At 42.2% G+C, this 63,744-nt stretch overlaps 2 protein-coding genes across 8 annotated transcripts; both read left to right on the top strand.

The window, feature by feature from the left end:
• Positions 1–10,669: 10,669 nt before the first annotated feature.
• Positions 10,670–31,604, top strand: POPDC3 (popeye domain containing 3). Of its 5 annotated transcripts, none has more exons than XM_036379963.1 (5): positions 10,678–10,754; positions 15,849–15,929; positions 20,774–21,513; positions 23,222–23,330; positions 24,241–31,604. In XM_036379963.1, the coding sequence occupies exons 3-5, from the start codon at positions 21,023–21,025 to the stop codon at positions 24,580–24,582; spliced, it is 942 nt and encodes a 313-aa protein (XP_036235856.1). In that variant the 5' UTR covers positions 10,678–10,754; positions 15,849–15,929; positions 20,774–21,022; the 3' UTR covers positions 24,583–31,604. The 5 variants fall into 5 exon arrangements, with proteins under 5 accessions (XP_036235857.1, XP_036235856.1, XP_036235854.1 ...); XM_036379961.2 differs by lacking the exon at positions 10,678–10,754 and adding an exon at positions 11,244–11,412; XM_036379964.1 differs by lacking the exon at positions 15,849–15,929 and having other exon boundaries at positions 10,670–10,754.
• A 4,896-nt stretch (positions 31,605–36,500) lies between these two features.
• On the top strand, positions 36,501–63,052 carry BVES (blood vessel epicardial substance). 3 transcript variants are annotated; one of them, XM_036379958.2, is made up of 9 exons: positions 36,501–36,621; positions 41,353–41,586; positions 43,767–43,891; positions 49,647–49,834; positions 50,737–50,845; positions 52,753–52,920; positions 55,032–55,173; positions 60,147–60,250; positions 62,738–62,850. In XM_036379958.2, exons 2-8 carry the CDS (start codon positions 41,364–41,366, stop codon positions 60,212–60,214), a joined length of 1,023 nt encoding a protein of 340 aa, XP_036235851.1. In that variant the 5' UTR covers positions 36,501–36,621; positions 41,353–41,363; the 3' UTR covers positions 60,215–60,250; positions 62,738–62,850. The 3 variants fall into 3 exon arrangements, with proteins under 3 accessions (XP_036235851.1, XP_036235850.1, XP_036235852.1); XM_036379957.2 differs by lacking the exon at positions 60,147–60,250 and having other exon boundaries at positions 62,738–63,052; XM_036379959.2 differs by lacking the exons at positions 60,147–60,250; positions 62,738–62,850 and adding an exon at positions 58,457–59,028.
• The last annotated feature ends 692 nt before the right edge of the window (positions 63,053–63,744 follow it).

Genomic DNA, 63,744 nt, shown 5'->3' with positions numbered 1-63,744 from the left:
CAGCAAGATTCCAGAGGAGGCTTGGCAACCACAACTAAAGTTCTTCTGCTTGTTTTCCACTTGTATAGGAAGGGATATCGAAACTCATGAACGAGGCATTAAATTATTACTTCTGTGTAAAAGATCAGGATGAAATCTGAAGTAGAAGGCGATCCTGTTATTTCTGGATGCTCCTCCATTGGAGCCTCCTGTGACACAGAGGAGCACAAAGCTTGCAGGGGTTAGCAGGAGAGCTCCCCAGGCAGGGAGCTGCAGGCTGTGGAGCCGAGCTGAGCAATTCCTTCCTGCTGATCACCGGGATGCAGCACTTGGCCCGCCCATGAGGAGGGTAGAGACTGAGACGAGATTATCTGCAAATGTTCTCTTACTGAGCTTCGTTTCAATGCCGATGCTTGGGTTATAACGTAAGCTAGCTGAGATCTCAAAATCTTCATTTAAATGACAAAATATCCAGTTTATCATGATCGTAAAATAACTTGCAGCTCTCTAAATCCAGCCTAATGTTTGTGCTTTGCATGTTTTCCACATTAGTTTGCTCTTCCCTTCCTTTCTCTTCCCTTCCTAGCAATTTGCAGCAGGATGAGATTCTCACACTGTTCAAGCTGAATCTTGTGTTATTCATTGTATTACAGTTAGTGCCACAGTATTGTTCCATGATAAACATGAGCTGATCAGCACACTGGGAAATATTTTGGAGCTCTGCAGCCATATCAGTCTCTTGAGGCTGTTTTTTAGTCTGTTGTTGCTTTACTCCACAGCCCATTTGGTAAAATGCAGTACAGTAAATTGTGTTTCCGCTTCTTATTTTTTCCTGTGTAATGCTTTGTAACCAGTGCAAATAATAACCAAAAGAAGTAAAATCTTAACCCCCTAGGTTCCATATTGCTTCTTGAAAACTGCTGGACATGATTTGTAGTGCATCTTATGTGCCTGCAGGACTAAGCAAGCACAGACAGCTCTGAGCTGGCTTTGCACTAAGCCAGGTACGTCTGTTTTACAGCTGTCACACAGAAATAGTGTAGCACAGTAAATTAGCATGCTCAGAGGGCTGTGATTTGAAAATTAACTTGGATAAATCTCTGATACGTATCTGTCCACACGTTTACTTCACAAAGTAAAGCTCTGAAGCAGGAAAAAGAAAGAATAGCACAGTAATTTTTCTTTATTCCCCTTTGATTTCCATATGCAGCCAACCACTACAGTATTTGAGCATGTCATCCATGCCCAGATACTCTTACAGATGTTGTTTTCTGTAGCAGAAAAGCATAGTACAGGTTTTAGTAGCATTTATTAATTTTATGTGTGCAGTGATACACAGTTTGCTGGCATTATGGCAGACAATCCACATTAGTAAACAGAATTACCTTCCCAAATTTCCAACCTTCAGGAACACAATTCAGTACTTTGATAAATACTTCTGAACAGCTTCATTTTTTGAGAGCAATCCCAATGAAGCTACATTTTAGCCTATATGTCTGCAATTAGATCTATCTGTGTTACTCTTTTGGCTGAATGTATTTAGCCAAAGCATACACTGCAAATTGTAAAGATAACACCAGAAAAGACTAAAGAAAAAAATTTCTCAGTTGCTATAAATAATGTCTGGCAAATATGTCTGACAACAAATCATGAAAAGAGTAATTGAGATCCTCTTTTAAAGTAATTAAGCAACAAGGAGAGTTAACTCAACTGGAAGACAATATCCTTATTAAGGGAGAACAAGATAAATATGTTGAAGTGGATGACACTTTCCAGAAAAAATAAGCCATGAAGTCCCTAACTGAATTTCAATTGTTATCCATTTTCTTATCTAAGCCTGTGTATGTGTGCCTGGTATGAGTACATATATTCTGAGCTCCATTCTCCCTTAATGCATCCATTTTCTCCCCTACTGGGCTGTCTCAGTAATATATTTGTGCAGCTAATACACAGCCAGCAGAGGTGCTTCATGGACATGCTGCTCAGTGAGAACAGCAGCACCTTCCTGTTTGAGGAAAAGAAGTCCCCAAGCCTTGGCATACCAGTACTCACTAATTTTCATATCCTGTTGAACTCGTACCTTCCTGCTGATTTCCATGGCACAGAAATCTGCTTCTGTAGTCACAACAGAGATCATTAACCCAGTAATTGCCTCTGGCTGCTTCCTGTGGCCAGTCTGGTCCTGCACTTGGGCAGAGTCTGGGCGAGCATCTGGAGCTGAGGAGGGGGCAGTGATCTGTGGGAATGGTCCAGGAGCCAGATGCTCTCTGGTGCCACGGAAGCCCCGGGTGAGTTTTTCTGAGGAAACAGCAGCTGTCCTGATGCCACACCACCCAGACAATGGGCTGGCTCCCCAGTGCTTCTGTCTTTCTTCATCTGTACCTGAATGAATGAGGAAGGCACAAGCAAATTCATGTGTCAGGAAGCTGGTCACAGATGCTACTTCAGGCTAATGAGCCCAGCCAGCCAGGCACTTCCTGGCAGTATCAGGGAAAGACAGATTTTGCCAGAAATAGCTGAGTAGCTCTTGCAAAGGCTTCTCTGCCCAGCAAACTGGGGAGATGGTACCAGGTCAGGGTGTGGCACCAGGAGAAGGCTGCTCCCTGCATTCAGCACCTGTCCCCTCCATCTCGTGGCTCCATGCGCAGTAGGGAGGCACTGGCCCAGACAGGACAACCCCAGCAGACTGCAAGGACAGAGCCTTTACTTGGCTCTTCCCTCCCTCCCTCCCTGCCACAAATGCTGCAGGATTTGCTCCCCACCATGCACAGTCCTGGGGGGCACCACTGTCCTGCCACCCCCATGGTGAGAGCCTGCCTTGCCCAGGACCTCACTGCTGAAAGGGACACGTCAGTGCAAACAGGACATGGTTCTGCCACCTGTGCTTTTCAGCAGTAGCACCTACCCCAAATCCTTCCTCGTCCAGAGCTACCCCTAAACTCCCCTGAGTACATCAAGAGTCTCCTTTTCCATAATGGATTTGGAGAGGGGTCATCCAAAGGGCTGCTAACTAAATTCGGTGAGATTCATGTGCAAAAACAAAGGTAGGATTGAACCAAGAAAGAGGAATGTTAATAGGTGAAGGAAATTGGTTTCTTCTTTGCTGTGGTTTTTTCTTTTAAATGTCATTTTCCCTACATGTAATTGTTGCACTTTGAAGAAAAAGAGCACTATCAAATGCAGTCAGCTGTGGTTCAGGCACTCTGCCTTTCCTTTATCATCCAAAGTATTTACAAAATCCTCACATTTTAAAAACCTTTGCTTTCTTCTTCTGTAAGTTACCAATTTTGTTTTGCTGCAGCCTATGTACAAGGTAACACTGAGCAACTCACTTGAATCAAATGTTTTTATTACATAGAGTTCATAAAAGATGGATTCTTTATGTCTGGGTATTCCTCAAATTGACCTAATTGTATTTTGGTTTTTCTTTTAACTTTCATCAGTTTTAGCTAAACCTTATACTTTGAAAGTATGGCACCCCACAGCTACATGTGGTATATTCCTGTCAATACCACCCTTTCTCATTTCCTGCCATTGTAAATTGGTCACTTTGCACTGTGCAAGACAGACCTCACTAAATGAATTCTCCAGTGCTCCTTTCTTTCCATGTAATTGCAGATGTTGAGTTACTAGATAAAAGTAAGCTGCTTCCTGACATCTAAGTATTTGGTCATAAGAAAGAGCATTATTAACTGTCTTCACTGACATGAAGCCCATCAGTGTCAAGGACAGCTGGCAGTCAAGGTTTTCCATGTGACTTGTGCTAGGAAGCCAAAGAGGAATACCTAAGTTCAGGAGTGGCTTATTTAAATTCAGTACAAAAGCATTTTTCTCTGCCCATGACCACTTTCATTAAATGAATCCTAATCTTTCAACAATGATGTGAATGCCATTATGCAAATAAGCAACTGCTTTTCAGCCTTGCAGAACGATGTCACTCACCTACACAAAGGTTTCTGAGGCTCTTTCATAGTGGCAGTTGCTGAACTTCACAAATACCAATTTGTAAGTATTGCATTCCGTGATAATGATTTTTTTCTGTGAGACTGGCCACTTCTAAAGCTGTATCTTGAAGCTGAGAGCTAATGAAATGTTTAATAATCTGGAATAATTCACCTCTGTGCATCAGAATGTTGTAAAAAGGCTCTCATCTGATGACGCTCACAGCTGGCACAGTACGCTCTGTATTTATCACAGTGCTCCAGATAATATTAGTATTTAATGACTGTGCACTGATAAGCTGAAACTGGATGAATAGACTGTCTTTCATCTCATTCTGCTTAAGGTGACATGAACTTTCATTTATGTCACAGCCACTTGCAGCTGTTCAGATGCACTCTAAAGATGCTGAAAGGAATACTCTATCAATCCACAACCAAATGAATGACCATAAGAATGAGTCTGTTGTCTTACTGACGTTGGATTGATTTAACAAAAGCATTTGTATTCCAGGAAGGAGGCAAGAATGTAATTAATCATTGACACAACTGAGTAGGCACATTGTGGAAGTGATTCATTAGGAAGCAATTTCAAGGATATTTATTTTGATGATATACATTTTATAATTCATTAGAAACATAATGAAGTGAATGCTCACTTCCTATTTTTATACCTTTGGATTAAATATAACTGCATCCTTGCTATCTGTGGCTCTCTGCAAAGCTTTGTGTCTGAAGCAGAATGTAAGAACAGTGACCATGATGGAGATAGTTAATCATGTGGGGAACCTGTTTACAGGGTTGGAGTCCTCTTTGTATTGATGACCACGATTCATACAACCATTGGAATATTTAGGTTGGAAAAGACCTTTAAGATTATTGAGTTCAACCATTCAGATCAGAAATATGGAATTTGTGGTGGAATTCAGCCCCACATCTCAGTATTACTGACAACCCTTGACAGGTAAGTCTACAACTAAACTAGTGCAAACACATGAAAGAACAGATATTTGCAATGATTTTTCCATACTCCAGCTGCACTTCAATGGGCAGGATTATCCATGTGCCGTGTCACTCTTCTGTATTTACATGGAGCTTGGAATGCTACACGATTTTTCTCTCTTTGAATACTTCAAGATAAAGAGTTTGGTTTGAAGAGGAGGCTTTTGGATGAATATTTGAGTGGCATTTCTTAAACTTCATAAGCTTTTTATGACAAGCCTGTCCAGCCAGGGCTCACCTTGGTTCAGTTCATGGCTGGGGTCAGTGACTGATGCTACACAGATTTTCCACCTGCAGTTAATCTGACACATTTCTGTAGATGCACCTCCAGAACACAGAGCTACAGTGGATGAAACAAGAGGTAAATGGCATTTGTGTGTCTGTCAACTGCATTTGGTGTGACTCTAAGCCAGTCCAAACATGGTTTTAACAAGAACAGAGGCTCCCCCAGGCAAACAGATCTCTTGCATTAGCACATCTGGTCATCTGGATCTTTCGAAGTAAAGATAATAATTTATTTAAAAGATCTTTATCTATTGTTAATGACAGTGCTTGTGCAAGTGGCTTGACTGGTAAGGACTGAGGCAGAAGGCTTCTGGGAACAGATGAAGGGTGAGCCAGAAGAAGGTGAAAAAGCAAAATGAGCAGTGAGAGTGTAGAGTTAAAAATAAAAGGTGTAAATCTAACAACTATTGAAAACTTTATGTAACTACTGAAATATTTGACATGCAAGCTTAGGCTGGGAATTAAAGGTTTCCTTCCTTTTTCCAGCAACATCTAGTAGGAGGCTGATGACAGCTCAGAACTTCAGCAAGACAGTATCAGAAACAGAAATAATCTCCACTCCTGAAGTCTTTAAACATTTGTGATAGAAAGTACCTGCTTTATTTGCCTGACTATAATATAACTTTTTCACTTTCACAGTTGATATCTTCCACAGTTACATAATGCTTTGAACAGCTTTTAGGTTTACACTGTGTATTTTTAACTTTACATTCTCACTCCTGAGCAGACCCCTTACTCGGGGGATGAACCAAACTGCAGCTCTGCAGCGATGCCAACAAACATCAGCCCAGTGAAGCAGCTCCTCTCACAGAACCATGATTCAGCCACATCCCCAAGAGATTCATGGTTAAAGCACCCATCCAAGCAGCTGGAGGTCTAGAACAATTCAAATCTAAATCCCTTTTTTGTCATATAAGCACTTAGTGTGCCCTATTTGCCAGCTTCTGCACAGCCTAACCCTAACCTGGACATCCCAGGGTCTGTGGGATGCATCTGGTTGAGGCAGGGATGCCACGGGGCAGTGGCTTTGGCACACAGTCCAGCTTTAGTGCTAGATTCCTGATTTGATTCTGTAACTTGGCATTAAACTATATTAGCCACAAAGTGGAGACAATCTTGAAAAAATGCAGGTCTTTCCCACACTGAGTGCTCTGAACACTGGGCTTTTAACACATCCCTGGTTTTTGCACCCTTTTGTCCCAGAGAATTCTTAGAGCCTTCTCCTGTTCCTGCATTTGACATCAGATGAAATTTTTGCAGGGCTCTAATTTTTGAGGGCAAGATCAGGAGGCTCTGAGCCTGGTTCTGCCATGGTCCAGCCCAGCAAGGGCTGTGGAAAGTGCCCTGAGAAGAGGGACTCTGGCCACACACAGAAACCAGAGAAGGCCATCTACAAAGCTAAACACAAAAAAAGTACTCACTAAGTGAATTTAAACACCTCCAGCAGCAGCCACTGACTGGGATTTGTGTATTTTTGTTACAGCCAAATCCTACACTGGGTACTTACAGATAATAGTGTTTGAAATGAGCTCAGGATGGGACGAGCCAGTTTCCAGAAGGAGAAATCTCTGTGGTCAGGCTGCTTCAAGGCATGAGGCCACTTGGACAGTGAGCTATGTCTCCCAGACTCTTCCTTATGGAAAACTGGGTGAAGGAGCAGCTCAGGCTCTCCACCTTAACTCCACACTTAAGGCGATGGTACAGAGATACTCAATTCCAAGTCTATTATCTGAGAGCCTTTACATGTGGAAAGATAAAAACTTAAATGTGCTATTTAACATTTTATTTTACTGATGTGTTAAAAAAAAAGGCACCTTTTCCCTACATTTAAACTGTAAATTAAAACTTTTTTATCTTTACCTGGCAGGGAATGCTATTAGTTGAATGACATTTTTAAAAAGGTTTCCAGTTTGAATTTTGCTTAGTTCTGCAGGCTGGGTATGATTGGAATTACAGTATTACGTTGTGTTATGACACAACTTGATGATGTTTTGCTTGTAAGAGTTAGCAACAAAAATCAGTTCACTATAAAAATGCAAACCTGATTCTATTTACTTCATTACTCACAAATAAAGGGAGAAGTTTAATGAGAACTTAGCTATACATAAGTCTGCTAAAACCTTTTCAAAGTACACAGAAAATTTAATTCTCTTTCCAAAATGACTAAGAGCTCCTACAGAAGAGCCCTCTTATGACTACCTGGGAAGAACATTACATCCATAGTGGAAAAGAACATCCCTTCTTAAAGAGGTAATTCATCATGCTACCTGCTACCATGTCCCCATGCTCCATAACTTATTTTTATTGACCAAGGACAATGCAGGGAAAGAAAAATGCAGTAGAGATGTATTAAACATTTAAAAAGTCTAAGAAAATAGAAAAAATCTTCCCATTAAACAGTTATTGATAACTTCTCCTCTTGGAGGACAGCATGATGTAGGGAACACCATTACTTTACTTCAGAGATAATGCAGAAGGCAGCCATCTGATGCTGTAAGTCAGACCCTCCTTAAGCACTTGCTGAGGAAATAGATGGGCCTGTTTTCTAGTGAAATCACAGACTGAAATTTCTTTTCCCTCTCTCTGGGGGAAGTTGCCAGCACACCCAAGGGAAGGTCTGGCACCAGCTCTAAGCGGGCACTTTTGGATGCCTGCTCGGGCAATCCTGCCTTGGCTGCAGCAACAGTACAAGAGGCATCTGGAGACAGGGCAGCAGAGAAGCCAACAAACAGCAAGGCTTTCTGCATGTTTTATAGAGCTGCCAGGCTTCTCATAGGGTGAATCATGTCCAGGTACAGGTGTGTCTAAGGTCCAAAAATCCCATAGCAGGTGTGAGAAGAGGGATTTACCAACTGTCAGAAGCTCACCATGCCCAGTCTCGTGCCTAAGCAGTGGGACTGGCCCAAAGATGCCTGTGCAAGTGTTCAGGTTCCTGCCCAGCACCACTGGAAGTAATCTTGTCCTTTCTGCTATGCCTTCCCAGCTGGCCCCTGAGGCCCCTTGGCCAGCTGCCTTCCCACCCTCTGTGCAGAGCATTTGCCACAGCTGAGCCTCTCTCTTGATCCAGGACCACAAAGTCTCCTACAGCTTCTTGAGTCCAATATTGGATTTCTGAGCCTTTCCACAGGCTCCCTTGTAGGTCTGCCTCTAAGTATGACCTTTATATCTTGCCATACTGCTACAAAGAATAATACTGGTTATAATTTGGCATTACAGTTACCAGATTATCTGACCTTTTAGAAATAGACTTTTTATATAAGTACAGCCAGCAGTTTAAAATATATCAGTGTAGTCTGGTGACTCAAGTGGTTGGTTCAAAGCACACTGGGCAGAGCCAGTCCCTTTGTACCACATGGTGGCTTTGCCATCTTATTATTGCCTTCCTTGGGTCTCTCATCCAGGTTTGATTTCCAAGGCTAGATTGAGAAGGTCATTTGTAGTCTCAGTCTTACAGCACTAGATAATATTGACATGGAGTTGACTGATTTAAAATCAAAAATATGACAGTGGTTCTTGTTCCTTGGTGATCTGTGTATCTGTGGAAGATTACGATGGCCATTGCTTCCAACTAAGTACAACTCAAAAAGTACCTTACAGATCTGGCATCAGTATTTCCTTACTTCTTTTATGGTCATTAGAGGGAACATAATTTAATTGATGTAACAGTGGTTTATTGGAATAATGTAATCTCAGTAGATACATAGCTCGAATAAAACACTTTAGGATTCTTCTTTTATTGTGTATTTTCTCATCTCTTTGTTAGCATTCCAGTGAAGAGTAAATATAATGATCAAATTTATGCCTAATGCAACTGGGTATAAATCTAAATAAGTGCTTTCAACTCCACCCAAGTATAAAGAACAAAAAGGGGGAAAAAACGAATCAGTATTGCCTCAGTTTTGCCAGTATAGAAGTCTCTCAACTTATACTGCTAAAATTAAACTAGTTGTGAAATAGCATAAACTAGTTGTGAAAAAGCATGCCTGGAAGGTAGGTATTGGAGCTACACTGCAAACCCCTTTAAATGTTTCATTAACTACAAGAACCTTAATACATACTCTAATAGATATATAAAAATAGCTTTTTCCCTCAAAAATAATAAATAGAAAAATAAGTTCTTCTATCAGATAGATAATGAAGATTTGAATATGTAACTCGGGATAGCTTAAAGTGCTCTGGCTCGTTGCTTTCTCAAGTTTTAAGAGACTCAATTATTGCAAAATGTATGTATCTTCTTCCCTGGCAAACATGGAGCTAAAAAATCTTTGAAAATAAAAAAATAAAAACCTTTGGGAAAGCAAGTTCTCAGAAGTGTTGATCCCTTTACCTAGAGCAGGACAGGTTGCTCTGTCCTTTAACTTCTGGAGAAGGTGCCCCCAGTGCCCTGCCCTAGTTCACCCTGCTGCAGGACGAGCGTGCCAGCCTGCCCTGGGACCTCAGAGCTGGCCACACACCCGGGCTTCTCCACTCCTGCTACGCAGAACATGTTATTGCTTATGCTCCAGTTCCTGACAAATAGCTCCTGTAGTAACAGGAATTGCGCATTTAATAGGCTGTGGGTTTTTCTGTCTTAACAACTTGTAAATCTGCCTCCTCCTCCTCCCCCGTCAATAAACTCTCTCTCCCCGAGACACAAAGTAGTGACCAGAACAAGCGCGTAGCTAGCTCACTGAAAGGTTCATGCGGTGACACCTCTGTGGTCCTGGGGAGGCATTTGCTTCCTCCGAAACGAAGTAAATGAAAACCGGGCATGAACGGTGCGCCAGCCTGGTGATGAAGGCGACCCTGAAGGCGTCCTTCTCCCTTCTGAAGAAACACCTTGCTGGGGTGAGTAGGTGAAAGAGAAGAGAATTCTAATTTCCTTTATTCCAAACCCCAGTTGCAGACAGTTTAATCCCAGACAGGTTTTCCTGCCCGTCCATCCCGGCACCTGGGCTGCGCCCGCAGCGGGTTTTAGGGTGCCCAGGTTCAGGGTTCTGCCGTCCCCGAGGGCTCCCCGCCTCCGGCTGCCCCGGTCTCTCCCGCACCCGCCCCGACGGCTTCGGTGCCATCGGCGGCGCGGGAGCCCCGGGGAGCGGGGCCGGGCCGGGGCAGCCGCGGCGGCGGCAGCTGCCGCCCGTCCCGCACACCCTCTCCTGAGGCGGCGGCCGCGCTCCCCGGCCCGGCCCCGCTCCCTGGGGCTCTCCCGAGGCTCTCCCGGGGCTCTCCCGAGGCTCTCCCGGAGCTCTCCCGAGGCTCTCCCGAGGCTCTCCCGGAGCTCTCCCGAGGCTCTCCCAGTGCTCTCCCGGGGATCTCCCAGTGCTCTCCCGGGGATCTCCCGGGGCTGCCCCGCGCCCTCAGCCCCGGGCCCGGCGGAGGCGCCTGCGCGCTGCGGCCGCTCGGTGCCGGCCCCGCTGGCGCCGCCCGCAGCTCCCGCGGCTCCTCTGCCTATTTTAGTCACAGCCACGGCTCCGTGCCCGCCGCGGGACTCGGGGCCGCCGGCGGCGACCAGCGGCAGCCCGAGCCCGTCCCGTCCGGGCTGTCCGGAAACTTTTCCGGGGCGCGGGGCAGGTAAGGGGCGCGGGCAGGGCGGGGGCCGAGCCGGACCGAGCCGGGGCGGGCAGAAGCCTCGGCGCTGCCTCCGCCCGCCCCCCGCCGGCGCTGTCCAGCCCGGCAGCGCTCGGAGCGCCGCCCGCGCTGCCCGGGGCCGAGCGGGGCCGGGGACGCGCCTCCGGCACCGCCGCGCTCCGGGACGGCCGCGCCGGGGCAGGGACGGCGGCGGAGCGGCGGTGCCGGCAGGGCTGCCCGCCCCGGGGATTCGGCGGCGTCCTGAGCAGGGTTACCGGGGGTCACTGTCCCGGGAGGGAAGCCCTCCCTCCCTGCGTGCCCGGCGGGGGTAACCGGAGCTCCCGAGCCAGCCCTGGCTGGAAGTTGGAGAGCTGTGTCCCCTGCGGAGCGGAGCGCGGCACGCTGCCCAGCGCTGCTCCTCGCCAGGGCTCGGTCTGCAGCGGGACCCTCCGCTGTGTGTCTGAGGTCAGGGTTTGTCCCGTAGGACAGCGGGGTTTCTGATTCTGCCCGGGTGCTGCCGCTCATTGACAGAAGAGCTGGCTCGGGGAGTATCTCTACTTGCCACAAAACCACCTCGGGATCCGGGGATTTCTTCCTGCGGCTGGGGGTTTGCCTCGTAGGCTGGCGTTATTTGATTCTTCTCTCTCTCCACCAAATAATGGTAAGAGCAGATGAACCCTGAAATCGCATTTGCAGTTGCTCTTTCTGAAGATAGAACGAGTGACACAAAGAACTTCCTTTCCCCAAACTACAATTTGTTTTTGCCAAACATATTCTTCCAAACTCTAATATTTTATCACATTTTCTTCATCTGTTCTATAAATCTTTGTGTACCTTTAGACGGTCAATCACTTTATGGGCAAATATTTTATATAGCAGATCTCTTGTAATACTGAATCACAGACTACCTGATAGTGTTACAGAAATGTCATTGATGAAACCCAAGTTCCAGAACTAGGGCTTCTTGCTAACTTTGTTGTTTGATGGGAATATGATTGTACACATACAAGTTTAAAAGTCTTCATTGACCACAGCAAAACAAGGGATTGTTTCCACTTCTGCAAAAATGGCCCTGTACAGGCTTTCCACAAAGTTCTGTGTGGTGCCAAATAATAAAGTAGCTTAAAATGTCAAGGTTTAAAGAACTGCCTTGCCTGCAAAATAGTAAGTACACTGCAAGTCCTCTAGTGAAACAGAAGAAAATGGTAACTGTGGCCAGTTGTGGTTCCTGACACAAACTTGGCCTTCACAGATATCTTAAAGCTCTTATGACACAAGTTGAGAACAGATAGTTTATTAAGGATTCAAGAAAAGCATTAACTGAAGCTACCTTTGATCTTTTTATTAAGTGCGTGGGTTCTTCAGAGAGGAGATTTTATTTTGTCCTTTGAGTGTGTTCCCCTACTTTGCAAAGAAGAGCTCTGGTCAGAGTCTCCAGATGATGACAGACACCCTGTGTTTATGTGTTTGGGCTCGTGGCTCATGGCACATCTCTGTAAGCCAGTTGTACATGCAGGTATGGTGTGGTGAACCAAGCCTCTTCTTTGGGAAATGAAGTTCATGTCAGGGGGTTGGTTTCATGGGAATACATTCCCAGTGAAAGGCACTAGTGCACCACACAAACTCATTTGAGTGGAATTCCACAGAGTTCAGCTGCAGTTCATTAACCCACTTTTAAAGCACTTGTGAAATGTGCTTTGTGGCTGCTCTCTCCACTATTAATTTAAAAGTTGAACTGGAGAGAAGCTTGAACTTGTACTTTCTTTCGTGCTTTATTCTAAAACACAAGAAAACAGACAACCTCAATTGTTTTTTGGTAATGCCATTCAATATTCAAGAGCCTTGCTCAAATTTATTCAAGTGCTGTTGATCTTAAAAAAAATGTCTGACTACCATTCTGTATTCATGTTTCTAGGAGCAAAAGAACTTTAAAAAGTGAGAGAGTGGATTATACTCTTAATTTGGTGGGAATACCACATCTACTTATGGTTCATTAATTCTGATTCAAACTGAAAGAAATACGTATTTTTTTCATTTCAGCTACTGTCTAGATGATAAAATAGACAGCATCTTCAACATTAGCTTTTGAACCACAGAGGGTTGCATTGTGTATTTTACAGTGATAAATGAGGAATTGTTGAAGTACTGGAAGTTGTGTATAGTTAGCTGGTCTTTAAATAATTAAAGATTAAATAATACCAGCTTCACTGTATGCAGTGCTCCTAATGAGCCTCAAGCTGTTCTTTCTCTATTATTGTGGGGTTTCGTCTTCTCTCAAGGCCTCCCCCTGCCCAGCTTTTTTCCACTTCCTAGAATGATTAGTAGGATTTGAAGCAAATTGTAGGCAGAATCAGGCTTTCCCGGCTGCACCCAAACAAGCTCAGTGACTGGAAAGTCCCATTAAACATCTCCTGTTGAAGAGCTGTGCTTTGGAGACAGCAGCTCTGCATCTGCTGCAGCAGGGAGATGGGAGACAGGCCCAGCTTGGTAAGGAGGACAAGCAGTCACTGGCCTGGTGCCATTTGGTGGGGTCTTTGTGTGGAGTGTTGACCTCAGTGTAGAGCTGGCATTGGGGTGTCTCCAGGGCTGGGCAGCAGCTGGCTGAAGGGGCTGCTTGGTTGAACAACCTTAAGCATGGTAGCCTAAATTCTGCCTGACCAGAGCAGGGCTTTGGCCCTGGGTGTCGGAACCCAGGAAATTCCTCTGGCTGCCCTGGAGGGCTTGAGCCCCAGCCCGGGGGGCTCAGAGACCTTGGCACAGAGCCCAAGACCCCTGTGCCTTTGATTTAGCCCTTGGAAAAAACAATTACCAACCTTTATATGAAGAATTACAAGTCAAGAAAATTTAAGTAGAATAATAGTTAGTTTGTCATGGGGTGAAAAATCAATTTTTGAGGTTTTTAGAATGGGGGCTTGGGGTCCCAAGATGGAAGAATTTGGGTGTGCCTTGTCCTTTTTACTTCTTCTTCCATCTTCTGGGTGATGTTGGCATTTTTAGATTGGTTTAGAGTAGAAACTCACTGTCTAACAGAGGGGATAGGTATTGGAAGGTTATTGTAAATAGTGTAGACATAGCTTTTAGTATAAAAAGATAACACTGCTCCAAGGACAGGCAGCGTGCCTCAACCCGGCCTGCCAGACAGACCTGCAGTGGGTCAGAGAAATAATGTTATAGATAAGAAATAATAAACAACCTTGAGAATGAGAACAGAAGAATCCTGACTCCTTCTTCGACTGCCAGGCTGGGAAAAAGAGGCTTGTAGGTATCTCAGAGTCACTGTGAGCAGCAGAGATTCTGAGACCTGGGAAGTCCTGCTTGGCTGCTGGTTGTGTCTCAGAGCTGCCCTGAAGGCGGTGAAGCACCACTGCTGGCTGCACATGCCCCAGCTGCCTGTTTTGCTGCTCTGAGCATTCCCAGAAGGAAGGATTACTGTCTGGGGGGCTATCACATCACAGGAATGATCTCAGCATGGTGGGTCCAGTTTGGGAATTGCAGCCCAGGCAGCCTGGAAGGACTGGGCAGAGTGTGGTCTGACTGCTAAGGCCTGAGGCACTTCACCTTCCATGTGACAGCCTCTGTCAGAGCCCTGATCCAGTGGGTGAGGCAGTGATGGGACATAAATGGGACACGGGATGCCTGCCTCAGCCAGGGAGTGCTAATCCATCTTCTCTCCTCCCTTGAGCCTGCTCCAGTGACTCATTTTGACTGTGGGTAGGTCACTTGCTGCCCTTCTTGTTGCAGCTGTGATGTTGTGCAGGAGGGACACAGAACTGCCCTGCAGTCCCTCTTCACTCTGCCATGAGTGTTGGGAAGGATGAAAGTTTGACAAGAAAGTCTCACAGATATGTATGCTTGGCAGAAAGTTTTTTGAATGTAGAATCTGAAGAAGGAATAGAAATGAAAGCAAGTTTTGATATAGAAGAAAAGAATTGCTGAGCCAGTCTTACTGGATAACCAAGGAGGCAAAGGGCATGTTAGTTAGAAGGGGTTTTTGTGACTTAGAGCAAAGGATAAACCCACCTCAAACAGAATAATTTTTTACCAAGCAGAGAGCACAGGCAAACAAGCCTCCTGATGTTGCAAGTAGAAAAAAGGTCTCAAAATTTTCCACTGCAAGAAAACTGAAAAACAACTTCTAGCTAAACTCTAATGTGCTAACTTTTAGTGATTGGAGAATAGTAACATGAATATGGCAATCTAGTAGTTATGATAGGCTATAGATAAAAGTTAAGGTCTAGATTGGTTCTTCTGTATTCAGATGCTCAGCAAAGAAAAGTATATAATGCATTTGTAGCCTAAACTAAGGGTCTCCAGGCCTGCCTGCAGCTGGAGCTGACAGCTGTAGGCACAGGCTCTGTCACCCATGACCTGGACTGCTGTAACCTCTTGGATGGAATAAACTGCATCTTGAAGAGCCTCCTTGAGTCCCACATCTCTCTTTCAGGCTCTTACTCATGAGGATGCTCACCCAGGGAGTGGGGTCCTGAGGCTTGGTTGCTGAGGTTGCAGACAGGCTCCAGGGTAAAGCATTCACATCCATTTATTTGAAAACCATTGACAGGAAGAGATGCTGGCTCCACACAGATAAAGATTTCACCTGCAATGTCTACAGGAGGAATAATTTCAGAGCTATACCTGTCTTCAGTGTTCTCTGTTGTCTAAAGTAGCTCTTAGTTGGTATCTGAGATAGGCTTCTGGATTTCTCTGGGAAGACCAGCTCCAAAACTTTCTAGGTATATACAACTTTTTTATATCAAGTAATTCAAGATTAATTCAAAAGTCAAGGAGACACTGTTGAAATAATCTAATGTGATTTCCTGTAGCATAAAAAATATAATCGTAGTAAATAATTTTTTTTTTAATAATAGTATACCCAGACTTATTTTAGGGACCAGACAGCATTTTAACTTCTTTAATTCCTAGCAAAGGAAATCTTTAGGGCCATCCTACTAATTAATTACCTTTGCTATGTATGCTTGTGTGTCTTTGAAAGCTGAGTATATCTAGTGACTTTTGTAGTGACTGATTATCTTGATACCATTGTTTTTTAGATTGGTCAGTCCTTTTCTTCCTCACCTTCCTTCCACCTTCCTGCAGGCTGCATTTTGTTGGTGAAACCTTGTGTTTTCCAGTATTGTATGACAGCTTTCTCTAGGATACAGTCTCAAGAAGTTTAAGGTAATGTAGCTTGTGTTGTTAGTTGCTGCCCTTATTGCTGCATGCACGTTCTCAGCCTGAAGTGTGTCCAGGGACAGCTGATCACTGAAAATAGCTGGTGTACCTGCCCATGCTTGCCTGGAGGCACGCAGCCATAGCTCTCTGTAGGTGAAGAGCTCCTCTGTGCCCCCAGTCAGGTGCTGCAAAGCAATGAGAGTTTGGCTCCCTTGGTCCCTGGGGTGTCTAGCCCCACTGCAGAAGGAAAGTAGCTTGGGAAAAGTATGCAGCATAAACAGGGATTGGGAGTGACAGGTGTCAGTAGGAGCCACAGAGGGGATTCCAGGGATATAGGGGCAGTGGAAGGAAGGGGTATCTCAACTGCCATATGCCTTTACACTGCATGTGAAACTACTTGATGAAATTAAGGAGCAGTTTCTTTTTATAATCTAAATGATGTTAGACCAGATGTAATTTGTGAGCCTAGAGAGGGTGCCTGGAGCTCATCCCTGTGGAAGTGGGGGTGTCTAGGCCAGGAGGACCCTCCCTGGCTGGAGGGACTGCCTTGCCCCTGGTGGACTTGCTGGAGTGTCGAGCCAGGCTATGACTCCTAGCTCATATAAACATACACACTCTAGTGTGCTAAATCCATCATTATCTCATTTTGTGCTAAGAAGTGCATATGCTGTAAAGGAAAATCTTTCCTTTTGCTTCCAAACCTGTAGCAAACAATTCACCCAGGCTGATTACATGATTAGAATGTACAGCTCTATGGCCTGTCCACATGTACAGTGTGAAAGTGCTGAGGGCTTTCTTTCACTTGGCATAAGGCAACTGAAGAATGGACTATTCAAACTCTGAATAGCTTTACTTTTGACTTAATTAAAAAAGACCAGTGAGAGAACTGCTGGTGGCCTCAGGGCTTTTAGGGTTTCTTTTTTGCAGGAATTATTGTGATCCAGACACAGTAACTAACACTCAGAGCTTCTCAGAGTTGAATTTGAATCATCAGTGACAAAAATGGGGTAAAGTACATCGTTCTCAAGCAAATTAAAAAGGTACATAATAGGTAATTCTTTGTGTGAACACTGCAGTGTAGGGGGAAACACCCATTTGAGGAGGGGGAAGGTTGTAATGTGCATTTGTACAATGCAAATTCTTTCTGTTTTGACTGGTTCAGTGTACTGTTGATATGAAATTTTAAGTTGCCAGCAGGTATTTATTTGGTAGCATATGAGTGAAATACTTCATTTTCTGCTTTGAAACTCCAGCAAACTCTGTGATTTCAACACTTTCTGATGGCAACAAAGTCCTCTCAGCACTGCTGCTTGTTTTAAAGAAGTCCGTGCCAGCGTATATTGCTCACATCTCTAGCCTGCGCTGATTTTTCGCATCACTTCATCTGCTCCTGCTGGAGAAGGTGGGATGTGGTGGGGCAGGACACTCTGAAGCATGTCAGTAATTCAGGCTGTGTTGGCAGGGCACATCTCCTTCCCAAGCTGGGAGGACTCATGGTGCATGAAGCTCGGGTTCTGGCAGCCTGCAGATGTCAATGTGTGTCACTGTGATTGTGGCAGCCCCACGGCAGGGAGTGTGCTGTGCATGCTGCTCCTTCTCCATGGGCAGGGCATGGAGCAGAGAGTGCTCAGTGTTTGCTTGGGATGACACAGTTCTTCAGCTTTAGCAGCCAAGGCACATGTTTTAAATGCACTTTCCTGCTTGCTGGATCATCACCATCAGATGAATTTGTAGCAAGAGCTGTTCAGCACAGCCAGGGCAATCGAAGCAGGACATCCAACAAAGCAGAAGGCCAAAGCACCTCGGTGACAGGACGGTGTCCCCTCCAGGTGTTTACAAATGGTGCTGTTATCTGCTGTGGAGGATGACTCAGTTGGTATCACAGCTGCTTGGGTTTTTGGTTTGGGGGATTTTTCTCCCCCACAACCTCACTTGCAGTAGATGAATGGCTTAATTAGCCTGTCTGTTCTGAAACCTTTAAGAGTTTAAATTTTGGACTTGCAGGAACTATAAAGAAAAATGTGAAAGGCCTCATCTAGCACTAAATACCCTTCAAAACTGGAAATTTTACTAAACTTATATCTGTTATTGTCCCTGCTCTATTTACAACTGCCAATGATTTTGAGCTCCCAAACATTAGAATAATTTCTTATTTGAGAAGAGCTGCATCATCTCTTTCTGCCTGCAAGCATGCCTACTCTTCACCATAGCTCTGAGAAATGAGTCCCATTTAGGAGTGGGTTTTGTCAGTATTTCCAGAGGGTTTGGTTTTTCCTGCACACCTTGTGTAGCTCAGGAAAGGGTTGTGTTGGTAAGGCTGTGCTCTGGACTAGCACTGGCCTCCCTCCTTTGCCCTTCCTCTTGCCTGGAAGGAGAGAGGCCCTCTCCAGTCTGGGAGATGCTGCAGCACAGTAAAAGTTCTCATTGTGTAGAACTAATTGAATAAGTGGGAATTTTCCACACAGTGGTTTTGGAAGATAGGTCCAATTCTGAAAAGGAGCAAATGCAGAACAGTTTTCTCAGGACTTTGTTTTTATGTGTGATGAGCCTATATCCATGTCCTAGTGGTACACTGTTCTTTCCAAGTTATTTTGGCCCATCTTGTCACGAATAAATGCTTCACAGAAATGCTGTGAGCTGTAGTGTGGGCAGACTGAGAAAGCAATAAGTGAATTAAAAATTGTGCGAATTTTTTAATTTTAAAAATTAAGTGAATTAAGAATTGTGCATACATTCTGTGAAATTACTACTGTGTTGTGTCAAATTATTGTAATACGTGACATTACATGATGAAAAGATGTTGGTAATGTAAAGCAAATTACTGCTCCACCGTGGTTTTGTTTGTGGCATACATGCAGTTTCCAGTGTATCTCCTCAGTCATGGTTCCCTTCAAAACACTGATTTTTACTGTTTTCTTTTAGAAATTAGGGTCTTCAGTAAAACTGCTTAGAGCAAAATGTTGGCAGGAGAGTAGAAGTATTAGCAATAATCCAAAATTACTATTATCAGTGATTCTGTTTTAAACAAACAATCAGTCAAACAAAAAACTTCTGCCACTGCTTTCTGACTGTTTAATGGAAATGCTGAGTGTATTCAGAACACAAGGTCTGGGAAGTGCATGCTCCAGTTTTTTTTCTTTTGACTCAAAAATCTTACCCCTTGATCACAGAAGCACCACTTAAAATTCCTCATGACCTTACCATACCCAGGTAACTTCTTTATAAGTGATGCAGCTTCCATCTCCCAGTCTCCAAGGGATAAATCCTACATCTGAGGGGAATCCTGAGGAGGGTATTTGGGTAAAGAAATAAATGCAAAGGTTTTAGTTGTAAACTACCTTATTCTTGTAATGCTGGTTCTTAGGCTGCAGGAGGATTTTGAGCATTGTAATTTGGAGAGATTCTGTGCTCTTTAGCTGTGGTACTTTTATGGGCCAGTGACTTTCCTATCACCACTCCCAGAGAGGGAGAGTCTCCTCCTAACTTGTTCTTCTGAGCTCTGCTGCTCAGTTGTGTGGGATTTTATGTCTTTGTTTGGCACCAGTGTTATTCAATTGTAGAATTAATGTTGGGGTTTGAATAAAATTCAAAGAAGTAATGCTGTGGTGGCCAGGAAACACGATACAAATTTTCTTTATTAATTTCTTAGACCTGTCACTGTAAAAGAAGCACCACTGAAAGCACTGATGAATGATGTTGGATGCCTCACTGCAACAGCAGTGCTTTTAGAGTATTGACTTCTGTGGCTCTTGTGAGGGAAAAAAAACAAACTACTTTGATATTCTAGAGAATCTGATAGTTTTGATAACAAGATAGTTCTTAGTTTCCTTGCCATTCTACCAGGAAAAGAACCAGACAGTAAGGCTTTGGAAGGTTTCAATACAGATTACACAACTAATATATTCTGGTTTTGCACTTTCTACCATGTATAATCTCACATTGAGGTATGTATTTTTATTTTAAAAGACAGATATGGAAAGCTGGTTTTGATTTTTTGTTTTTAGATTTATCTTGGAGTTTCTTTCATGCTTCTTGGTTGTTTTTTCCTTTGAAAACTCTTAGGAATACATCACCATATGAAAATGAATACCATGTTTCACATTTTAGAGTGTTGAATGATAAAATTATGTGGCCCATGGCGTGAAATTCTATGATGTAGAACTTTGAATGTTGTAAAATTGCTTTGTAAATGTCGCTTGAGTCATATTTTGCAGGACTACTTACTTTCTGTTCTAATAGCATAATCTGTATCAGGATGCCTGCCTTTAAGCCTTGTCATCTTCCCTATATATGACAGGGTTTTTTGCCTGTTATCCTTGGAGTAGAAAAGACCCTGTGACACTTGGGTTTCCCTTGTTGTGGTGTTTGGGGATGGAGTTTGCTGTCTCCAGGAACAGAGAGCAGAGAGTTGAGAGAATGCTCAACCCATTAATGAGAATGATTTGACCGAAATCCAGAGGGAGATGGAGGAGGTGAACAAGGAAGAAGAGTTCACTGTCTCTTCTTGTTAAAGAGCTGGTCAGGGCATTTAAAAGGCTCTCAGGGAGCAGGGTCTGGACCAACAAATCCTTGTCAGCAGTGAGGCTGTACAAAGGCTTGTCACAGGATGCTGTGAATGCAACACACAGCTTTACTTGGATTCAGTGGCAGTTCAGTGGTTGCTACTCAGATCACAGATACAGAAAACATGATCTTCAGCTGAGTGAATATTAAAGTTTGATCCTGGAATCACAGAGCTTCAAGGGTAATTGGATTTTAATGCAGTCTGTGGTTTAGGCAATAAAACTTTGATAAAATTTAATTGATGAAAATAATTTTATAAGTAATTCATCTCTTCTTCACTTGTCCAGATCAGAGGAAGCTACAGATGACATGACCAAAGTCAAAACAATGCATGAGCTGATGAGAGACAATGCTGAGAACATTAGCTGCTTCGTTGCTGGAAATCCTAAGTGCAGCTTTACTACCAAGAGACCCTGATGTTATGTGATCACCAAGCACAGTTTGCAAGAATGGAAAACCAAAGGAAAACCAAAACTAGTTGTATCTCATAAATAAAAGATTTCAAGATTCAGCTGAATCAAAAAATTATTCCAGCCATGGGAGAAAATGCAAGTTTTTGGGAAAGTCTGATATATGCACATCCTACGTGTACCAGCTGGAAGCAAGAGGCAGAGGGATCTATCTACCACTTAGCCAGTATTTTCTTTGTCGTGGGCTTCATGGGTGGAAGTGGATTCTTTGGGCTCCTCTACGTCTTCAGCTTGCTTGGACTGGGCTTTCTCTGCTCTTCTGTTTGGGCTTGGCTGGATGTGTGTGCTGCTGATATATTCTCCTGGAATTTTGTACTGTTTGCTATTTGCTTCGTCCAGTTCGTTTACGTTACCTACCAAGTCCGGAGTGTTGCCTTTGACAGGGAATTCCAGGAACTCTACAGTGCTCTCTTCCAGCCTCTGGGAATTTCCTTGACTGTGTACAGGAAGATTGTCTTGTGCTGTGATGCAGAAGTGGTTACCCTGGAGAAGGAGCATTGTTACGCCATGCAGGGCAAAACACCTATTGACAAACTGTCCTTGCTTGTGTCAGGCAGGTTGGTATTGCTTTGTTCAGGCTCTCTGCAAATATCTTTATTTTCCTCTCCTTATTGAAAATGAAAGAAAAAAAGGAAAAAGCCTGGTTTGTGTATTGTTTGTTTATTTTTCAGTACAATAGATTAAATATTAATACAAGTAATATAAATATTAATAGGTTAAATACACTTGTCTAGGATAGTACTAGCATAAAAACACTGAGCACAGAACCTGAAATAGCATAAAGAAAAGAATTTTTTCAGGCTGCTGTATCATATCATTTAACAGGTTAGGCAGATTAAGGGAATAAATGTGGATTTTCAGTGTTCAGGTTATGGCTTGCTCTCTGTCTACTGCCTAGCTGATGAGCACAGCATCTGTCCTATTTTTCTTTACTAGTATCATCTGAAATGGGACAAAAAGTAGTTACAAACTGAGATAAACTGTTTAATAGAGATCTTGACTTTGATATAGATTGTGTTTGATTGCTTTCAAAGGGGTGGGAGAAGGGTATCAATAAGGAAGAGAAAAAGACTTAAAAGTGCCCTTTCATTACAAGAGGATGTAGCTGAGCCTTATCAAGACTTGTAGACCTGGGTCTACAGTTACTGTATACTGTGGCCTGTGTTAGACCCTGAAGCAGTAAATCCACCTGATTGTACTCCCTGCTTCCTGGAGAGCCTTCTGGCAGCCTTGCTGATGCTGTCCTGGAGGGAAACATCAGCTTTTGTGCTGTATGCAAAGCAGGGGGCAGTCCCAGACCACCCCGAGAGTAGGCTGGACACCCAGAGGTGATGGACACGGACTGTCCTTGATGGGACACTTGGTGGGTGGGTGCTTTTTGCTGCATGGACACATGGAACCTGTGGGCAGCTTGACACCCAGCTGATTTAGGACTACCTGCAGTGAACAATATGGATTGTGGGCAGTTTTCCTTAGTGACACCCTGGTTCACAGAGTTCTTGGGAGCTCTCTAGGAAGTACCTCATGGAAGTTGCTTTGGTCTTACCAAAGGAGAGGTATCCATCCTTCTACATGCCCAGCCAGAGTTCCTGCTGCCCTTCACCATGTGGTGCAGGGCTGCTTGTGTGCCTTCCTATTTATTTGTTATTTAAAAAGTAGCAAGTAAAGAAGTTTTTCTTTGGCACTTTCAGAAGGCCACAGCATTCACACAGAGATCCCATAATGCCAGGCTGTTCTTCTGGCTCCAGACATAGTCCTGTGGCCATGTAATTCCTGTTAAGCACAGAGAGAGGCCTACCTAACACATGCCATGGAGCACTCCTGCTTCCCACTCCCAGTTTTTGCCACTTTGTTCTCCCTAAAATGAGTATTTGCCAAAACTAGAAGTAAACCCCATGGTTTTCAGGAGAAGCAGATAAATGCTGTTATGGGCATTGGTCTTTCACTTCTGCAGTGCATGGTGGCCTTTTAAAGGCAAAGCTTGTGCATCACTGCACACACCTACCACAGAGAGAATAATGGTTTGAAAAAGGCCTGGAAAGATTTCCCTTTCAGTTGCATGATTGTCTTGTATTGTCTTTCAACTGGCCTGAACAAGTTGGGTTCAAAAATATAATTAGGATAATTATAATTGGCCATTGATTGCTTTTTCATGCTTTCAAAGCTATATTTAAATTCCTCAGACAGTAGAAACAGCACATTCTTGTGGTAGTCATTGCTGGTGCACAGGTAGTGCTAACAAATTAACACATCTTATCTTGGTAGGATCAGAGTGACAGTTGATGGGGAGTTTCTGCATTATATTTTTCCTCTTCAATTTCTGGACTCTCCTGAATGGGATTCACTGAGGCCCACAGAAGAGGGAATTTTCCAGGTAAAAGTTAAGGGGTTTCGTTCTTTTTTTCATTTTTTTTTAGTGCTACTGGAAAGTGTTCAAGCACTGTTTGATTTAGAAATTAATTTGTTCAGTTGTGGGTTTCCTTTGGGATACTATGCAAACAAGGGGCATCCCATTAGTTTGGGAAGTCCTCTTTATCCACTGGACTGGTTTTGCTGTTTGTGCCTTGTTACAACAAACAGGGGTTTTCTTAAAGCTAATATGGGAGGTTAATCTGGGAGGTAGGCTCTGTTTGCATTCTCTGCTGTGCTGATATTCAGCCCTGAGAAGCCAGGTTTCCTCAGGGTGGGAAGAAGCTGGTGCTGAAGAGGTTTCCCAGTGGGAGATGAGCCAGGGGAGGACGTGCCTGGCACACAGCTTGGCACGGGTCACAGCACAGGACACGGTGTCAGCTGCGGTGCCCCTGCGCTGCTGTCACTCGCCTGACACGCTGGCTCCCGTCCCTGTTGGATCTGATGTCTGCTGTCACGAGAACAAATGGCATTTGTTGAGAGCTTTCTTTAGACCTGCCTTTTCAGCTGAGGCTGCCAAGAGTGGAGCAGGGAATGCAGGGCTGAACCAGGGCATCCATGTGGCACTGAACAAGGCATGCCATATGGGCACAGGCATATTGTCACTGAGGTTTACTAGATGTGATCACTTAGTCCATAGCCAGTCACCTTTCTCATTTGTCTTTTGCATACAATAACTTACCCCTCCCACACAGAATCACAGAATAATGAGATTGGAAGAGGCCTCTAAGATACCTCCCAGAGCTCTCTGGCTCGGTTAAAAGGCTCTAAATTGCAGTAGACAGTTTCTGCTGGGAGAGGGGGGTGCCTTCTGAGCAAGGGCAGCAGCAGCATCACCACCTTGTCACCTGGCTGTTCAATTCTCTCTTCTCCAGGTAACGCTCACAGCAGAGACAGACTGTCGCTACGTGGCCTGGAGGAGAAAGAAGCTCTACCTGCTGTTCGCTAAGCACCGCTTCATCTCCCGCCTCTTCTCCATTCTGATCGGGAGCGACATCGCCGAGAAGCTGTACGCGCTGAACGACAGGGTGCACGTGGGCCAGGGCTTCAGGTACGACATCCGCCTGCCCAACTTCTACCACGTGGCGCTGCCGGAGCCGCCCCCGGTGCCGCCGCCGCCGCCGCCGCCGCCGCGCTCGCACCGCCTGCAGCGGGGCTCCCCCCGCCGCCCGCCCGCCGCGCCCGCCCGCTGCGGCTCCTTCCTCGCTCCCTCCTAGGCAGGGACACCCTGCCCCAGCCACTCCTCACAGCCCCGCCGGAGGAAAACGGGAGCAGAGAGACGAAAGCAGGTGAAGCCAAATTTGACTGACAAGTGCCATTAACTGTTATGAGTAGAAAAGCTGCCCATTTTTTTAAAAGGTTGCAGAGTTCACAGGTTGGGCTAGTTGCTGCCAGAGTGGAGTTCTAACTGTTTGTTTTGTAATCACCTGTCATTTTCATTAACTACCTGTTGTTGATGGTTAAGAATTCCCCCTTTTGTCGGTGGCACCCTGCTGCTTCCTGGAGGATGGCACCCAGACGGTGAAGAGGAGGAGACCTCGGAGTCAGCAGGCAACGGGAGAAGCCCCTCACCAAACCTAGCCAAAACCCCTAAAACAACGAGCCAACACAGAATTGACAAATCAAAGTGATGACTAGACATGAGGAACAGAATCTAGTATCTGCTAAGACCCCTTTTACCCCTCACCCTAACCAAAAGATGTCGGCTAGACAGAGGACCTCGAATGTTGAACCAGAAATTGGGGAACATGGGGATGCTCTCGTGAGGATTCAACTCCCAGCTATGCCCACAGTCCAGTGGACAAAGCTGCGCTCTTCCTCCTCCTCCTCCTCCTCCTCCTCCTCCTCCTCCTCCTCGTCACTCCTGGGAGCAGCGGCGGCGTGAGCGCGGCCCTGTCGGTCTCCCCACCCGACTGCATTTTTACTGTCTGTGCAATATGGTTACTTTCTGTTGATACTCCTTCATCTCTTTTGTTTTGGTGTAGAACAAATCATAACAGTATGAGGTCTTATTGCAATTGTGGTGGCCTCTGTGGTGGCGTGTTGTTTTGTTTTGTTTTGTTGTTGGTGTGTTGTTTTTTTTTTTAAAGCAAGCCCATTGTAATTATGTTTTCCTCAAAAAATTTTGCCATAGTGAAATATAGTCAGAATAGTCAATGAAAACAACTAAGTTTTCATTTTCCTGTATTTTCCTCAAAAAATTTTGTCACAATGAAATATAGTCCGAATAGTCAATGAAAACAATTAAGTCGTCTTCAAAATAAGCAACTGGTTTATAATGTTCTTTTTTATGCCATGTGAACATTCTCTCAATTTACATGAAAAATGTTGCAGAAAAAAAGACCAAGGAACGATTGCATTGGGTTTGTTTCTTAAATAAATGAAAGATTTTGAAATGCACAGCAAGATTGTTAAAAATCCAAACAAAACAACAAATTGTGTCCCATGAGTAATTGGTTTCTCTCTGACTGTCCTTCAGAGGTAATACATGAAAACAAACATAAGTGTCATTGCTGGCATTAGAAAAATACAAGAGCTGTAACTGCTGCAAATACAGCTTGGGGAAATGGTTGTGTAGCATTTCTGATGGAATGTGATGCTATAGCACCTGGGGTTCTGCAGTGTCAGCGCCCTTTGTGACATGTACAATAAATAACGTTAATCAATTTACTGCCAAACCATTGGAGTTTGTTTTATAATATTCCTTTTAACTATGTTTGTCAGGAAGAGACTAGAACACCTGCAGCAATAAATACAATTTTTAACTGATACATTCTTGTTTAGCTTCCAGAGTCACTTTTCTGTGCCTATGAAACTCTTGATTCAAAAGATGTTCTCTCCCTAATTCTGTAGTGGTTTAATGACATAAGGGAGCCTCAGATTGCACTTCAGTAGGAGAGAGCTCGTTCCAACCCTCGGGGTCACTGTGCCTTTGAAGAGAAGTGTCCAAATGTCTTTGCTAACTCACCTTCTTGCTGCTCTGCCTGATGCCTGCCAGTAATCAAAAAGTAAGAAGCATTACTATTTTATGAGAATGGATTGCTGCTTGATATGTCTGGAAGTAGATAATATTTTTAATATTTTAAAATTGCTGGCTTGTTTGGTAGGATGACCGCTGTGTACTTCTCTATGTGTGGGTGTACATATAAGTTCAGACCTTGTGAGTTGTTTCTGGAGGACTTAAAATGATGATACAGTCTTACACTTGAAGGATAATCACGCTGTATGTATAAAAAGCTATTAGGAGTGACGTGAAACACTACCTGTTTGAAGGACATTTAGAGTGTAGAGCAGATAAGATTGTACAAGTTTTGCTTTTAGGTTTATGTTGCTTCCTCTGAGAGGAAAACCAGCCAAACATAAATACCCCAGAATGCAATGTGATAATCCCCAAATCATTCTCATAACCCAGCCAGGCAGTGTATTCTGTATGTACTGTTTAATGCTTGAAGTCCCTGAGACACAGAGCTACTTTGTCTTGGCCAAAAGGGAATTGGAAAAAATGCAAACAGTTCACTGATGGCTTTTAATGACCTGTTCAGATGATAAATAAATCACAAAGTGCCAGAGGCTGGAAGCATGTTGTAAGGATGTACATCTGTGTAACAGTCTACAAACATGAAAATATTTTAAATGCATAAAAGAGATCTTATTCTAGACTTAGGTGTAATAGAAATAATTTATTAGTGTTCTTCTTGGTTTTCTTGGATATTTCGGTTTGACCTATTTATTAAAGAAAAGTTGTCTTTACTAAATTCTGACCCTACTGAAGTTAATTAGCTTGATCATCTTCACCTTAAAATAAGACTAAGGAGTCTTACTTACCCAGTTTCTATGTCAAGCTTATGTATTCTATTTAAGCTGTAGCATACTGCTTAGAAAGATACTGGGGAATGATGGGTGCTTCATGACATACTTTGATATTTTTTTCTTTTTTGTGACTGTTGTATGCTTTGGTTTCTGTCACACACTTTCCAAACACAATCCTCTGTGATGCTTTTCTCTGCTGGAATTGGTTACTGTCAGAAATCTCTACCAGGACATGTCTGAGTCAGTATCTGAACATACTCTTAGCTAATCTTGTTTAGGTCTTGCTACTGTGCTTTCTGGGCTTTGAGTCATTTTTTAAAAATTGTTTCTAGTTTTCCAGCATCTGTTTGAGACATGACTAGCAGAACATTTGAGCTGGAAAAATCAGCTGTAAAATAGATGTCTACAATTATATAAGTACACACAAAAGGGCTGGAAGCAAGATAGAAGTTCACTCTATCTCTGTTTTTATTTTAATCTGGACAGTACTTCTAAAACATACAGTAAAATATGCTCTGGAATGCAACTCATAAACCAGTGTTTTGGGAGGGCTGTATAATCTCCCTAAACGAAGATATACTCAGGATGATGACAGTGAAATTAGACAAGTTTTGTGAGATCGTAAACACCCAGTCCTTAGAGAGCTGGGGTTGCTCAGCCTGGAGAAGGCTCCAGGTGACATTTTACTGCTGCCTTCCAGTACTTAAAGGGGCCTGCAAGAAAGATGAGGACAGACTTTTTATAGCAGAGCCTCTTGTGAGAGGACAAGAGGTAATGGCTTTAAATTCATTAACATATTTAAGGATATATTTAGGTATAAGGAGGAATTTATGAGTATGATGAAACACTGAAACAGGCTGTCCAGAGAGATGGTGGATGCCTGGTCCTTGGGAACATTCAAATTGGATGGAGCTCTGGGCAACTTGATCTATTTGAAGATATCCTCACTTATTCAAGGGATTGGGCAAGATGGCCTTTAAAGGTCCCTTCTAACCCAGACCATTCTATGATTCTATGATTATTTATAGGTTAATAAACATTTGGAGCCAGATGAAGTTCTGACTTGAGCATCATCCAATTTATGCCCGTGTTACAGCTCAGAAATAACTGTTAGTGACATGATCAGATTCCTTCATAATTGGTTTAAACAAGTGGATACTTGAGTCCCTGCTGCTATCAGTGAGTCCTTTTCTTGATCCTTCAGTGATTCCCCTGTACTCACATTTTACATTTTTAACAGTTTCATAACCTTCTGTGGAGTTATGTCTAGATGTATGTGCTGCTATGGGTAAGAGTGATGATGTGGTCATTCATCAGTTGATTTTTATAAATTTTTGTAATTATATGAGCATCATGTTGAAATTGCCCTCACAACCTGCAGAAGGGTTCAAATTTGCATAAGGTAAGAAACTGTGGCCTAGGACAGTCCAAAACAGAGGGGGAGGAGGAGTAGAGGAAGAGACAACAAGATTTCATACAAATTTTATCCAAGAGAGGTTTATTTCAAATTGGACTTCTGGCAAATTAGTTTGTTGGGTGCAGCAATATGTAGTTAGAGCTTCAAAACAAGTCTTGCCTACTAAGGAGCATGGGTCTGACCTTGCAATTCTTTCATTGTGTAGTATTTTTTTAACTACTAATAGTGTAAGTACAGGTAACAGGTTTCATCATGCAATTACACTCAAAGCTACAGAAACTATGGAATAACCAGAGGATACATCCCAGTGTACTGTTGTAGCTAATACACTATGCAAGACAAATTTTAAGTTTTTAAAGAAACAGGTTATTTTATTCAGCTGCCTGTGATAACAGAGGCTGTGCTTTGTGGCTGAGGAGGGGCCATCCAGGATCTGTGTTTTCAGGAACTATTTTCCTTGCAACGAAGCAAATTACACATAGAGATATGAGCTCCCCTAGGATTAAACTGAGGAAGCTGAATACATGCTTGGATGATATTGCACAGATTTGCCATACCACAAAAAAGACATATGCTTGTAGTAATTAAATAATATGTTGATGCTACATTTTCAGGAAAAAAGTGCTCTACAGATTTTGCTTATTGTGAGTGATAAATATAAGATATATTTGGTCTCAATGTACATGAAGTATTAAAACACAATATTGTGTTGCTCATATGAGCTGATATTGCAAACCATGTGTTAAAAGTGAAACAAATCTGCAGCTTTTTATATAGAAGAAGACTATTTAAATAGGAAAGGAAAAAATTAATATCTATTTGTTGAATTCAGATCAGAGTAATATTTTTCTTTCTATTCCTGTAATTAATGAATGCATATTTTCCTCCCTAGCTGTTACTGCATAACAGACTTTTTTTTACTCTACAACAAAATAAATACCATATTAAACTGATTTCTTAATCCCTCTTGAAAATGCTTACCTTATTTACATTAATATGCATTAAAATATAATAAGTTCAGGGCTTGTAAGGAAAAACAACCTTTCTTTCTGTTTGTCTAATTCAGATTAACTTTCCTTTCTTTTAGACTTTTTTATCCCATCAGTTTCTACTTGCTGTAATTCTCCTTCTGTGGGAATCAAAAGATGTATTGAACTTGACATGTAAATGAAGCCACCTCATGCTGATGAATCAAACCATGTAGGTGGAGCTTCATCAGCAGGAGTGTGTAGGAGAAAGGCAGCACAAGCATGTCATCACTCAGCTCTAGATTTTTGGGGTTGTGTCCCAAACCATGGCTAGCAATGCCCTCCTAGAGGGTCATGTGGCAGAGGGTTCTGCCAGCAAAGGGTTTGGACCCAGACCATCTTTCTGCAAGCTACAAATGTTGTTAAACCTTGCTCTGGAGTGGGAAAAAAAAAAAAAAGAAAGAAGATGGGACTTTCCCAAAACCTTGTGAGAGCAGAAGAATTTTATAGCAGTTATTCCTCTGCTGTGGATTCACAGGAAATATTTTTTAAGTTGTCAGTTGAACTGCAGCTCCTAATTTGAGGGATCAGTGGTGTATTGTAGGAACAGGACTATTTCACTACCCGAGTGGGGTTTTGAAGACAAATGGTGATAAAAGATAGATGACCAAAAACTAAGACATCAAAGTCATATAAATAATCAACTGCAATAAAATAATGGTGATAAATAACTAATGGTGATAAATAAACTACTTCAGCAGTGAATCCCATACTTTTCATTGTATCCACTAGTGACTCTCCACCTAAACTTGTCTAAATCTGGGGGATATAATAATTTTCTGGGAGTAAAAGGGACATTAGGCCAAGAAAGACCCTGAGGCAAAAATCCCATCTAATGGATAAATGTTTTAACCATGTAATTGTGTAGAAGTGGGCAGCACCATCCCCTTCTACAGAAAATGCCCCTCACAGGCAAGCATCAAAGCATCTCAGGTCTGTGAAAGGAGGTGAGCAGGTTCCTGCCCCCAGGCAGGGATTTTGTGGGGTGATCCCAAGCAGCCTGCAGGAGTCTGGGCTCAGTGGGGATGAAGCACACATATCTCTTTAATATTTCCCTGTGTGGGTTTTAGGATGAGTGCAGGACAACCCAGACACCCAATGCTGCACTTGGACTTCCTGTGTCCAGCTGTAGGACAAGAGTGGGATACTGGCAGGTAGGATTTGGGATGAGTTTAAAACACATCAGATATGACCCTGTATCTTCCTATATGTGCTCTCTTACACTGGGTAAATTAAAAACACCTTAATCCATAACAAAAGTCAGGCAAACCAGTTCACCTCTGCCAGGATAGCCAAGGATGGGTACCAGCAGTTCCTACAGAACAGCTCTTGTGCAGGAATTCCTTGCTGCTGTGCTTTGGTCATCTCACTCTCTCACACTGAAATCTTGAAACCCTTTATGGAATCCAGTTGCAGTAGCTATTCTATTTTACTAAGAGAGAAAATACCTTTGTACTTATTTTGAATATGAAGCAAAACTGTCCTGTTTTCATTTACAGAAAAGTTGAGACCTCTCAAATGATACTTTCAAGCAGATCTCACTAGTGAGGAGAATGAAGTGCTTCTTAAAAACAGTAGATATCCAGCACTCTGCTCCATTTATCACTGGGTCTCCATTTTATTGTTTAATCATAGCTTTTTAAAAATATAGTGTTCTTACAGGGAATTTGTTCATTATTTAAGGAATTAATGAGTAAGTACTCATAGAAAAAATACAGGAAATACTGCTGCATAAAATATTTTTACATTGGTTTTGATTTTACAAACTGTTAGTATCTTTTTGTTAACTATATTGGTTGCCATTTTTGTTCCAAAAGTACTTTTTACAGTGGTCTATGTACTTCAGCTACATGCAAAAGCAATAATCACATGTACATGTATGTTTATTGCAGTCTGTCTCCCTGCTTTTTACCCTATATAATAGGGTTTTGTTAGTTGATTTTTTCTTTACAGAATGAAGAATTATAATAAACATCATTCAGAAGACTGGTCTTATTTATTCATTGGAATTAGAAGAAAATATATTTAAAAAAAGAAATCTGTGTTTGCCTTTACTCTTAAAGATCAGGGTAGCAAGGAGCAGTTGTGGCATGCTCTAACTCAGCACACATGTTGACAGTCCTTTACAATGTGCACAATTTATTAAATTTAAACATGTTATCTCTTTCCATTTCAAAGTGCTTCTGAGCTAATATCTTTTCTTTCCCCTCACTGTGGAGTATCTTCACTATCAAGTCATGTATGCTTTCTCTGTCACTTGTTAAAGTAATTCCTTAGACTCATGCTCAGACTCCCCCTTTTTCATTGTTCCTTAAGTTTTTATGTTAGGTTTTTTAATTTTATTTTTTTAGTTCTGTCTGTCCAGAGATGTTAAACACTTGTTATTTAGTTATTTTTCATATCTTTATGTAAAATTCGAAATCCTTATCAATAATTTCTAAAATTCCTAGAAAATGGTTGATAGTGATACAAATATGCAACACCCTGAAGGTTCAATCCTAGCCTTTGCTTCTCAAAACCAGCTACAGTAGATATTAAAATGCACAGCTAAAAAAGGATTAACGCTGTAGCAAAACATTAATTGTCATTGTACCAACACCTAAATTTATGCATACATTTGTACTCTGACAGTATCTGTGATTCCTTTGGTCTGTACAGACACAGACCCACACAAATTTGTAGGGATCTCTGCAGAGACAATGTTGAGAGCTGCAGCTGAAATGCATTCACTTCAGGATTAGTGCAGACATCTCGCCATGATTGTTTTGAACTTTATTTGTGCATGGAAGTTGTCCAAAAAAGGAACAAAAAAATCACAGCCAGCTCACCCAGTGCTGCCAAATCTGCTGTAGTGAGGACCCCTAAAAATGGGCTGTCCCCCAGGGAGGGGACAGATGCAATGCAAAAGCATGGCTCCAACTTGTCTTCCAATTTTGCCTCACGTTAACAGAGAGCAATGTGTCCATAACTATTTGAGTTCCAGGCAATGTGGTCAGACTCCATATTTGGTATTCCTCTATTTGCAGAAAGGAGCAAACCCCCTGGGACAGGTGCCCATGATTCCCCAATGCCATTAGCAAGCTGTCCTGGCAGGGCAGGGACAAGTGTGCCATGGCTCTGCTTTAGGAAATCCAACCTGTTTTATATCAGCTCTCCTGGTTTTTTTGGGGAATCATATGATTTAGGTAGAGCTAGAGCAAGCATAGCAGGCCCTTCTATCAAGTCCCAGAAAAATCACTTGCAAGCAGTTCATAGAAACTGTTCACTGTGCAATTTCAAATAATAAACACACAAAACAAAGTGTCAGCAGGGAGCTGCTCATGCAGAATTTGGGAACAGGGATAATTGTTCAGTGTGATTGAATAAATTGTTTACTGCACACAGTTTAGATAACTTTAATAGCAAACAATTTTACTCTGTCCTTATACCTCAGGATCATGTACCCTTTAGATAAACATCTATGTCAGCCATCTGTTAAACTTTGAATACTTTGATTATTGTAGAAAAAAGTTGGCTCCTGGCTCTAAGCTGGCCACAATCAGTTACTATGCTATTAGTCAGATACCTGGAAGCCCTGGGATGTGGTGTTTTATATCTAGGATTCAAACAAGAATTGTATTAACAGGAGACACCCTTCCTGCAGGTCTTGCATTGGAAAAATTGCCTGACTATACATCAGAAAGTGTCTGTCAGAGGGCCTGAGGTAAACATGCACTGGAATGCACATACTCCTGTTAAATAAACCTCCAGAATACTAAGGACCTGAGAGAGTATTTGTCATTCACAATCTCTTCCATACAAACTTCCTTCCCATAAAACATAATTCTTGAGGATGCTTTCAGGAAAAACACATAAATAAATTTTCTGTGGAAAATGTGTGTGATTTTTCAGTTATACAGCACAAAATTTCAGCAGGTGGGATGGGATTTGCTGGTGTATTTCATCCCACTCCAGACAGTTGTCAAATACACCCAGGATGAACTGCTTTCTAAAGGAGCCCACTTACAGACCCTATGGAGGGAATTTAAAAGATTAGTTTAGAGTAGATGCTGAGTACGCTTCCTGAAACTATAAATGGAAACATTTCATAGATCTTGCCATTGTCTGAAAATAGCCCTGTCAGCCTGGCACATCTGGGATCCTGAATACAAAGCATTTGTTCTCTTTAGTGAAAACTTTGCCTAAAAAAGGCTGTGACATTGGGCTCTCGTTTGGAAGAGGCACAGTGCTTGCAGTTTCACGAAAAGTTTCTTCCTCATCTGCTTAATAAAGTCTTCTTTTAAGTTTATCTAAGCTAAACTGAGAGACAGGAGGGGAAGGTTCAGGTCTCAGCTGTGCCTCTGAACTCCTGCCTGTCCTCTTCTGAGGTCCAGCACCTTCCTGCATTATCAGCAGGATGATATTTTCCCTGGAATACAGAGGAAAAGGCAGGCACCAAGAGATTAAAGTACACTGTTGAGGATCACAAAGCTGGCTGCTGGAGATAAGGAACAAGACTGAGCAATTTGCAACACTCATGTGACATTTTCTACTGTGGACTGTTATTGTGAAAAATAACTGTATGATTGGAGAAAGTACTTAAGCTATCAAGAATCTAATAGCAGAAGAAGGGGAAGAAGCTTGCATCAATGAACAGCTGTAACACCATTAGACCTGTCTCTGCTAACAAAATGCATCAATTCAACACAAATCTCCAAAAATTGGTCCGTCTGTCCAAAGCCAATTCCTCATTCTGTGTAAATGCAAACAGTTTTTAGTTCTTGCCTCTGCCAGATTAATTTGTATTTGCAGACTTCCAAGAACCTGCAGCTTGTTGACAAAGATAGGTTAAAGCAGTCTTTATAGTGATTTAGCAGTAGGACATTAATTAAACCAGCCCAGTAAATGAGACCTTATTTTAAGGGGATAAATTCTACTTAGTACTTTTTACTCAGAGAATGTTTGTTATCTCTATAAGTATAGGTCATGTTACCTAACATTATCTGCAAAACTAAAGGCCAATAATCTATTATATAAAATTAATGCCAGTGTTTCCTCTGTTAGGGAAAGTTTTTCCTCTATGCACAGGTGCACACCACAGCCCAAGACTAGAGTCTGTCAGAGCCACGTCTGTGTGCTCCACCTGCTTATGATCCTCCTGGAGAGAGAGGATATAGGGGCATCTCTTTGCTCCTCTCCCATTTCCCTCTTCCTGCTGACAGCTGTACTGGTAAATGTCACCACCTCCATGTAGTCTTGGTTTTTACTGCCCTGCTGCAGAGGGGAAATGGCATTTAATCATGAATATACATGAAGATCCCAAGAGACTAGCTGCTATCAGAACAAAGCTCTACACTGTCACATGGCTGCAAATATTATTAGTTTGTTGCCAAGCTTTTCTAACAAACTTTTTTTTCCTTTTTTTCGCATTGGGCTAAGCACACGCTGTTTACCACCAAGGCTTCCCCCAAAATCAGAGAAGACCTAGAGGGAAATGAGAGGTACAAAGACTTTATAGAAGACACAACCAGTAGAACAACACATGTGCTTCTCCAACACATAATATTCAGTAACATGCTAGAAAAGGCTTACACATCAGTTTGGATTGGGGTAGGAACTCTCTGACAGGCCGCTTTGTGCAGCTTTTGGAAGCTACTTGGCTTTGCTCCAGTAAGCGTAGCTGAATAGTAGCAATCTCAAGCACATGCTAGATGCTATCACTCATGACCACTCCTGTAGCCATGCTATCCTGACTTGTTCTTCTATCCTTTTTCCAGCTCACTCACTCTGCACCACTCAGGAAAGAGAAGGTACATCCAGAAAAATGGCTGGCCAGTCAGAGGAAACATAGTGCCAAATCAAGTCCCTCATAATTATTTCATAATATATTTTTGAAAATCAGATCTTACACAAGGCAGCAGGACTCATAAAACCCCTGTTCACATGGCACACATTCCTGAAGAGATCCTGATCTCTTGTCCAAGGTGCAAAACTGAGAATAGCTGTGTCAAAGGCAGGGTCTCCTCGGACACATGTATATGTACATGTATAAACTGTTACTTCAAAAACAAGTTGGGATCCTGTATGCTTTCCAAAAATATTTAAGAATAATGCTGACCATATGCTCTTGGCTGCTGAAAACCCCACTTTGTAGCTAGCTCATCAGAATGTATTGAAAGGTTTTTCTGCCTTGGCAGTTCTCATTTACGAGATTTTGAGATGGGCTGGAATGCCTTTCATCACTGAATGCTACTCCTCAGCCTGCTGGGGATGAAGGCACGCTCGGTGACTGCTTCGCCCGTCCTGTCAGACTGGTACAGGACTTGGGCAGAGCCGATGCCAACCCGCGGGGACAGACACGTCCCGCTTTGGAAGCGCGCCGTTTGTGGGAGCTGTCAAACACGAGCGAACTTGGTGACATTCCTTACACATCGCGCTCCTGACCAAGCAACCGCAGCAGGTGTCGAGTTGAGAAGAAAACAGTTTTATAAAGGCTGTTGAGGCTCCTTGACACACCATGTAGGGGCAACACTGCTTGGCCCAGGTTTAGGGGAGAATTCAGCTCTTCTAATTTTAACCACACAACAGCTGGGCAGGCTGCCAGGCCGCGGGGCCGTGCCTGCGCGGGGCTCTGGCTGCACCTCAGCGCGGTGGCTCCGCACCTGCTTCAGGCGCCTCGGTTGACACTGCCCGGCGGCCACAGAGCCCGGCCCGGGCGGGGGTGCCCGGGGCGATGCTCTGAGGGTCGCGGGGGCCGGGGCGATGCTCTGAGGGTTGTGGGGGCCGCGGCCGCTCCCGCCCCTCCGGCGCGCCCTCAGCCCCGGGCCCGGCGGAGGCGCCTGCGCGCTGCGGCCGCTCGGTGCCGGTCCCGCTGGCGCCGCCCGCAGCTCCCGCCGCTCCTCTGCCTATTTTAGTCACAGCCGCGGCTCCGTGCCCGCCGCGGGACCGCCAGCGGTGACGAGCGGCAGCCCCGTGCTGTGGCCGTCCTGTCCGGGCGGCCCGGAAAGTTTTCCGCGGGGCAGGTGAGGGGCGCTCCTGCCGTGCGCCGGCGGCACCGCGGGTGGGGGCGCGGCGGGGGCCGGCATCGGCGGGTGTACCGGGGCCGGGGGTGCCGCTCCACCGGCGGCGGCAGGAGGGGTGGGCGCCAGGCTCCGCTGTGAAGCCGCCCGGCCAGCGGGGAGAACGCGCGGTCCCGTCCCTGGTCCCTCGTTCCCTTCGGTCGCTCGCTCTCCTGTGCCCTGCTCGCGGGGAGGAGGGACGGGTTGCAGCTTTCGAGGTGGCTCTTTTGGGGGGAAAGGGACCAGTTGCTCGACTCTTTTCAGTTTTTAAAAATTATTTTCGCGATTGTTTGGTACGAAGGGTGCGTTTGGCGTTCGCGCGTCGTGGGCTGAAGTGAAGCTGCCGAGCGCAGAGCGGGGCTGGGCGCGGGCAGCTGCGGGCGCGCTCCCCCCCCCGGGGGCTCGGGCGCGCTCCCCCCCCCCCGGGGGCTCGGGCGCGCTCCCCCCCCCCCGGGGGCTCGGGCGCGCTCCCCCCCCGGGGGCTCGGGGGCCCGGCGCATCCGTGAGCGCTGCCGGCGGAGGGCAGAGCGAGCCCCAGGGCGCTCACAGGCTCGGGTCCGCCCCGCTTGGGGCTGCGGGGCTGCGCTGCCGCGGGGGAAGGTTTTCTCACCGTGTGATACTTTGTTGACTATGAAGAATGAACGTGTTGTTAAATTTTCTCTTGATTAAAGTGACCAAAGAGAAGAACAAATTTCTGTAGTTGCTGATGCATTTAATTGAATGTGACTTGCTGCAAGGAGCAAATTGAGCGTACTTTCTCATACCACTTTCCTATTCGTTTTTACTGCATTGTAATAGAGGAAATTGGTAAATTAAACTGTAATTAACTCAGCTATGCTACCTCTACTAGTTTGTCTTCACAGAAAAATTATTGCCTAAAATATCTCTGCAGCTTCTGTGCTGTAAGTCCATAGAAAAGTAGTTTAAAGTTCTGCAGGTATAATTAAATTATTTTTTTTAAATTGCATTGACTGTAAAGTTATAGAAACGTACTCAAAGTTATAGAAAACATACTCAAGTTTTAGAAACATACTCAAGTATGTAGAAGCTTACTGAAAGATTTAAGAAGCTCAGTTGAATATGTTGACCAGTAAAGCTGTGGGATATGAATAATCTCAATAAAGTGGTAATGACACGAGTGGGACACTCAGCACTGTCCCACTATCAGCTTGGCTGACTGGTTCTCATAGTAGAACCAAATGTTTTACGATTTTCTGCCGTGTCTGTCTTCTGTGAATGTTGTTTAGGTATCCATAAACTTCATGCTTTTTTCAAAGCCATATTGGTGTCCCCATATTTGCAGACTAAATCTTTTGGGAATGCTTTTCAGAAGTTTGGTCTCTTGTATAAAGCTGTTGTTGAGTATAGCAAAATCCTAGAGTAAGCTCACCTCATTTATTTTCTGAGAATTTGTATTTTCTGACCTAAGATCATCATGTATTACTTTAACTTTCTATCAAGTTCATGCACAAAAACAATTAACAAGCCTTTTTTTAAACTACGCTAATTTCTGTTAGGTTCAATATTAAAAAGTCAACGAGTTTTTCTTTTTTTTAATATCCTCTTTTTCCCTCTTCTTTGAACAACAAATTGGCTTGAGTTCTCAATCATCTGAATTATAAATCTTGGTTTGGTAAATTTAAATCCATATGATGGATATATACTGGATATGAAAAAATGCTCTTTTAATGATTTGTCTTATGCCCCATAAAGCTTTTATTTCAGTGGATGCTGTTTTACCCCAACTTCACAAAATGTTTTGACAATGTTAATTGTTTTTTTAACTCCTGATATTAATACATATCTTTGCATTGAAGACTTAAGCATATGACTAAGTAGTGTCGTGCTATATTAATCCTTAGTAGACATAATTACAGTTTTAAAGGCCTGAATCTGTACTTCCAAATTAATTTTTGGCTTTCTGAGGTCGCATAAGGTAAAAAATGATAATTGCTTGCTCTTTTATGGAACTGCAGACTTTTCCCTCATTCTTCAGTATTATTTGGCAACAGCAGGTGCTAGGATTAAAGAATTGATGTAAAAATTACGGTGATGTTGTTTTTTGACATTTTGGATATTTGTCTTTCTGGTGTTACCTGTAGACAAGCACTTCAGGTCACAGCTTGTAGCTCTGCCTGTCTGCCTTCTCTCCTGATCCCCAAAACAGCCTCCTTAGTTGAAATTCAGACCCTGTGTCTGTCTGTCTTTGTGTCATTTTGCAGATAGCATCAATCTATTTCTGTCAGCTTTTTAATACCACCATGATGGAGAAGTTCTTGTTTCTGCTGTTTCCAGTATGTCAGGGGAGCTGTAATTATTGTTTGTGAGTAGTAAGTGAAGTTCGAAGGTATTCATATAAAGCCTTTGAGGTAGTAAAGACAAAGCTTATAAAAAACTGGGGGTGGGCAGATTTAGGTTCCTGGGTTCTAATGTAGGCAATCTAGTAGGTAAGCCTGACCTTCAAAAGTGTTAAATGTCCTCTTACAACTGTGGACGCTTTAAATTGCTTGATCAACATTTGGAGAAAGTCCTTCCCATTATTTCAGTTTATGGCTGGTGATTTGTTGCATCAGTGTCTGGGAGAGCAAAGGGAGCAGTGTTTTGGCTGGGCTGTGAGGAGAATGAGATTGTCAGGTGCTGTATATTTAATTTGGTTCATTGGGTTTCCAGTCTTCTAATGTGTGATGCTTTAGAGCTGAGCTGAAAGGGTCAGGTAGCCTCTATTTCCACAGCGGAGCAGTACAAAATTTTGCTAATAAAAAATATCAAGCATCTGGAAGGCTGCCTTGATCTGTAATCAGATGTAGCTGAAATTATTTCTTGCAGCCTCTTTTTATGTTGAGCTTAAAGACTTATGCCTGGTTCTGTATCTGTGTGTGAGTTTGGTTGTCTCTACTTGTTCTGTTGGCATTTTAAGTGGTGCTTTTACTGGCACACGACTGGGCAGTGAAAGGCTGAATATAGGTAGAAACTCAGCTGATGATTTTTCTAAAAGATCTAGAGATCCTGCTGTTCTAGTGTAGGGAGTTTATATTGTTTGGAAACAACAGGAGCACCAGATGAGCTGTGTGTAAGATGAGCACAGACATAGTTATCCAGTTAGCAATTCCCTCCTGTTTATGAGCCCGTTAAAATGCCAGTCCTGCAGCCTCTCATGGGCTCAGGCTTTGGCTCACTGTGTGAGAGGCTTTGTCAGGACACTGAAACTGCTCTAATGACTCTCTTGATGAACTCATGTGGAAGAGCTGAAAGAAAGTAGGAGTGTATTTGGATAGGCCTGATGTTTGCTAACAGTTAAGTGTAGAGTTTATGATAAACCCCCACATTTTAATTAATCTTTGTGAATAACTAATGTAGGAATGAAAAGAGGAAAGTGATATCTTAAGAAACAAGTGAATAGTGTATTTTGGATTAGATGTTTAGGATTAGTTAATTTTTTTCCTTGAAAATTGTTTCAAACCAGATAGAGATACACTGCATCTGTGCTAGTGTTTGATCCTGCAGGATGCCTCTGCACATTCTGAAGCATGCCTTAGCTGTGACAGGCTCTGGGCATAGGAGATGAACCGTGAGAGAGGGTTGAGGATTTCTTTCTTCCCACTGCTTTCAGAAGGGGTCTAAAACACTGATTAATTTTGAAAACTGTCCAGCTTGCTTATGCCCTGTACACAGGTTAATCACGAGAAAACAATAAAAGGAAGGGATGAAGAAACTCATTTCACAGGCCAAGAAGCTTATTTCACAGGCCAAGACACACTCTCAATTAACAGAGGTGCTTCAGAGTATATTCAAGTCTGCAGAAAACAGAGTGTATTAACTGTGACCCAGGATTGTCTGCTGAGCAGATGAATTACATGGCAGCTAGTGATGACATACATCAGGGACGTGCCCTATCTCTACAGGATTTAATCAAATGCAAATCCCATTGCATTGTATTTTATGGAGCTTGTTGTCTCAATGATGAAGTGCACGTAGTTCATTATGAGAACTTACACCCACCTCCATATAATTTCTACTGCTGTGGCAGTGAGAGACCATACATGCCTTGCTGGAAGCAGGGCTCTCCTGTGTTTGGCAGCAGACATCTCTAGGAGCTGTTGTGTTCCTTCAGCTGAGCCCTGCTCTGGATTCAGGAGACCGTCTGTAGAGCTTGTAGCACTGACTGCAGTTACCCAGAGAGACCAGTTTTAATATTCTAAATATGGTGCCCCAAAATCTTCCAGTTTCTCCCTGTATTTTGTTTTAATAGTGATTTTTTGTTTTGTATTGGGATTTGCTCTCAGATATTTTTCCATTTCATTGAGGCAAAAGCTATATGTGTTATATTTATTATTACAACAACAAAAACATCCAATGTATGTTTAGATTAGAAATAGTCTTTGTCTCAATTTCTCCAGTAGTCCCACACACAAACAAGGGTCTTGCAAGCTTGTTCAAACTGTGTAGACCAAGTGATTTCCCTAAAAGACTGGCAGCAGACATAGCAGCCTCTCAGTTTTGGTAGCTATGATTTAGGTGAAAGAGCACTACTGAACTATAGACCTAGCTTACCCTTTTAAAGCATTTTTTATATTTTTTTCCGTGAATGCTAATGGAAAATATATCTTGGGAAGGGAAAGAATAACTCTAAAATCCATATGTATGTCTGCTATATTTCAGTTGAATGCATAGTGAATTTTTTTCCTCTCCTTGCAGGAGTCTCCAAGATGAATACTACAGCAATGAGCCCACTCACTGTTACTCCACTAGGTTTTGTTCCAGACTTAAAAAATTCCACCCTTGATCCTCTCAATGAGACTGCATGTGAAAACTGGAAAGAGATTCATCATCTTGTTTTCCACGTGGCAAACATTTGCTTTGCAGTTGGGCTGGTTATTCCAACTACTTTGAATCTTCATATGATTCTTCTGCGAGGCCTGCTCACCATAGGTAGGAGGATTATTCTGGAAACAGGAGTGTGACACAAATGGCTGGGTTTGACCATTATGGAGCTGGTCTCTGCAGCTTATAGTGAAATTACTGCCTCTGTTAATTGCCATTATGCTCTGATGAAGGTGGTTTTGGTCTAAGACTGGATCTGTTTTGACCTTGATACACCTTTTTTTAGAAAGATTATATTACTCTTGGCTCTTAAAACTTTCTAGAACTACAATTTGCAAAACTATGAAGATGTCAGCTTGAAAACAAGTGGACATCATTTATGTCAGATGTAACTGGATGTTTAAAATCCACTTATTTCTAATCAGTTATGTCTGGTCATTAAGACCTTGATTTTAGATTTCAAGTAAGTACTGGGACTGTGTATTGGCAGATGAATTGGCTTAGTGTGTCTGAGGTATGAGAGCTTCTCCTTGAGGAGCTTGCTGTGACCCCAAGTGTTCTTTTAATGTAGGTTCAAGCCTGTGCCACTTGTGGGTCACCAGCATTATTTTCATTGCTGATTTAGAAGTGCAGCCTTTTGATGGGGAGTGTATTCTGTGTTCTGATACCAGTTGTGTTTCTTCTGCCACTGTAGGAATCTTGTGACACCAGAATCTGACTTGAGAGGAAAACCTAAATTTGGCATGCTTGAGACTGAGTGAATGTGGTTCAATTTGTAACATTGCAGTCTCACAGCTATTTCAAAGCCTCTGTACCTTGTGTGGGACAAGATCCTTGTGATCAAAGCAGGAATAGTGACTCATTGCAGTGTAAGAAGGATAAATCCAATCCAACAAGAGCATGCTCAAGTATTTAAGTGAGGGCTTATTGGCATTATAGTGTGGGTAAATTTTATGATAGAACTATTTGAATTTACAACACTTTTGCATTTTCTATTTTATAGTTATGATAGGGTAACTTCTTAAAACACACTGCGCTGGTGACCAAGGATCTGAGCATTGCAAGGCTTTTTGTCTTGGCTTTAAAAGCAAAAGGAGCTCTGCACTTGCTGGGCCTGCCATTTTGATCTGTAGGTCTTGTATGAGCAGATAGGGGATCAGAGTTTTGCAGGCTGGGGTGGCAGCAGGGAGCAGATTTACTCAGTGGGCAGAACGAGTAATGAGGCCTGGTTCCTAGGGACCTGTTCCCTTTTCTTTCACCCTGTCCCACCTCTGTGCTGCTCTGCAATATTGCTGCTCTTCAATACATCCAGATTTCGAATCCTCCTGTGCCTTGCAGTCTAACTATGAAGCAGATCAAGAGTTACTATATTTTGATTTTTCTAATCCATATGCAAGCACTGCCTCATCAGTTAACAACCCAGACAGACTAGAGAGTACTTAGTTCATTAAGTCAAGGTCATTTTTCAGGGAGAAAGGGAGTAAGAACACTCATTTAGCACTGTCTCCTTTTTGTCTTTGCAGGAAGCTTAAGGGAAAATATAACTGTGACCTCTCCAGCCATCTCTGTTGGATGGTAGGCTCACACTTATCTGGGAGAGATTCACTAATACATAATCCATCATTTGATAAATATTGTCTTAGTAGGCTGAAAATGGAATCCCTATTCATACATGATGCCTTGTCTTTTAAAGCAAGTGTCATTATTCAAAGTAAGGCAACTCAAAAAAGAGTCAGCATTTGGAAATTTTGTCTTTGATGTTACACAGGAGAATTCAGGTTCCTGATATGACCTTGTCACATCAGCAATAATAATTTCTTTTAATTTTCAAAAATATCTGCATATGACTTTAGGAAGTTTTTATGCAACTCTCCCTTGCTAATTAGATGTGAACTTCTAGGCCTTTTTTTGTCTAATTAATGCAATACAAATTTTTGTGGGCTGCCTAATTTTCCCCCATCTCTTTTCTACTTCATTTCAATAAAAAAGCATTGTGGAGTGCACCTTTCTGCTTGCCCCATCCTGATCTGAATTACTGTGATTTCAATGAGTATTGCAGTCCCATGTGATAGGGCTGCAGTCTGTCCACCTGCCCTCAGTGCCTGTTTGCAGCACTGCAGTGATTAGCTACTGCTGCATGCCTTCATCCAGAGAGCTTAACTGTATTAAAGTTTGTAGAATATATTGCTTTTCAGTGTAATTATACTCAGTGGATGTATTCTTGGTGGTTTTCTAGGAATGTTTATTATTTGGTGAAATCTAACTTCTTTTTTTGTTAATTTTTACAGGATGTGCATTATTCATCATTTGGGCTACACTCTATCGTTGTGCCTTGGACATAATGATCTGGAATTCTGTGTTTTTGGTTGTCAACCTTTTGCATTTCATATACCTTGTGTATAAAAGGAGACCGGTATGTATAACAGATAAATTTCACAAGCACTCTAGTAAGATGCAACAAAGGGAAGTTTTCCCCATTTTTGATGGACAAACCAATGGATTAGTAGACATTTTCAGCAGAATACTTTTGTGTTTGGCCCAAAATCACACTCTGGACACACTCTGAAAGTGTGCAACAACTTGTACCAAAAAAAAAAAAAAAGAGAAAACAGAACCTACCTGGAAATAAGCTCTTTACCAATTCAACATTGCCTGTGCAAGAAAGCATCTAGGAAATTAGCTGGCAAGGCAGCATGAAGCTTGACTTCTGTCTTGCCTAGGAAGTAGCTTAAAACAAGCTAGACTGATCTGTTACTAGACAATTGTAGATGTGTAGTAAATATTTCTAGTTCAAATTGCTCTTGAAGGGTACTTAAAGGGTAACTTCCTCTTTAGTTACTAAATTTAATTACTAATGCTATTTTTTCAGCCTATTCAATTGATTTATGTCACCACTGAGATGCAGTACATGATGGAACTGCATTGTATTTCTGCTAGGTGGCCATGGCCATGCTGTCCAGCACACACACAAAATACCAGTTGTGATAAGGGAGATAGATAAGGGAGAGCCAGTGAGGCCAGACTCTACCTACTCTGTAGCTGTCCACTTTAAATATCCCATGCAGGTACTCTAGTTTCTAATATGGGATTAATTTATTTGCAGTCTTTTCCCTCAGCCAAATTAGCATGTTCTACTTCCCTTCAAACCCCCACCAATTAAGCCTTTTTAATAGATCTTGAGGCTTCTAATCTTCTGTCAAATGGGACAGGAAATGGCCACCAAAGTGAGAAATTATTGCAAAATGGAGTGCTTAGCTGATAGAAACCCATTTCCCTGGAAACCAAACCTTTAATCTTACCTGTATTTTAAAAGTGAATTGTGGCATCCTTAAACATAGGTAATGGTCCTTGAATTTGTACCTGCCCAACCCTTTCCAAAAATCTAAATAAAAGGTTATTGGTGAGTGAAAAAGCATCCTGGGAGGATGATGTGCTGGTTTGAGCTTGAGTGAAAAAAGCAACCAAACAAAAAAAATCACCCTGCAGTGTGTAAATCAATACTGAAGGAAGAAGGAAATACATTATTTTGTAATTACAGTTGTCTACTAAAAGCTATGTTGGCATAGATTGGGGTACTTGGTGCATTATGGTATAGGTTTCATCCTATTGAAGAGGCAGCTCTCTTCACGAAATCCTCTAATAAATTTGATAGCAGAATTATTTGTAGGAGTTAGGTCAAGTCATAGAAATGATTGAAGTACTCTGTGGGTGGATAGAAAAAGAAGGAATTTTGTGAAAATATGAAACTCGACTGATAAACTCAGTCACCAAAGTTGGTAAAAAATTGCATCTAAGAGGGGGAGGGCTGGAGCACCTGCCTTTAACTTTGTTTTCTCTCTCTGTAGCCCTTGCCCAGTGTCAGAGTAACCACAGCAGGACTGAGGTGTTTGGCACTCCCATAAACTGCACTGCTCACACTCTGGCAGGCAACCACAGCATATAAAAGGGGGCTAAAGGTTAAATTGCATCTGTCCACAACAAGTTGATAAATTGAGTACATGTGTTAAAAAAGGAAGAGGCTCTACCTACAGCAGTGTTTCTCCAATATGGAACACAGGTTCACCCAAAGATTACCATCAGCTGTGCTATGTGACCTGAGCAACTTGAAATCTTAGCCAAAAATTAGATCTGATAGACTAGCCAGGTAGTGCTGTTTCTTTGCATATTAAGGCTTAATTTCAATAGTCTTCTTTCCATTGAGAAATTACAGTATTTATGAACGTTGCATGAAAAATATTATGTTATTTTAATTGCTGTAATGCATATTTTCAGTAATTATTAAAAATATATATATTAATCTTTGCTGCAAACTATGATCAACAAGAATACTTGAAGTGATGCCTGATAGTCACACAGGTCTTTTTAGCTGTCTAACATGCTTATTATAAACCCCAAAGCTGTTTTGTTTTTCCTACAAGAGGACAAAGAATAGGGGGGGAAAAACTTAAAACTATTAGGAACTAATTTTTGAATGAGATTTTTCTCTCTGCAGCTATTGTATTGCCCATCTCAATCAGTTTTGGTAATTCTCACAAAAGATCTTTCCAAGGAAAGAAAGGAATGACAGAATAATTACAAGTTAGTCATATTACAAAATGAATAATTGATATGTTTGGTTGTTAAATATTTATTTTATTAAATGGAGCTTGCAAAATCACAGTGAGTTTCTTTTCTGAAATAATCTTCAGTGGTTTTGATTCCTTGGAGCTTTACAAATTTGGCTTTTTTAGTCGGAGTGGAAGCTGATTCTAATCAGTCTGTCTTGGAGTTCTGGCAGCATCCCAGAATATTTCAACCCCTGCTGAAGAAAACATTACACCTACCCATATGGCTTGTTTGGAATATGACCCACGAGCATGACTGGAGGAGCAGTCAGCTGTGCTTGGGAAGGGGGAATGGTCTGTTACAAGGGAGCCCATCTAAAGCACAGCTCCAGCCTGCAATCTGATCAGTCTTTAAGAAAGTGGCTACACCTGCTTTCCCCTCAAAGCATTACACACTAGAGGAAGATCATGAAACATGAACCATGTGCTAGTTAAGGGATTGGATTAACACTCCAGGGCCAAAATTTGCCCTCATGTCTGTGTGCCTGGTTTTGGGTTCAGGAGTCTTGGGAGCTACGTAAATTCCTTTTTCAGATGGAAATGTATTTCTTTAAGTTGCAGTGGTCATTTATAGAAAGGTGGAAATTAAATTGGTACAGCTGTTAAAAATGAGGGAGTTCCTGGAGAACATGATGGTAAAACAGTCATCTAGCTTTGTGGGTATATGGAACATATTTTGAAATCAAACAGCTCAGGACTTAACATAATACAGTTTCTCTTGCATGTTTGTTTTTAATCCTTGTTTTTGTCTGTGTAGATGTCCTCTGAGGGATTAAAGATTGTGGCATAAGGAACATACAGGAAGTTCAAAACTGGGGTTTCATATGAGTGTAGTTGCTTGTGGAATATTTAACTAGTAATTGATTCAGTGTGAAAGCAGTGTAACTTTAGGTCAGGTGATGCACTGCACATAGTAAATCCATGAGCCCTGATGTCACACAGCCATAAGAGCTCTTGTCACTGCAAGGCCATTCCTGATAGTCTTGGAATAATGGTGGTGACTGAGAGAAGTGAGTGAGGAACAGAGGAAGCAAATCCCACTCCTTTCCTCAAAAATGGCAAGAAGGAGAACCCAGGGACCTGCAGCATGGTCAGCCTCAACTTGATCTCTGAAAAGAAGGGATAGATAGTCCTGGAAAACATTTCTATGCACATAGAGCACAAGAAAGTAATCAGGAGTGGTCAGCAAGGATTTACCAAAGGGAAGCCATGCTTAACCAGCCTGATAATAGATGGATAAGAAACTGATTGAATGGTCACCTCCAGAGGGTAATGGTCGAAGGTTCAGAGTTCTGATGGACATCAGTGACAAGTGATGTCCCCCTTGGGTCTGTATTGGGACCAGTGCTATTTAGTGTCCTCATTAATGACATAGACAAAGGGATTGAGTGCACCCTCAGCAAGTCTACAGATGACACCAAGTGGAGTTGTTTGACACACCTAAAGGCTGGGATACCATCCAGAGGGACTTGGACAAACTTGAGAAGTGGGCCAATGGAAATGTCCTGAAATGTAATATGACCAAGTGCAGGGTGCTGCACTGGGTTGGGGCTATCCCCAATATCAACACAGGCTGAGGGATGGACAGATGGACAGCAGCTCTAGAGGGAAGAACTGGATGAGAGGCTGGACTTGACCTGGCAATGTGCACTCACAGCCACAGAACCCCGGTTGTATCCTAAGCTGCATCAAAAGCAGCATGGCCAGCAGGGTGAGGGAAGTGACTGCTCTGATGAGATCCCACCTGGAGGGCTCTGAGGTCCTGAGCACAGAGATGGAAGAGGTGCTCTGTGAGGAAAGGCTGGGAGAATTGGGCTTGTTCAGCCTGGAAAAGAGAAGGCTTTGGGGTGGCCAGATTGTGGCCTTCCCTACTGGAAGGGAAACCACAAGAAGGATGGAGAGGGACATTTTACAAGGGCATGTAGTGACAGGATAAGGGGGAATGGTTTCAAACTGAGAGTAGGTTTAGATTAGATATTAGGAAGAAATTCTTTACTCTGTGGGGGGTGAGGCACTGGGGCAGCTTGCCTAGAGAAGCTGTACATGCACAATCCCTAGAAGTGTTCAAGGTCAGGTTGAAGCTCTGATGCTACCTGGTCTCGTGGAAGGTGCCCCTGCCCATGGCAGAGGAGTTGGGACTGGGTGATCTTTAAGGTCCCTTCCAACCCAAGCCATATTTATGATAACCTTCCATGATGAAATGACTGGCCAGATATGAGAATGGTGAATATCCTCAACCTTAATTTTGGTAGGCTTTTCAACCCTGTCTTGTATGAAATCCTGATAGAGAATCTGTTGAAGTGTGGCCTGGAAGAGGACACAGTGAGATGGACTGGAATCTGGCTGAATGGCAGGGCTGAGTGTGGTAATCAGAGGTAGGAAGTCCAGTTGAAGCTGGGTACTACACATATGTTAGTGTGTGGTGTGTAACCTTGAGCCAGTGCTAGTCCCAGTGCTGTTTGACATCTTCATTCATGGTCTGGGTGGTGGGGCATATGTGAACCCTGATGACACAAAACTGTGAGGAGTGGCTCATAGGCCAGAAGGTTGGGAAACCATCTTGAGGGGCCTCAGCAGGCTGGAGAAATGGATCAACAGGAATCTCATGGAGTTCAATAGAAAATATGGAGTACTGCACCAGGGAGGAATAAATATGCATCAGCACATGCCATGGAGTGACCAGCTGTAAAGCAGCTTTGTAGAAAAGGACCTGCAGGTCCTGGGGGAAGAGTTGAACATGAGTCAGAAACTTGCATCTTTATCTTTTTTTCTGCCATTCTTTCTCGGTTGTTTTTCCTTATTCTCTCTTCTATGTATATTTTTTTTTTTGGTCATTATCTGATGCTTATTGTTCTAATTTGTCTTCCTCATGGCAAATATGCAGGCTTTATTCAGGCTGCCTCTGCTTTCAGGAAGGCTGTAATATTGTCTCATCCCCTGCTTCCTTCATTCAGGGAAGACTTCCAGGCTCAGGATTTCAGCCAACATCCTTTCCCTCATTGCTGCTGCCTGAGTTTGGGTGGGCTCTTAGATGTGGGATGTTCAGCTGGCAATGTTTTTTGGTCTTTTTTTCCCCTCCCTCACATGTGGTTTCAATATAATTGGTTTGTTTTTCAGGACTTGCTTTTCTACTGCAAGTAAACCAAGAAGCTCAGGGATGAGAGGGGCTCCCAGGAGAGCCTGAGGGATAGCCACAGTGATGTGTGCATGCAGTGTGAAAGACAAACTAATTTTTTTCCTCTGCATAATTCTTGCCCAAGTCCTTCCTATTCACTATTGCATCAACAGACATGTCAGAGGGCTCCTTGTGTGTGATTTAATGTGGCACTTGTATGGGACAGCATTCTAAAGTACCAGTATGCCAAACTGGCTCATTTTAGATAAGGTTTTGGTCACCCTATCACAGGCAGTGTTTGTGGATAGACATCACATATTTACCACTTCTTTCCTTGCTTAAGCATAATGAAGCCAAAGATGTCCCTCAAGCTAAAGCGTGTGTGCAGTCTTACTCATTTTTAACTAATGCATCTGTGTTTATTGATCTCTCTTGTTTTTCCAATCTAGATCAAGATAGAGAAGGAGCTTAGCAGCCTCTACAAGAGAATGTTTGAACCTCTCCATGTGCCTCCAGAGCTCTTCCAAAGACTAACTGGACAATTCTGCAACATTCAGACTTTGAAGACAGGTCAAGCCTATGCAGCAGAAGATAAAACATCAGTTGATGATAGGCTGAGCATCCTGCTGAAGGGGAAGTAGGTTCTATAAAAGCCTGGGCACAGTTGTATGCTTTGTGTCATGGCTGAATAAATTAGAAAATTATTGAGGTTGCAATTGTTTGTAGTATGTTATGGTCTATAGTCAAATAGCCTATACTTACAGTCTATTTTGTGACACCATTTTCAGGTGGAAGTGATACCTCTTACTGGGAGCATATTGTGTATCCACTTACGTGTGCAGCTGCATGGATTTTAGTGGGAATTATATTTGTGTAATACCAAAGGCAGTGTCTTGCAAAATAAGCAAGAGATTTGTTTGAGTCTTAGATATCCTAGTCATCCATTCTCAGGTTTTAAGGTTAAAAAATATAGTGCATGAGGGAAGAAGTAGTATGTCTCCAGTAGGATTTAAAACAGCAGATCTTTGGAAATTGATTCATTGCACTTGTACATGCAAGTAGAGAGGGGCAGGTGCACTGCCCAGAGGCAGACAGAATCCAGGTGAGAAAGGGTAAAACATGCCCATGGCCAGGCTGTAATCTTGAAACTTATGCTAAATTCTGGCCAATATTTTAACCAGTTTCTGTGTACAGCAGCAGTGATGTCAGGCTTCATTGCTTTTCTTACTCATTACCACAAAGCTGCTTACCTAAGGGAAGCCTGATTCTGGTCTGGCTGTGTAACATGACCTTTCTCATGTTGAATAACAATGTTTTGTGGATACATGCATGTTCATCAATTCTCTATTTGTCTGGCAGCCTGTTCTGCTTGGAATCAGGCAGAAAACAGGGTAGCTCTGGGAGTGATATTCCAGAAGATGAATGTATTTATTCCTGTTACCTACTGCATTACCACAGTCAGTAGTCCTACCCAATTTTTGATTAAATTAATCAGCCTCCATGAGTTTAAAATGTTGTTTCATACATTTTTATTTCCAGAATGAAGGTGTCTTATCGAGGGCATTTTCTGCATAATATTTACCCCTGTGCCTTTATAGATTCTCCTGAATTTCGATCAACGCAGATGAACCGGGGTGAGAAATTCCAGGTACATTTTGTTTTAAATGTCACTGGACATGAGCTGGTGAGACCATTAAAAAAATACAGTATAAATTTGATCAACAGTGAACTATTTGACTTGCATAATTTTGCTATCCTTCTAGTATAGGTGTTTGCAGATGCACCATGTCAAGAATAACTTTTAAATGCTGCAAAACAGTATTATAATGGTGTGTATTGAGCAGTCTAGCTTTTGCTATTTTATTCTCTTTTACTGTTTCTAAGTTTGTTTTATGTTAGGAGATTGTTCAGGACAAATAATTTAAGAGGCAGTTTTGATGGAAAAAGATGATATGAACAGGTCTCGTCAGAGGTTCAAAAAAAGAAAAGGGAAAAAGAACTACTGTAATAATTAAAGTCTAGAAGTTCTGGCACTAGTAATTAGAAATTGGTATTTATAAAAGTGTATTAATACTTCTGTCATTTTGCAATTTGTTAAAGCAACATAAGCTGAGAATTATCTCAGTATTTTGAATAAAAATATTCATATGGGGAACAATAAGGGTATATTTCTGTAGCAGTGTAATTATGCTAGTATATGAAATATATTTTATTATAGTTTGGGGAGGTGGAATACTTTCAGAGAATGGTGTTTTTTTCCCATATAAATGGCTATTTTGCTACCTCTTTCTTGATGTTCTTTAGCTAGGTGTGTGTGATAATGACCAGCCTGTGACTGACTGGTGCATCCACACTGCTACCGTGGCAGAAGGGGAGGGAGGCAGAGCAGTGCAGACTCTAAAATCAGTGATTGGTGTCATATGTTCCATATGAACGCTGGGCTGAGTGCCAGGGGAGAGACTTGTCCAGATGCACCCACCCTGCAGCACTGGGGCCTCCCACAGCCCGGCTGCGCTCCCGGCACAGCCCCTTCCTCCTGGGAGCAGCCGGGTAGGAATCATCGGGCCCTCCCAGGAGAAGAGGGTCGTGCCTCAGCTCCTGCCTGCCTTAGGAGTTACTGTGATCTGGAGCAGTGTGTGTCCTTTATTCGTGGGTTCTGCTGTTACTGCCATGTGAACACCAGCAGCCTTGCAGGAGCACACGGATTCAGTCTTAAGGACCCCATCTGCTGGCAATGCTGGTGAATTCTTCCTCAGCCTGTGGGCTTATATTACAGTCTGTGGAGTTAAAAATCCATGGATATATGACAGTATTTCATTGTTTCTAGGATCTAACGGATTTTTTAAATTTTTAAAGAATGTAATGTTATCCTGTAAAAGCAGAGAGCACCTGATTTTGATTTCTTCATAGATGCCTGACTCCCCCTTGCAAAACCTGCCCCTGGGTATGACCCGTGTGGGTTTTGGTGTGGCATTGCCCTCTGCTGGCACAGGGGGATGAACCTGGCAAGTCCATCGTCCCGTGAGAGGGGGGCAAAATCCCCTGTAACTACCCAGAACTGGATTATCAATAACTGAGCAAACAGAGCCTTGGCTCAGCTGCTACAGGGTTGTACTTGTGGGATCAGCAGGGCTGACAGTTATAAGAGGAAGATGGAAATATTTTTTTTAAATCACTAAAAACTCTTTGATGGAGACTTTTAGGTGACACCCGTTGTTCCTGTTTGGTGACAGTGATGTAAAATAAAACCAAGCTACATATAGGCCTACTGCAAGTGCTTGTCATCACTATAGGACGGACTTTATAAATAAATTTCCTCTTACATAAGTGTTTTTAGGTTTGGGAACTCATGAGAGATTTTCCCCTGTTATTGTCCCCCAGGTTTTCTGTAAAACAAACTGGCTACACATATCAGTTAAAAATATAATGATAAGAAATTGCTGAGAATTTTTACATTTGTAAATATCACATTCACAATAAAGAGATACCAAAAATCTTTATGGCTCATCTTGAATTTTTAAATGTACTAATTCTGAGCATGTATTTTTTTTCCAGGTCACCATTATTGCAGATGATAACTGCAAGTTCCTGTGCTGGTCCAGGGAAAGGCTGACTTTCTTTCTGGAGTCTGAGCCATTTCTTTATGAGATCTTTAAGTACCTTATTGGCAAAGATATTACGAATAAACTTTATTCATTGAATGACCCAACTTTAAATGACAAGGTAAGCAACTTCAAGTGTTGTTTGGAAATTTTCCTCCCACATACAAATGTGTTTTTATTTCAATTTTGAATGCTCTTAAAGCACCTTATTTTAACTTGCTGCTGTCAGCTACTTAATGCACACTCGTGGCCTTTTAGTGCCAAGGTGTGAGTCAGTGCAACATTTGTGTCAGAAGCAATATTTAGCAAAGTTAGCACAGTAATGTACAAGAAAGATGAGTAACTGAGATTCAGAACTGATCAGCTTGTGGGAATATTTCTGCCTAACAATTGGATGTGATGCCAGTAGCTTAAAAGGTGCTTCTCCCTGGATATCCCTTCTCACTAACAAATTAGTGTCTTTGTAAAAAGAAGCTTCAGAGTTTTTCCCTTTAAAAAAATTTCTTACTGGGGGCAAACAATTATGTAATACTGATTGCCAGGAAGAATAATTTCAACATGTCTTTGAGGGTTGCCAATGCAAAAAAAAAAAAAAAGCAAACATTATGTTGATATGATGCAGTTAGTGGAAGGAATCATGAAATACATATAAAATATAAACAAATATAATTTTTATCTTTATAAATATATAAAACATTAAGTGGTCTGGGTGTACTCATATTCATGAATATGAATTACCTTGCTTTACTTTCATTTTGTCTCCTTACTTATTCCTTATCATAATTTTGAAAAATTAGAAAATCCAACAAATTTTGCCCCTTTTTTCACTTAACATCTGCACACTTCAACTTCAGTTTGTACTGAGTCTTTGTTTTTAGTTGCAAAATTCGCATAAATTTAAGATTATTATATCTGGTTTATTATAGTAAGTTTTGAAAATGTATGTTGTAAAAATTGAATGAGCATTTGGGAAATTTGTAGTATCTTATTATTCTTCCTAAAATAAAATTCCTGTTGCATGAGCTCTTCCTACGTAACTCGGCGAGAGAATTGTTAAATAAAATCTTAATTTTCCCATTGCCAGCACTCTATGTACATATTACCTCTCACAAGCTTCACTTTCAAATATAAATATTATTGGTGTCTTTGATGTCTTTTAACTGTTGTCAATCTCATCAGAAAATGTTGGGGTTGACTTGTGTACATAGGGAAATCAATTGAGTATTGATTATTCATATTCAATATGGTAGTAAGAAGGTAAAACTATCAAGTAATTTTTTGTTGGAAAACAGAAAAGTATATTTTATTTATTAAAAAGTATATTTATTTTAAAAATATATTTATTTTTAAAAGTGTATTGTATTAAATATACTAATAAAGTATAATTTATTTTGTAAGAAAACTTGTGATTTTCTCCTACCTAGAGAGACTTTCACTGGTATTGGGAAAATAGTCATTCTGTTCTGCATGAAATAGGATTCTAGTTCCTGACTTGTCAAATTCCATAAAGTGGAGTTATCCATTATAGTTTTGTCATTGATTGCTACCTTTCACATACACCTAAAATAGCATTCTGGCTTGCAGTGATACCTTACAAGGTACAATGTATGGCTTCATAAGGGCTTCTCAGGAAGGCTTCTCAAAGCAAAATGGAAGTTCCTCAGACCATTTGACAGGGAGAAGATAATGCTCACCTGATGCACTTAGGCTGCAGTAGAATCAAGAGCCAAATGGTCATCTCCTGGGAAGGAGGGACATTCACCACTTTTCTAACATAATGATATGAAAAGCCAGGAAGATAACCATGCTTCTGTTAAGGTATAAATTGCCTCTATATATAGCATGCTGTTTTGTTTAGCAAGGAGGATCAGCTTCATCATAAAGACTACATTTAATTGCAGAGCATCATACTTAAATAATGAATTACCAGATAATAAAACCCAAGCTTTCTGTAAGAAAATACATGAAAATTTCAGTACAAAAGCGATTTGAGATTGAATAATTAATGTGCAGTTTCATACTTGTCAATGTTCCAGTTCCAGTATATTACTGGCATTTTCTATTGTCATTTAAATTGATTTCCACTGCATAGAATCTTCTCCTATAACAATTTTCTTGTATAATCGTGGCTGAGACCGGAGCATCTATCACAAGGGAAGTAGTAATTTTCCATTTTTATTTTAACTTACTTGATATCTTTTTTTTAAAGTAACCATTTATTTTCTTTTTCAGGCTTCAAAGAAGATTGACCGGCAGCCCAGCCTTTGCTCTCAGCTCTCGGTGATGCAGATGAGGAACAGCATGGCCAGCACCAGTGACAGCGAGGATGGCCTGCAGATGTTCCTTCGTGGGACTTCCTCTGCATCCTCTCTTCGTGAGTGCTCAGGATAGTTTGTGCCAGTTTTGAATATGGCTCAGGTTGACCATTAGAGACACTGCAGAACTCCTGTTGTCCTCTGTGGGAGCAGCCTGTAGCTTTTTGGGTGCTGCTGTAGCAGCTAAATTAAGGGACTTAACTACAGGGCAGTCAGATGCATGAGATTTTGTGTTCTAAATGCAGATACCTCATGTACATACTGGGAAAAGACCACAACGTGTGTAGTAATAATCTTTGGCATAATATGGAATGTTTATAGTAATGGGGCAAAACTGAAGGTACAGTGCCAGTCACAGTAGTATGTCCTTTGTTCTGTCACTGGTGCTTGTAGAAACTAAAAACCCAAACAAAACATTTTCCCTCAGCAACTTGTGTCCTACTTTTCCTCCTGAGATAGTTTGTATTGGCAGAGGCTGGAGGAATGTGGTATACAACCAATATTTTGATGTCACCTGGAAAATCTCCAAGTATCCTGTCAGGCTCTCCTCTGCTGTGCTTTGTATGACAGGAGTAGTAGAGAACAGATGAGGTGAGAGAAGAAACCATGTCTGACCTTTTTACTTCTATTCTTTTAATTTATTCCTTTATGAAAACATTCTAAATTATTCTTTCTAGGCTTTTGCTGTCATTTGTTTTTAGATCACCTGAATCTAAACATTAACATTAGCCTGAATTCTGAAAGCAGTATTTGAATAAAAAAGCCCCAGAGGATTCTCTATTTTTGCATTTGGCATAAGCTGTTAGTTTAACAGCATTTAAAAGGATCATATAGGATTATTTCTTTTGATTTTGTAAATATTATTTTTTAGTGATTTGAATTCAAATATATGAGAAAAAAAACACTGTTATTGTTATTTGTTATATATTATTTGTTATGGTTGAAGTCTCTGCTAAGAGGAGGAAATATTTTCAAATATTTGCATCTTTCTGTTTAATTATCTGTTTTCCATTGTGTTCCTCACAGTTCTCATCCAGTAATACCTTCAGACCTGGGGGCCTATCTGGTTTTACTCCTTAACATTGGTGTAGTCTGCATGCCCAGATAGATGGAAGAAAAAGCCCTGCTAATGCTTCACCCTACTAGAACATCAAGGGTGACATCTGGGATATAGTTTGATGAAAATTCCAGTGCTGCTTTCTTTTTCTCCCATGTTTGCTGCAAGGACGTTCAGAGGTAGTTGAGGTAGTGAGAGACCTCTGGACATTATCAGGTCCAGCCTCTTGTCCGAAGCAATATCAGCTAGAGCAGGGCCATGGCCAGTGAAGATTAGAATATTTCCAAGCTGGAAGATTTTCCAGCCTCCCTGGGCAACTTGTTCCAGGGACTTAACACCCTCACAGTGAAAAAATTTCCCTTATTGCAACTCATGCTTGTTTTCCTTCTTTCTTTAGCGTATGCCTCTGAGAAGAGTCTGGCTCTCTCTTCTATGTTGCCTTCCATTAGGTAGCCAAAGACAAGAGTCAGAAGCCCTGGGAGCCTTCTGTTCCTAAGGCTGAACACACCCAGCTCCTGCAGCCTCTCCATCACTGCTCCAGCCTCTGGAGTTGCACTCTGCTGCTCTTGCTCCAGTATGTCCATGTCTTTCTTGTACAGGGAGGCACAAAACTGATGCAGCACTCCAGATCCTGGCTCACAATTGCCAGATAGAGAGGATTAATCTCTTCCATTGACCTGCTGGCTATGCTCTTGCTTATATGGTTCAATATATGCTGCTAATGTGGCCCAATATATGAATGGCACACTTCACTGCAGGGGCACTCTGCTGACTTGTGTTCCATTTTGTGTCCACCACAGTATGTTTCTGCAAAGCTGCTTTCCAGCCAGCTGGGGCCTAGGCTGTAATGCTGTGTAGGTGTGTCATGTCCCGGGTTCAGGGATTTGTCTTTCATGAACTTGTCGTTTTTGTCAGTTCTTTTCTCTTTTTCCAATGGCCTGTCCAGACTCACTGCCCTACCCTTTGGCCTGTCAGCAGTTTCCCTCACTACCTGGCTTTTGTCTGTGAATTTGGCAGGAGTGCATTCCATCCCATCAACCAGGCCATTCATATCTTGATTATTATAGGCCTTGGCCCTTGAGAACACTGCTGGTAACCAACCACCTGACAGCTGGATTTTGTACTGCTGCTCACCACCCTGTGAACTTGGCAGTACAGCAGATGTTCCACCAAAGCTATAGTCCCATCTACCCAGTCTGTTTCCCATTTGTCTGGAAGGACCCAATGGCAGAGCTGTGGAGGGCTGTGCTACCATCCATGTAAACAGCATCCCCTGTACTCCATTCATACATAGAGGCCATCATCTCACCACCAAAGGTGGAAGGTGGCCAGAGTGGTCAGATGAAATCAACATCCATGATGGCTTCCCCAGTCACCTTCCCATCCCTTGTGTGCTTGTGGGCATGGCTTCCAGGAAAACAAGCTCCATAATCTTCCTGGGAAATGAATTTAGACTATTAGGCCTGGGTGTTCCATCTTGCCTTTCATTAAAATGGCTGTGATGTTGGCATTTCTCTGTGTCCCCTGACTTCAATCACCTTTCCAAGATGATAGAGGGGGCCTTGTAGTTGTATCAGCCAATGCTTGGCACCCTTGGATGCAGCCCATGTGGTTCCACAATCTTGTGTTCACCCTGTGGACTTGAGGTGCTCCTAATTCAGTCCAGGTTTCCTGTTGGTCAAACATCACTCTCTGTCTCTCCCTCTGGATGCAGAGTCCCAACAAGCCTCAGGACAAACTTCTAAAGAAAAAACTCAAACCAAAAACGTTACTGAATGTCTCAGACTTTTTCATGTTCCTGTGTCCTGTGTATTACCAAACTCTCGCCTTGCAGTTACCCTGGTCTTTCTTTTCTTGCTGATTTATTTGTAGATGCCTTTCTTGTTGCCCTTCACTAGATCCTGGTCTAGCTGAGGTTTAGCTTCCCTCATTTCATCACCACATGCTTGGGCCATGGTTCTGTGTTTCCTCCAAGGAGCTCATCCCCACTTACACTTTGTGTGTGTCTGTTTGAGATCTGTCAGAACTTTCCTATTCATCTATGCCAGCCTTCTACCATGCTTGCTCAGCTTTTTGTGCACTGGAATGGTCTGTCCTTGCAGGCCTTGTCCCATGAGCTCCTGCCAAGTAAAACCCTGAGCAAGCCACAGTCCCCTGTCCTGTAAGGTTGTAATTCAACTATTTGTCTTGCCACTCAATATCTTAAACTCCACCAGCTCCTGGACACTGCAGCCAAGATTGCCAGCAGCCTTCAGCTCCCTGATGAGTTCTTCCTTGTTCATCAGTGACAGGTCCAGCAGAGTGCCTTCCCTAGCTGACTCATCAATCATGAAGGAATTGTCTGCTACCTTCCAGAGATCTCCTGGACTGCCTGCTCCCAGCCCTGTTGCCTTTCCACCAGATCCCAGGCTGGTTAAAACTCCCCAGGAGCACCAAGGCCTGTGATCCAGTTGTTGAAAGAAGGCTCCCTTCTCCTTGCTCTTCTTGATCAGGCAGCCTGTAGAGATTCCTGCTGTGAAGTCTCCTGTGTTGGTCTGTTCTCTGATCTTTGCCTTTAAACCCTCGAGTGGCTTTTCACCTGTTCCACACACAGCAAAGTTCTGTGAAATTGAAGCCACTCCTTTGCATAGAGAGCCTTTGGGTGAACTTGCACACTCAGAAACTGTAAAACTGTGTTTGTGTGATTGGTTAGAATTAAAGTGTCTCTTTCAGGCTTAACAGCAAAACTCTTACACCAGTATTTCAGCTTTGGGAGAAAGTACTTGAAATGCATGACAAGTTCAGCTGTAATTGTATAAATCTGCAAGATGCACTTGTGCTTAGCACATACTTGATAAATACACTTTTCTCTGTTGTACTTTTCCTTGGTTTGTGTACCTTTTTTTTTTGTATACAGGGTGTGCTTTACCCAAGAGAAGGGGTTTATGTGTCTTTTATGTTCAGAAATTCCTCAGCCCAGCTGAGTCAGCAGCCTCCCAAGTCCAACACTTTCCCTTACTTTTGGGGAGGCAGAGGAATTGCCCCTATACCATTGCACACACGACTCAGAAAGTATTGTTATTTATTTCTTCTTTCTATTTTGATTGTGAAATTTCTGACTTCTGTGAAACGTTTGTTCATCTCCTCAAACTGTAATGCTTCAATCTCTGTTTTTTACCAAAATAGTTTGTTAGTTATTCCTGGGTACTGTCATTGCCAATGATGGGGTTGCTACCAAGGTGAGCTCTGCTTAAAGATTTGTATTCAGTATGGATTGTGGCCACATATGCACTTTTTTCAGATCACAGGGAAAACTGAAAAAAAAATCTGCCATTTGCCTTGTCACTGATATGTTTCCAAAAATCTTCTGCTGGGTGCTCTCAGTGCAACAGCTGGGGTATTTTTTTGTCTGTTTTTTTAAGATTTCCTATAAGGCACATGCTGAGGCTTGCAGTTCCAGTGCTGTTCCCCAGATCCTCCTTCTACAGGCATACATTTGTTAATTTAGAACAAGAAAACACAATCCAATATCCTCAAAATATTTTGTGAGAAACATATGGAAATGTGATTTTTTTTTTTTTATAAAATTAGAATGAAAAATGAATGAAGGGAACTTACCTGTACAGGAACTCTATAGGAATACTGTTTTGTCATTGCTAGGTGATTGTTGTGTGGACAAAGCCTCCCACTACAAATATAACTTTGACTACTATAATCCAAATAAGTTTTCTTCTTCTAATTTCCATATTCTTGAAAAAATGAGCATTTATATTTTTGTATAATCCTATCTTTTTAAATTATGCATTTATCAGTCCTATAAATGATAAGCTTTGACTCATTTTCTCAAGAAATTAATATTAATCCTATTTCAAAATGTTTAGTAATAAAAGGGTTAAAATTACTAATTAGTAGGTCCCAAGCTACAATTACTAACAAAAGTATGTTTTTAATTTAATTAATTAAGAAACCCAACTAACTGTTTGCTTTTATATTAAGGAAATAACCAGCAAGAGTTCTATAATGCTTACGGAGTGAGTCGTTTGCAGCATGATGTTTTCTGTTGATAACATCACATTAACTCAGCAGGCATCCTCAAAAAGGTATTAAAGTGGGGTTTGTTTATCATGTCACACTTGTGCTTGACATCCATGGTCCATCTGTATGTAATTCATTAGTAAGTGAAATAGAGGTATCTCTTTTTCCAGAATTTGAGTTAACCAAAATAGTTTAACCTGATCACAAGCCTAGTTTCACCTGAATGTCAGTCCTTTAAATAATATTTTGATATTAGTTTCTATTCTGTAATTCTATTTCTTGACAGCCATTCACATATTTATTAGAGATACAGTCTCTTTTTCTGTGGTACTTGTTTTAGACATCTCAGATTTGCTGGTGTGTCCATCTGTATTTGTTAACTTCTAAGCTGAGCAAGAATGTAAAAGGTTTTGGTTTGGTAATGCTTTTAGTGGTATTATCAAATTATATGCTCCCTGCTTGTGGTTGAAGGCAGGATTGGATTTCATAGGAATTTTAATATGTATTTTGGTTTAGGCCCACAAGAAAGAGCAACAAAATGTAGTGAAAGGAAGGTCTGACTCAGTCACTTGAACATCTGTCCAACACTGGATAATGGCATCAGTAGACAAAATTTTGTATTTGGAGCAAATAAGAGCATGTCCTTGAAACAAACAGGCTGAGCTAATTAGACCTTATATTGGATCCTGTTGTAGAAACTTATGGCCACTTACTCCTGTTTTCTGGAGAGAATTAACTGGCTTTAAACAGAAGAAAACCATTTTAAAAATAACAATAAACTACACTGAAACAAAGATCTACAAAAAAATGAAGCTGGAACTGTAACTCAGCATTTTCAGCACCCTTTTTCCTTTAGGTGTCTCCCAGAAAAGCCAGTTTTGTATCCAAATGTACCCACAGATGTCGGGTGGGGCACATTAGCCAATTAATTGATGCAGGTATCCTTTGCTTAGGCCATAAAACACATCTGTCTGGGAAGAAGTGTTTCATAATTTCAGTGTCTAAAAATGTGCTTGAGTAACCCTGTATTGTGGCAGTTTCAGTAATTTTTGAATCTCAGAAGAAAACATTAATACATTTTTAACATAAAAAGTTCTGAAACGCCAGTTCCAAACAGTCTCTTTGTGAATGTGACTTAAAAATGCATTTGTGTTGTAACTTGCTGGTGTTGCCTGTGTCTGTATAGTTCTCTGTGTGTAACACATACAGTGTAAATGTGATCTAGTTTAGTGTAAATGAGTCTTTGCTCATAAGTGGGCTTCCTTAACACAGCACTTTTCTGTATATCTGATAAATGTTTCTTAAAAATAAGAGTGTGTTACAGCTATTAATATTTTTTTCAAGAATATTTAAATTTTTAGCTTGTATGCAAACAGTCTGTTAGCATGGCCTTTATCTCTTGTGTTTTCTTCTCAAATGGGATTTCAGAGATGTCCATAATCTTTTTGGTCATGATATACTAGCTGTTTGCAACCTCATACTGTTGTGGTGGTCTAAGTCTACAAGAGGGTACTGAGAAAAATACATGTCCAACTGTAGATTCTATTTCAGAATGAACAATGGAAAACAGAACTGTTCAGCTGATGATTCAAAGGAGTTCTCTGGTTTGACCCCTCATACTGAAAATTTAACTGCAATAGAGGTAGTTTGCACAAAAACTCCATTTAATGTCTTGACAGGGATAGCTGTGGTGTGAGCCCTGCTCTGGCAGGCAAGTTGCTGCCTTTCTAAAAGGTAGTTTTGTTGCAGTGAGATTTATGTGGCCTTTGCCTGTAAATCTTGTTTTCTCTGTGGTTGTTTATGGGGGTATAAATCTTGTATAAGTTTTACATATCATGCTGTGTAAAACTTATGAGGATGTGTCAGAGGAGGTTTAGGTCAGCTTTTAGGATAAGGCTCTTCACCCAGGGGGTGGTTGGGTAGGCTCCCCAGGGAAGTGGTCACAGCACCAGGCTTGGCAGAGTTTGAGAGTGTTGTGTCTGAGTGTCTGGACAATGCTCTCAGGCACATGGTGTGACTCTTGGGATGTCCTGCCCAGGACCATGAGCTGGACTTGATCCTGATGAGTCCCTTCCAACTCAGCACATTCTATGACTTAATGCTTTAGAGGCAGTTGTAGCTTTGATGATGTGTCCATCCAAGGTTTGCCCGGTGCTCTGAGGAGCCTTCCCTGCAGCCAGGCCAGTGTGCAGATGTACACACCCTTTGTACCTGGGGCAGCCACTCGTGTTGCTGTAGCTGAATGGAGATGGGTCAGTGTGTAAGGGTGAGAAAATGATCTCTGGGGAACAAGCAGGGGCACCCCCTGCACTTGGGGAGAATGCTGTGTCTGTGGTTAGCAGCAGGCACTGCTGGTTCATAGCAGTGTGGCTGTTCCATGTCTAGAATTTCCTGGTGCCTCTGGCCAGATAACAAAGAAACCTTCACTTAGAAATCCTCCCATGAAGCAACTGGGGCAGGATCATCAGATTGTGTCCACTTTGTCACAGATAGGTCTAGGTAGCAGGTGTGTGTTGTTAAATTAACTGGTAATTTCTTTGTACCTGTGACAGGCCCGGGCCGCACATCTCCTTACCTGAGAACTTCAGCAAAGATGAAGCCCATAGAGGAAAGTGTTGAAGATGATGTCTTTGAAGCACCATCTGCTGATAAGCTCGAGCTCCAGCAGCTGCCTTAAACACTTGTGTCCTCAGGTGTGTCCGAGCTTGCACAAAGCTCCAGTGCAACAGGAGGGAGCTGAATTTGGGAGGAATCTGAAAAGCTAAGCCCACCTCTCCATGTTTGAATTTACTGCAGCATATGCCAGTGGTTTCTAGATGGAAATGTCGTGTTTTATTTTACTTCTAAATAAAATCAATAAAAACTTGTGTGGGTTTTCTGTGGCTTCTTTTTGGTTGCTTTATTTCTACTTTGACTTTTGACAATTTAGTATTGTGTTGCTGACTAGCTGGAAATTTCTAGACTTACCTGGTGGAGAATATCCCATTTCATTTACAATATGTTCCTTTGAAGCCTGTATCTTAGTGTTTTAGTGGGAGATTTTGAAAGTGTTCCCAAAGCCGTGTTGCTGTTACCAACCATCATTGTTGTGTCAGTCTCATGTGAAAAACACACTCAGTCTTCTGCCTCATTTTTTTTAAGGTATTTGCCTTTAGTGTTTCCCAGTCTCAGTCTTGACTCCACAATTGTAGTAATGACTTCAATTTTAGTTTTTATTGGCCAAAGATTTAAATTTAATGCTGCCTTTTCAACCTTAACTTTTTCTACTTTAGGCAACTGTATTATCCTGAGCTTCACAATTTTCCTTAGCTTATCCATGGACTGACTGAGCTGTTCTGAATTAATCTTCCCCCAAAGAGGCACACAAATGACACTTGATATAGGAAATTCTGTTCAAACCCCAAAATGGGGTAGCTGCAAGTTGAGTAAAGCCCAGTCTCATAAAGGGAGGCATTGGGAAGCTTTTATAGGGGGCACTTGTAGCAGTCCTGCCTGTGATATGTGCAGACATGTAGATGGTAGTGGTACTACTTAGCTTTGACAACTCTTGAAAATCATG

This window comes from Molothrus ater, chromosome 3 (assembly GCF_012460135.2).
Source record: "Molothrus ater isolate BHLD 08-10-18 breed brown headed cowbird chromosome 3, BPBGC_Mater_1.1, whole genome shotgun sequence".
Lineage (NCBI taxonomy): Eukaryota > Metazoa > Chordata > Aves > Passeriformes > Icteridae > Molothrus > Molothrus ater.
This window is presented reverse-complemented; position numbering and strand designations above follow the sequence as displayed.

What these genes read in the sequence shown, in the direction of transcription:
- POPDC3 (XM_036379964.1), top strand. Translation starts at nt 21,023, where the DNA reads ATGGGAGAAAATGCAAGTTTTTGGGAAAGTCTGATATATGCACATCCT. An exon ending in TCCTTGCTTGTGTCAGGCAG is followed by an intron (nt 21,514 to 23,221) that starts GTTGGTATTGCT and finishes TTATCTTGGTAG; the next exon opens with GATCAGAGTGACAGTTGATG. An exon ending in CAGAAGAGGGAATTTTCCAG is followed by an intron (nt 23,331 to 24,240) that starts GTAAAAGTTAAG and finishes TCTCTTCTCCAG; the next exon opens with GTAACGCTCACAGCAGAGAC.
- BVES (XM_036379957.2), top strand. Translation starts at nt 41,364, where the DNA reads ATGAATACTACAGCAATGAGCCCACTCACTGTTACTCCACTAGGTTTT. An exon ending in GCGAGGCCTGCTCACCATAG is followed by an intron (nt 41,587 to 43,766) that starts GTAGGAGGATTA and finishes TAATTTTTACAG; the next exon opens with GATGTGCATTATTCATCATT. An exon ending in ACCCAACTTTAAATGACAAG is followed by an intron (nt 52,921 to 55,031) that starts GTAAGCAACTTC and finishes TTTCTTTTTCAG; the next exon opens with GCTTCAAAGAAGATTGACCG.